Genomic DNA, 72,089 nt, shown 5'->3' on the forward strand with positions numbered 1-72,089 from the left:
AGGTGGAATAATGTGTATATTGGAGAATAGGATTTTAGGGTGTGTGTGGTGGGGATAGAGGGTTATGGGGTGTATGATGGGGACAGGAACTGAAGTGCAGGATGTGTTGGGTGTAGCAGTATATGGGGTATTTGTAATAAATTGGGGGAGTAGGGTATGTTGGGGTAGAGGGGTATTGTCTGCATGTGGGAGGACATGGGCAGTAGGTTATGTAAGGTGAGAGGCATATGGGGTGTATGTGGGTGGACAGGGGGAGTAGTGTGTGTGTGTGGTGGGTATAGGGTTATGGAGATAGCTGTTAGGGGTGTATGTGGGCTGGCAGTGGTGACAATGGGGTGGAGAAGTTCAGGGGTAACAGTGGGTGTAGAGGTGCAGAACGATGGAGAGGTTCATCATTGACAGAGAGATGCAGGGGCAATGGGGACCTGTAATGGGCATTACGGTGTGTGGTATAATGTGTAATATCACGTCCCCTAAATAATTTCCCCTGCTTGCAAATCTAAGTCAGTCTGGGCTGACTTCGACTTGCAGCATCCGGTCAGAACAGGGCGGGCGGCTGACGTCTTGTGACATCAGCTGCCTAACCCAGCAGGCAGCCTCCCACCGGCATCCGCATGGGGATGCGCAGCATTTTTCTGGGTGCACTTAGAGTTTTCCAGGGTACACCCAGGAAACGCTGGGTATTCTCATGCGCACGCCTCCCACCCGCCTCCATCATGCTCATGCCTGTGCGAATGCCATGCCGAATGCACCTGCACAGGAAACCATGCCCCCTTTTTGCCGCGCAAGGGTCCCTCCGCCTAGATTGGTTGGATCTGGGACCACCCATTACTATTTTTCTAGATTCACCAGTGACTGTACCCACACTGCCCCATCAGCCTGCCACAATATCATGAATGGAGGTTACAATAAGGTGGGCCTGTGTGGCCATAGCAGGTGGGCCTGTGTTATCAAAATGCCAGGGCCGATTTTTGGTCCCAGTCTGGCACTGCATCATTGAAATATAAAAAATATTCCGAAATACGGAATAATCTGCTATCCAACATTCTTCTGGTCCCGAGCATTTTGGATAAGGGATACTCAACCTGTATTGTATTAGATCAGTTTAAAAAACAACAGATGATTTTCTGGTGAACATATAAACCTTGCTTTATTATAACAATAAATGACATAAGATATATTACATTATCTTCAATTATACGGCAACTTAGTCATACAGTGTTTTTACAGAAACAGAATTTTTCTTTACAAAATTCACGGAATATTCCCTCAAGGCACTCTATGCTTAAAATTATAATATAGTTTGTTGCTATAAAACAAAATCTATAGAGATTATTGGAAACCTGTCAGAGCTTTTTCAAGGTCTATAAAGGCTGCAGCAAATAGCTTTTCTCTTCGCCATGGCGACCGGGTCTGTTTTTACAGTTACTCTGGAAACCAAAGGCTTTCTATTGCTTGTTCCTTTCAGTTACTTTTTGCTATTAAACCTTCTGGTTGAGACAAAAGGAGAGGGCTAAGCAACACTTTTCAGTGGCAAATGTGAATGACAACCTCAAATTTTAATTTATAAAAAAAGAAAAGAAAAAAGTCCTCAGTTATTACTTTTGCAATAATTAGATATTAGGTTAAAAACAATAAATAGGGTAAAATATGCCATAAGATGTACAAAACACAGTCATTTAAAATAGTTCTGCTATCTATTGATAGACTTCAAATGATAAGTAAATAACACTGCTCAAATACTGTATGCAATAATTTGAAAGGCCAGTTAGGATACTTTAGTCAACTTTAAGAAACAATGATTGGGTCTAATCAATGCCTGGTCAAGATAATCAGTGAGGACTGGTAGAAAATGTGTTCAGTCTGAGGCGGGGTACACACCGATACCTGATTTTTAGTAGATCGTTAGCAGATTGTGTGATGCTTGCACGATCTGTTGGAGCACACGATCTGCTAACAATCTGCTAACGATCTGCTAACGATCTGCATCCAATCTGATCCCAATCCAATCTGAGTCTGTATCCAGTTGAATGGATCTTTTACAGATCCTACCTGCAGCAGGTAGGATCTGTAAAACGACCAAATGACAGTGGGGACGTGCATCAGATAGGAATCGGATCGGAATTGGATCTAAACATGCAAAAACATGCCCAATCTACATACAATCTACATCCAATCGGTCGGAATTGGATCCAAATTCATGGAATTGAGCCCTAATCATTCTGGTGTGTACCCCACCTGAGATCTGAACTTGCTTTTGTAAAAGAATCGGATGATTTGAAACACGTTAAGCAATTGTAGCTAATCTCACGTACTGCTCAATTGGCCTAATTCAGACCTGATCTCACAGCTGCTGAAATTTTTGGAGCCCCGCAATCAGGTAGAGTGAAACCCCATCCTGTTCAAGACTGAAAACTGCTTAGCACAGCTTGCAAAAATATTGCAGGCCTGCAAATAGCTGCAAATCCATTTGCAAGTCGTTCACCATTGAATGATTTTTCCACTGTGTGCACTCTGGGCGGAGCCTAGGGCTTCCTCATTGGCTGCTATACAAACTGATTGTTCGGGGTCGGAGCTGACGTCACACCACTTCCCCTAAACACTCCTGTGTTTTCCCGGACACTCCCAGAAAATGTCCGACAAACGATTAAAAAAAAGTAGAAGGCTTTTATCTCAGGACAGCCTCGCACACGTTTACTACGGGATCTACATATGTGCAGTCTATTGATAATTGTCCGGACTATAAATTCACAGCTACAGTCTGATTTTTTTTATTCACATTTTCCAAATTGGTCTTGTCCTTATACGAGAAGATCTTAATAACTAGAAGAGAACTGCTTTGTCTATCATCAAAATGTCTATAAAATGGGTGATTATCTACATAAGTATATTTGAACTATGTTTGTGTGTGTGTGTGCGTGTGTGTATGGATGCTCCACGATTACTCTCAAATGCTTGAATTAATCATTGCACACTACCTTATCATCTTAAGGGACAATGTAAGTTCAAAGATGGGTTTAATCAGACAAGCCTTTAAGGGGCTGTCATTAGGAACATGTGCAATAGTTGAAATGAATAAATGCGCTTGAGGCAGTTATATGTCATGAAACATAAAATAGAATATTATAAAGGAAAAATACTGACAGATATTCCGGCACTTCACAGATGTATATATGAACTCAATAAATTCTCTGTTCCAAATTTCACTCCGAACATGAGGAAAAAAAGAAACGGACAATAGTGTGATACCTTTATCCAATGTGCACTATATGAGTGAATATATGAGTACAACTGTATTATATTAAGTGGTCTACTAGTGAAAAATAGACTCTTCTCGCTTTTAATGGGTGGAGATTTTGTCTCCGAAAAGGTAATTCTCTCTAAGATTTCATAATGATTCCACTCGACACATAGGAGAGAGAAAACCACAGATGGTGTAATATTGTTAAACCACAAAATCAACAATATTTAAGACATACATGGGAACCATACACTATGATTTGGTCTACTATTATCAAGCAGACATATCTTACATAATTGGGCGGAGATTCAATCTCCGATGTGGTCCAAATATTTGTCCTTGTAGATAATCCACCATGTAAAATGAATATGACTCCAATAGTATCCCCGGTGTGACATTTAGTAACAGCTGCTTATTCCAATGTTGCCTCTCAGCTTCATCAAAAATCAAAATGTATTAAAATATATATAAATATTACTTTAGTTCTTAGTGAATCAGCGCTAGAAGCAATAAGTCGCTAGTGTTATGATTAGAGGTTACGGAACATGGTTGTGCTTGCCCAGTAGTCCTAAAGCCTCCTACACCCAAAACCTTCACATACAGTATAGCAGCCACCTTTTCCAGGAGAATTAGGTCCTCCCGGTACTCAGATGCCCACATGGTCACTCATGAGGTTCCTGATAGTGTAGGCTCCAGCAAGGCAAAAGGACCAAATACAGAGAATGACCCAAACAGACAAGGAAAACCTATAACCAGCATATGAGGAAAGGGCTGAAGGGAATAAATAGGAAAGCCCTTCCCATGAACTTCTGGGGCATTAATCGAAGTGATTAAGAAAGGTGTATTAACCTGCTGCCGCCCAAAACCATCAGCAGCTGTTTCACGGTGTCCCTGTTGTCCTGGCAATCACCGGAAGCCTCCTCCATCTCCTAGCGATGGCAGGAACCTCACCGCAGTGGGGAGAATCAGGTGCCACTGGCTGCCTAGCAACCACCCAGATGCTCTCCTAGACAGTGCAACATCTGAGGCAATAGCAGCAGTGGCCCTTCCCTTCAGCTTTGGAGCTTCACTGGCAATGCTGAGACAGAGTGGCTTCAGGGGCAGCAGCATGGCCCCTAACAGTCCCCCCCTTGATGAGGGGTTAAGGAACCCCTATTTCTGGGTTTCTTAGGAAATTCCTGAAAAAAGTTTTTTTTTTTTTAATACTGGAAGCCATCTCTCAGGGACACATAACCTCTCTGCAGGTCCAAAACTTTTCCAGTGTACCAAGAAAAAACTTTACTCCGTGCAATTTTGGAATCAAGAATCTTCTCTACTATGAATTCCTTGTGACCCTCGATGACAACTGGAGAAGGCTTTTTGAGAAGAAGTGTACTCCACACTACCGGCTTCAAGTGCAGTGTATAGTGTTATTAATCTTGAGTGATTTGGGCAATTTTCAGCATAAAACAACAGAATTGATTTGCTTAATGATAAGAAAGGGACCTATAAAGCAAGGTCCTAATTTTTGAGAAGGCTGTCACAACTTAATGTTTCTTGGTGACAACAACACCAGATCCCTTTTTGAAAATAGATGGTCTTTTGTTATGATAAAAAATTTGATTTAACTGAAGCTGAATGTAACGCCTGACAGACTTTTCCCCAAATTCTCCTCTGATGAGAAACAACAGAAGAAGCTCCTGCTTCTTGTACAGAAGGCTCAAATTAGTTGGACTTTGGATAAAATCCAAACAAGCAATAAAATAGTGAAACTTTAGTGGCAGCATGGCAGACATTGTTGTAAAAAAAACTCTGCTAATGGATGATTATATCTGTCGGTAACCCATGAAGCCGGAAGATGTGTTCAATGAATAACCACTGTTAATCTTTTAGCTAAAGTTAGTCTATCAAAAGGAACAAAGTGTGACATTTTGCATAGCATTTTGCATAACCGGTTCACTACAACCCAAATAGTACTGAAGTCCAAGGACCTAGGATGGTCCATAATAAAATCAATAGATAAGTGGGACCATGGTCTGGTTGGAATGGCTAATGGAAGCAGCAAACCAGTTGAGATGCCTCGTGGTGTCTTATTTTTGGTGCTTATCTTGCAATCAAGGATGAAATCTTTGACTGCCCATGACATGAACTGTAGAGTTTTAGAGATACAGTATCAGGATGTCTCACAATTTCGCAGGAATGAAACTCTGTAAAAAAAATTTGCAAAACGTCTTAGGAATAAAAAGAACTCCATAGGGAATCTACGGAGGAGCTTGATCGTTAATATTTAAAATCACAGACAACAGATCTTGTGTAATAGCGGCACAGATCCGAGAAGCTGGAATAATCGGTATCTCCCTCTCCCTGAGGTCCTGGATAAGAGAAAAACTACAGGATAGAGCAATAGCTTTGGTGTTCTTGGAGCCTGGGCAAAAAGGGATAAGATAATTAAACTGAGCAAAAAATAATGCCCAACGAGCTTGCCTGGCATTCAGATGCTTAGTGGAATCCAGATATACCAGGTTCTTATGATCTGTAAAACTGGTAGCATGGTACTTGCCACCCTCCAACCAGTGCCTCCACTCCTCCAAGGCACATTTCATTTTGCTGAAGAAATTTTTCTGGAATAGAAGGCACAGGGATGAAGCTTCTTGTCAAGTTCATCTTCTTGAGATAAAATAGCTCTGATGCCAACATCAGAAGCATCTACATACATATTAGGATGACAAAGAACTTGAGCAGAAATAAAGGCTTTTTTTAACCTCTGAAATGCTTTTTGAGTTCTAAAGACCAATGAGCAGTATCAGCACCTGTATTTGACAATGCCACAATAGGAGCAACAATCGAAGAGAGGAACGGAATAAATCTGCGATAAAAATCAGCAAACCCCAAAAATCGCTGAATGGTTTTGAGGTTGGTGGGCTGGATCCAGTCTATCACCACCTGGAGCTTAGCGCGATCCATCTGGAAACCTTCAGGTGAGATTATATAACCCAACAATCTCTTGTACATTAAACTCACATTTTTCTAGTTTAGCAAAGAGATGTGTTTTCTGAGCTTAAATAGGACTGCTTTTACCTGATGCTAATGTTCCTCAGCGGACTTGGAATAAATTAAAATGACATCCAGATAAACCACCACAAAATTATCCAAAAAATCTCCAAGGATGTAGTTGATAAAATCTTGATGGCATGAATGAATGTTGAAGGCCATTTTCCACTTGTCCCCTTCCTTGATACGAATAAGGTAATAAGCACCTCGCAAATCAATTTTAGAAAAAATGGCATGAAGCTAATCCAAAGGTACGCAGATGAGGGGCAGATAAGAATTATTTGTAGTGATCCAATTTAACTCATAGAAATCTATAAATGGATGTAATGACCCATCTTTTTTGCTCACAAAAAATAAACTTGCTCCTCCTGGAGACCTAGGGGTTATGATAAATCTCTTGTTTAAACTGTCCTCGATATAGTCATTCATGGTTTGAGATTCAGGCAGAGACAAAGAATAAAGCCTGCCCTTGGGCAACTTGGCATTAGGAAATAGATTGATAGCACAATCATATGGTCGGTGAGGAGGTAAAAACCATCAGAAAAATCAGAATACTGAGCTGGTAATTTTGGAAGACTGAGCTGAGTTAAACGAATAGGAAGATTAACACATCTCTGGAGACAACCCACAGCCCAACTCAAAATCTCCTTGGTACACCAATTTATGACAGGGATATGTACCTTTAGCCAAGGCAATCCCAATATGATGGGAGTTATGGGACAATGCACCGCATAAAAAGACAACCTCTCAGAATGAGTGGCTCCAATAGATAATTTGAGCGGGGCAGTTGATCAGTAATTTCACCTTGGAGAAGGGAACTCCCATTCAACCCACACACCGTAATCATTGAAGGGAGTTGCAATAGGGGTATCTGGAAGGCTTTAGCAAATTTAATATCAACAGCCACTAGTTATCAGCCATCCCACTATCCACTTGGAGTTTTTGAATATTCAATCTGGTACTACTGAAACGGTTTAATCATAGGTGTGGTGTGAGGAATGCTCGTTCATTTCAGTATTGGTAGAACACTAGATTTGTAAAGTTTTCTTCTTTATATCAAACAGTGACTCTAGCTACTTGCCTGCTTGTCTATCACTGCGTCCACTATTGCTCTGATAAAATGTATATATATATATATATATATATATAGAAAGCACTTACCCCCTCGCAGAAAGGATTGGAGCCAGCACACGGTAGTAGGTGAAGAAAAAAAGGGTTTATTGCAATTACATCATTGCACAAAGAGACAGCTGCCGACCTGACAGCCGTTTCAACTGCATGTGAGCAGTTTTCATCAGAGGTCCGGTGCACCCCTGGACCACCCCCTAGATTCGCATATGATCCCAGGAAAGCCCTCTAAAAATCTCATCCATTCTGAGCTGGTTCTCTGGGTCTGATTTAGAGGTGAATGCAATTCTGTTTGCATAGTTGGCCAATGTTTTCTCTACTGTGCATTAATCAAGTCACTGCTCACAATGGATAACAGCAGTGTTAGTGTGGATCAAGACATACAGTAGAGTAATGGACCATTTGTGGGGGGTTACTATGCGTGGCCACTAAAATGCAGGCATGTCGTGACCTTTGCCCCCCCAAAGGAGGGGGGGCTGACAGAGCCAGTGACTGCATCGTTGTGATCCCAGTGTCTTAGTTTTAGTTGCAATAGACATTCTGAGCAAATATAGGGTTGCTCAGAAGTCTGCTGGTGCCGGATAAGCATTAGGTCAACCAAATCTTGTAGACCTAATGTCTGTCTATCCTATGATCCATACCCGATGGTGCGTCCAATGGAGCATCTTTGGTTACAAGCTGTGCATCTGAGATATTGGTGGGGAGTGTCTAAATACAAATCAATCACAGTAGCTGTGGCAATAGCCTATCTACTCAGACCTGCCTCATATGGACACAATGCTGATTTTGTAGTTGGGCAATTTTTGGGGTGCTAAAAATAGTCATACTAAGGGTGCATCAGAGTCACTTGGAATAGGTGTGGTGATTGTTTAGCAATGGCTGATGCAGTGAGGATTTATTCACAAATAAGCAGTGAATGTTTATGGAGAATAATGAGGATGGGGAGTCAAATTCAGACTTGTTACAACCATCTTAGTCTGCAACTTTGTCTTTGTACACAGTTTTAAAGATTCTGGTGGCTAATTTGCAAAGGATATATTCAGCAAACAAAACATCTGATGGTGAGTCTCTGTACACAGGCAACAGATCAGATGGGTCCACATCCAAAATACTAATGTTAATGTGGCAAAAATATTTCTTCTTCCATTGGGTTTCTTCCTCATTGAATTTTAAGTACTCGAAACTTTGATGATATATATACAAGGATCTTTACCCTTTTATTGTTTTTATTTTCAAGGGCCCTATTCAGTATCGATTGGCCCTGATCATTAAGCATAATTAAGTCATGAGTTGCTTGGGTATTTGGATATTGATTGCTATGTAAGTACTTCAGCAATTACTTATTACTTCATTGTGGGGACAGCTGCTCAGGAAAGCAACTTCCCCATAATCCCTAACACTTCTTCAGAAGTAGTAGAGATACTAACACCTTTCAGTCCCCACAATAATGAATGAGGTGGGGAGACACAGTGCTGTAGAGGTAGAGGATTCCACTTTGCAATCCCAGACCTCTCTCCTATAAGCTGGGCTGGTACAAGGCTTCAAGGTGTCCTACGCAAAGGTTCACAATGCTGCCCCTTCTTTCTCTCAACATCTTCCACCCGTGCCCAGTGGTGTGACTATTAATTGTGCACCCCCTCCTGCCAAAAAAAATTCTGGTGCCCCCCCCCCCCAAAAAAAAAATACTTTTATTATAACTTTCTACCTACAGTATATGGTCATTGTCAGTATGTTCTTGTTCATTGCCAGGGGTAACATGCTCTTTGCCAGTCTTTGTCTCTGACAGACTTTAGAAGTCCATTGGGACCTCTAGTGCCAGTCTCCTTTAAGAACCCACAGTTTGAGAACCACTGATCTCTTCCATACTCATTATAACTGCACCAACTATAGCCCTTGCTTTCTGTTACTTATTTTAAGTGTGATGATGACCACTGCTGCAGCAATATTTTAAAACCATGCACCTGGTCTGCAATGTCTTGTACTGTAATGCTGGCCACACTTCAGACCAACTTTACTCCAACTAGTTGGTTGGTTGGACTGAAAATCTGGTACTGTATGGGGGCAAATGCAAATAAGCAATTTGCTCACAAACTCAGGAGAATGGACAAAAACATTTAGTGAAATTGTTTAAATCAAGTAGGTCCAACTACAGTACATTGAGTGACATTTTCCGATTTGGTAAACAAATGACTTAATTACAAATTACATTTGCTCCCATCCAGTACTAGGTTTTTATTCCATCCAACCAACTAGTTGAATGGTTGGAGGAAAGTTGGTCTGATGTGTGGCCAGCATATGGCACTGTTTTCTTGGTTTTCTCATTTTTTATGTACTTTGTAAAGTTCTGCTGAAGATTGTGATGCCATATACATTTAAGCTGATAATAATATTAATAAAAATTTGGCTTGAAGCAGGTGGCACAATCATCGCACTGCTTAAAATTATAAGTTGCCTGGCTCAAAAGAAACTATTGTTTTCTATACACTGGACAGAGACTACTAACATCCCGCTATAAAGCTTTTCTCTTAAGAAAGTAATTTGAAATGATGGAATATTACACTTTCCATAAAAGTTTATATGAAACGCATGTAAAAACAATTTTTCACGGTATAAAATGCCTGTATAGATAATACCATATGCAGCTGTGGTCATTTGGATTCTATATTAATTGATTGCGCCTAATATTACTATAGTTTTATTAATACCATAGTTGCCTACCCTCCTGCATTCTGCAGGAGACTCCCTGAAATAACAGCAATCTCCCTCTCTCCCACATTAGTCTAACAATCTCCCTCATTTCACCTAACCAACATTACACTGTTACATTTTTGGAAAAAAAAGGAATGAGAGACAGATACATTTACATTGAATCATCTGCACCATTTCACAGCACTTTATCAGGTATAGTAGCTCTTACTAACTGCTTTGGGGCTCATGTACATTTGGATATAAATCATTTAAAAAGATTCCTCTCAGATGTAGCAGTACACACACCTACAATTCTAGGTGCCACTTTCACAATTTCTGCATATAATGAACTAGACATGCCCTTTGGGAGGAGCATGACACGCCCCCTCAATGGGGCGCTGTGCAAAATTTTACTACCAACTATAATCTGCCTAAAACTAGTTTTCCAAAGTAGGAAAGTATGTATAATACTCTGCTTTTTTTTATTTACAGTATGTTCTACAATGTTTCTGCATGTTGTGTAAAGCTCAGAATGGATCAACAGTCTATGCGGGGATAATAAAGAGACAGTTTTCATCTTTGAAAATGAGCCATGGTATATGTTTATTTTAGTGGAGATATCATCTTAAATCTATTACATACAAAGAGATATGAAGTGACTGCATTTTACACAAATAAGCTACTTTAAGTAGATTGAGATATACAGAATTTAAGAACAAAATGAGTGATTTCATGTGAATAAAAAGGGGGGTTGTTATAAATCAATAGTGACAGCCAAATGGGAAAATTGACATAGCACTGTAATCACTCCCAACATCCTCTGAAGTTATTGATCCAGAACCTCTATAATCCTCTTCACATAACACAAGCAATTTCATGTAATACCTGTAATAACAGTGCATTCAAACTCAAGTAGCCATCAGAAGCATTGTATCTAATGGTGAAGCAGGCCTCTGCTGAGTAAATAACAACCAGAGTACAAAAATGCCAATGGCTCTATCCTTTTATAGGTAACACTATACAGTAAGAGCCAGTTTAGAAGATAAACATTTCTCATAGCCAAGGAAAATGAGCAATTAATTGCACGCTTGCTAAAGTTGTTGTTGTAAACTGAGCACGGGAAGCAGAAGTGAGAGAGTACAAACTGGATTTGGGAACTGATACACTCTTGGTATTATCCACAGTGCAGCTATCTGATGGTAATTACAACAAGAGATGACAGCTGAGAAGTATTTAAGCACCGAGTCATTACACTCTTCCCTGGTGTTGTTTCCATAAAATATTCCACCATTTTTGCAGGCTCCATCCCTGGCTGATGGATCATTCTAAGTCCTTATCAAAGCTTTGCCAGCTCCTCATTAATATATACAGCAGGATACACTGTTCTATATATCATTGTCTTGTTCTTGGGGAGGGCTAATCAGTCAGCCATTATCAGTCAGTCAGCAGAAGGCAGGCAATCAGACCTGACAGCAAAGAATCATGGGAGATCAGGGAAGGTTAAATGAGGCTGACAGTTGTGATAATGATGATTATACTATAAATTAAGATGTGATGATAAAGGAGAATAAAAGACACAATCTGAAGCAATATTTGGTTTAACATATCTCTTTTTTTTTTTACTGCTAAATGTCTATAGCATTTATCACAACAACAAGAATGGGCATTTAACTACCATGATAAAATAGGACACATCAGATTGAAAATCGCATGAGTTGTGATTACTGTCAGGTACTATTTTACAGAGTGAATAAAAAAGCTATGGGGAAAGTCCATGTAACAAAATATCATGCATTATTTTTCAGATTGAAAAGAAATTACATCTATTCAAAAAAAAAAATACCATTCACATATTTTTCTGTATGGAATAGTTCAAGAGCATGTGCTCCTTACTCTAGAACTGTTAGGAAAGTTGTTTTTTTTACTGTGGGGGTTTACATTTAGGTACTGGTGACATGTACAGAGTCACAGTTTCTTATTCATGCAGTTTTGGACAGAAACATATGAAAGGAGGAACAGATGGGGCAGATTTAACAACAAGTGATATTCTTGTTATCACTCATCAAGAATGATAGATGGTGCTCTAGCCAATCAGCTCCTAACTTAAATGTGCTTGCAAAAATGACAGTTCATAGCACCATTTTTAATTTGTAACGAGTGATAGCAAGATATCGCTTGTTGGTAAACCTGCCCTGTAGTTTGAGAATGAAGATAGAGGCAGATCTTACAGGACAAGAGACACAGATAATAAACAGTAGTGCCCACATAGTATCTACTTTATCCTTAAATAGTGTCAAATAGCCCTGTTTGGCTTACCAAAGACTTTGCGACAGAGTTGCATCATACATTTAAACCACATATGGGTCTTATTCCCATTACAAATGAAAAAAGTACAATGCATGAGTACCCTGGAAACTGGCACTGGCACCAAAGTGAGTGAGTAGTGCCTAGCATCACGTTATGCAGCATTGTGCTTAATCAGCAGCTTTACACCTAACTACTCAGTATGACAAAAGTACTAATCCTAAATTCTCAGGACACTATAAGCACCTTTGATGCACTATGAATAAGATGAATAAGACACTATTTTTAGAAATAAGTACAAAAGTCTATCTCAGGGTTTCCTACCCTCCCGGAATGGCCGGGAGGGTCCCGAAAATCATATCCCCCTCTCGGTCTGCCGGAATGGTGGGCAACCTGGTTTCTTTGAGACCCCCGTCCCCCCCCCCCCTGTTCCCAGCTACCTCACCCCTGCCCGTGCCGTTTAAATAACCGTATTGGCCGATCATCTACGAGGGGGCGGGGCTAATGTGTCAGAATCGCTGCATTTTAGCCCCGCCCCCTCGGTGGCAATCTGCAAATTGGGTCATTTACCCTTGTGGGGGTGGGGCTTAATGATGGCATGCTCAAGCCCCGCCCCCGGCTTCCAGCTGATAGTCTCCTCTCCGGGCTTCTCCCAGAGAGGAGATTTAAAAAGTCTGGAACCCTGGTCCAACTGTGCCAGAGTTTCCAAGTAGCACCATGGGCCTGATTCTGGCTCACTTGCAAATTATCTCTCTAATGGACAAAACAATTTGCACTGGTGAATGGTAAATACTGGCCTTATTTTTACACCATAGTTGCCTACCCTCCTGCATTCTGCAGGAGACTCCCTAAAATAGTAGCAATTCCCTGTCTCCCTGAAGAGTCTAGTAATCTCCCTGATTTCACCTACTGCAGCTCACATTATGCCGCTGTTACAGTTTTGAGTAAAAAAAATAAAAATCAGAGATATATACATTCGGTACTTGTTTCCTATCTGGGCGCCCATCGCGGGCATCGCGGGTACATCGCATGTCATTATAATGACATGCGATGCGACCGACGCGATGCCCGCGATTTTCCCATAGAGAACAATGTTAAATGCCTCAATTTACCCGCGATGACCGCGATTTACCATAGGAAACAATGTTAAATGGATCAATTTCCCCAAATTATCATAGGGAACAATGGGAAATGTGGCAAAAACACCCCTGAACATAAAAATGTCCCCCCAAAAGTAGTTGACGCCACCCCGCCATCAACGTGAACCCGAAGCGTGGTGAGCGCAGCGAGCCCGCGAGGGGCGGCGCTACGCGTCCTCCGACCTTTTCATGCCCTACTATCCACTAGGGCGTGGAGTGAGAATAGAATAATGTGGCGAGCGCAGCGAGCCACCGAGCCCGAAGCGTGGCGAGCGCAGCGAGCCCCGCGAGGGGACGCGGATACCTTCACAGTTATACGCGTCCCCTCGCGGGCTTCCCAGGTGTCAAGCCCGCTAAGGGATGCGTTTACCTGTGAAGGTATCCGCGTCCCCTCGCGGGGCTCGCTCGCTCGCCACGCTTCGGGCTCGGTGGCTCGCTGCGCTCGCCACACTATTCTATTCTCACTCCACGCCCTAGTGGATAGTAGGGCATGAAAAGGTCGGAGGACGCGTACCGCCGCCCCTCGCGGGCTCGCTGCGCTCGCCACGCTTCGGGTTCACGTTGATGGCGAGGTGGCGTCAACTACTTTTGGGGGGACATTTTTATGTTCAGGGGTGTTTTTGCCACATTTCCCATTGTTCCCTATGATAATTTGGGGAAATTGATCCATTTAACATTGTTTCCTATGGTAAATCGCGGTCATCGCGGGTAAATTGAGGCATTAAACATTGTTCTCTATGGGAAAATCGCGGGCATCGCGTCTGGCCCATCGCACCCGATTTTTTATCGGCCGCGATGCCCGCGATGGCCACGATTTTACCCCCGATGCCCGCGATTAAAATCGTGGGCGCCCAGATAGGAAACAAGTACCATACATTCAAATGGATTCATCAGCACCATTTCCCTGCATTGGTTATAAAGCACATTGGGGCAGATACATTAAGCCTTAACAAGAGATAAATGCAAGGGTGATAAAGAGAGATAAACATCTAGCCAATCACATCCTAACTGCCATGTTACAGGCTGTGTTTGAAAAAAGTCAGTAAGTAGCTGATTGGCTGGACGTTTATCTCTCTTTATCACCCTTGCATTTATCTCTTGTTTTAAATAAAGTTTCATTGGCCACTTCCAAGGAACCCCGTGTGAAACACAATACATAAACAAACACTGAAATATTAGTGTCTTTTCCACAACAAGTACAGTAGATCTTACTAACTTTGGGGCTCATCTACATTTGGATGCAAGTCATTTATGACACATCTCTCAGATGTAACAATACACAGCTTCCCCATGACATGCATTTTACAATCTCCCTGTCATGCATTTTCAAAAGTAGGTTTTACACTGCAATATAGATATTAGTTTGAAGTACAAACCTCACCCAAATCTAACTCTCTCTGCACATGTTACATCTGCCCCACCTGCAATGCACATTAGAGAGAGAATTTGCTTTTGCAAGTGAACCAAAATCAGGCCCCATGTGTCTTGGCCATGTGCTACTGTCTTAATACTGTAAGGAAAGAAATGCTTTGCTTAGGCAGAAGCCAAAACACTGACCCACTGTACATGGATGTGCTGTAACTAGGACTTTTGGTGGGTGTCAAAAAGTATACGTACACAATACTACAGGATAGATATACTGAGTATTAAAGTATAAATCACCAAAATATTTCTGATATATTACCCAGTGGGTCATAATATGAAAGCTAGAAGTAAATGTGAGTAACTTAGGTGAGACGGGGGTTATGTTTGGCATTCACATCAGTATGTAAAGATTTATACTTTCAGCTGCAGAAATTTGCTATATAAAAGAGAAAGGTTATTTGTTAGAAAAGTGATAGAAATTTGACTGATTTGCAAGTCACACATTTAAGACTAACGGGCAGATGTATTAAGGCTGATAAAGTGATAAAGCGGTGATAAAATGGGCGGTGATAAGTAGAGATGAGCGGGTTCGGATCCTAGAGATCCGAACCCCCACGGACTTACCTGATCCGAGGCCGGATCCAGGGAGTTCGGTGGTCGCCGGCATCTTCCCGGGTCCAAAACGAGGGTGAAACGTCATCACCCTGCACCGGATTCGGATCTCTATATAAGATCCGGCTCCGGCGCCATCTTCATTCGGCATGTAGAAGTCAGACAGCACGGATGTGTCCGTGCTGTCTGTGCGCACAGGGTAAAAAAGCTATGGGGGACAATAATAACATAATACCACTGTGGAGGACATTCTAAGGGGGGAACTAATAGAAGCTATAAATTTATGGGGGCTGCTTAAGGGGGACAAATATATATCGGGAAGCAACAAAAGATACATTTACTAAGGGGGAACTACATGTGCAGGAACTGTTGTACATCTACTAAGGGGGAACTACTGAGGGGGAACTACTGAGGGGGAAACATATTCAGGTAACAGCTACTAAGGGGGCATTACTAAGGCTACTACTAAAGGGGGCTGTGTTATATGGGACCACTGTGGGGGACATCTAAAGGGATCTCTGAATTTATTTATTTTTTACTACAGGGCTGCCCCGAATTAGTCCAGCTGTGCTGCCCAGTGTCCCGTATCAGTCCAGCTGCCCCCAATTTTTAATTGAAATAAAAAAAGGTGTTTTTTTTTTAATCTGCAAGGGGTGTTAAGTGTGCCATATCAGTCCAGCTGCTCTGCCCAGTGTCCCGTATCAGTCCAGGGGTGCCCGCATGTGTGCTGTATCCATCCAGGGGTGCCCACATGTGTGCTGTATTTGTCCAGGGGTGCCCACATGTGTGCTGTATCAGTCCAGGGGTGCCTGCATGTGTGCCATATAATTCCATGGGTGCCCCCATGTGTCCTGTATCAGTCTTGGGGTGCCCGCATGTGTGCCGTATAATTCCAGGGGTGCCCCATGTGTCCCATATCAGACCAGGGGAGCTGCCCTTTTTTTAAATGAAAATAAAATTAAGGTGTTTTTTTTTTTTTTTACTGCAAGGGCTGTTAAATGCGCTGTAGTCCAGGGGTGAGCCAAGAGTGCTGTATAATTCATGGGGTGTTGCTAAGTAAGGTGTGCTGCTCTTTTTTATAATTAAAAGAATACAATTTTTTATTTTTACTGCAGGAATTTGTCTGCCGTATAATTCCATGCCTGCCGCCATGTGTGCCGTAACAGTCCAGGGGTGCCGCCATCTGTGCCGTATAATTCCATGTGTGCTGTATCAGGTCAGGGGTGCCACCATCTGTGCCGTATAATTCCTGGGGTAAGCCAAGTCTGCCGTATAATTCATGGGGTGCTTCCAAGTATGCTGTATTAGTCCAGGGGTGATGCTAAGCGTGCCATATCAGTCCAGGGGTGATGCTAGGTGTGCCTTATCAGACTAGGGGGGATGCTAAGTGTGCCATATCAGTCCAGGGGTGATGATAAATGTGCTGTATCAGTCCAGGGGTGATGCTACTTGTGCCATATCAGTCCAGGGGTAATTCTAGGTGTGCAGTATCAGCCTAGAGGGTATGCTAAGTGTGCCATATCAGTCTAGTGTTTGTGCCGCACACTTGTGGGGCTTATCATAGTTATCCAGCTACCTTGGCGCAACCTTTTGCCCTAAAAACAATATTGTAAGGTGTGAGCTGTTCAGAATAGACTGGAAATGAGTGGAAATGAATGTTATTGAGGTTAATATAGCGTAGGAGCAAAAAAAATTTTTAGCAATTTTAGCAGTTTTTAAGCTTTTTTAACAAAAAAATCAGAACCCAAAACCCAAGAAATCCAAACACAAAACACTTAGGAGGTGTTTTGGCAAAACCCATTAGAACCCAAAACCTCAAGGTAATCAGAACCCAAAACCCAAAACCCGAAAAGTGGCCGGTGCACATCCCTAGTGATAAGTAACACACCAACCTATCAGCTATGCTTGAAAATGAATGGATTGGCCAGTGTGTTATCAGCTTCCAATTTATCACTGCTTTATCACGACTTTATTACTTTACCAGGCTTAATACATCTGCCCCTAAAGGTTCTATATATCGCTAGATTAGATAAAACAAAATTGCTGATATTTAATTAAAAAAAAAAACAGTTATTGTTACAATTTTTTAAAATCCATCTCTAGTGCAGCTATTCAATATTCTGTATTCTACCAAAACTGACCTCTCCAAAGTCACCAACAACCTCCTCTCTGCTAAATGCGCTGAGGTCACTTTTCTGTGGTGTTGCTTACTGACCTCCTAGTGTCTCAGCACATCAAGCCTTCCTTCTTCAAATGCTTCACTCCATTGGCCTCCAAGGCAATGTTCCTTCTTGATTTCCTCCCTACATGTACAACAACCCTTTCTCTATTTCCACACCTACCACCTCCTCCCCTCCTTTCTCCTACTGTGTATCATTATCTGCTCATTGCTGCTCTCCATATCGCCCTACTGATTGGTTACATGTCACTTGTGCTGATGAATTTTTAAAGATATATCACGTAATACTACTGCTAAGGGTGACTTAATAAGGTGCTGGTAAGTTGGCACACGGATCTGTAGCCATGCTGACTGCAGTGCATCCCACAGCTGCCGGAGGGTGCATGCCCGAGAATCCATAGCGCAAACACAATGAAGGTAGTCCCAAAGATGCTCAATTGGCTTCAAGTCTGAGAAATTAGGGGGCCAGGGTTGTGCTTGTCCAACCACTGCCAGACATTTCTAGCCATGTCACATTGTCATGCTGGAAGATCTCATCCACACCAGGGCATTTATGGTTGTATGTGATGTGCAAGTCTGCAAGGATGAATTCATAATCAAATCAGTCAAGAGTGCCTTCCACATTGATAAATGAGCACAGAGAATGCCAAGTAAGCATTCCACGAACCATCATGCTGCCAGAACCAGTTTTGTTCTCCCACCAATGGATGCAGGATGTTTGTTTTCCGATATTTCTCTAATGTTTCTCGTCTGACACGCCAAAGTCCATCCATTTGGATAAGCAGCAAACATGACTCATTGGAGAGGGCAACCCTTTGGCAGTCAGTGGAGGTCCAATTCCGATACTGCCATGCAAATTGAGCCTTTTCCTTTGATACACCTTCTTTAGTTTAGATGCAATGACCATCCATTTGCTTTGGAACTCTATATGTAGAAGGGATGTCTGAACTGTTTGGTTTTTGTACACACATCTGGTAGCCCTTAGGTTCATTTTGATAGTGAGCTGCTCCACTGTAATGTGTTGTTTGGCCCACATGCGCTTTCATAGCAGATGCTCTCACATCAAGAGCAATCACAATGGTGCCATTTGTTCAGTCATGATATACCTTCACCACAGCAGCAAGTGAACAGTTCACATACTGCACATCTTAGAAATAATGCCACCCATGGTCCCAAAGCTGATAATGAATCCTTTTTGCCACTCTGAAAAGTCTCCCATTGTAGGCATGACAGCAAAGAGTGATGTATGTGTAGATTTCCTACTTTTCACTTTATATAGCCATCAAGCCAGTGCATGACACGTGATGTACTTCATGGGCTACACACTGCCATCCACAAATGTAGGTGGTCATACTGTAACAATTTGACTTAACTCTCTCTTTCTCTCCCTCTCTCTATGTATATATATATATATATGGGGGGTGGCGGCCTGGCACTCTCCCGGCGGTGGTTATGGTACCCCGGTGCCCTTGAAGAGAGATGTGTAGAATTTGTAGAAAATCACGGCACTCCAAGGAATTTTCAAAAAAGATATATTGAGGAAAAACACACCAACGTTTCGGAGCTTAGTGCTCCTTTGTCAAGGTGAAATACAGTGTAACACTGTATTTCACCTTGACAAAGGAGCACCAAGCTCCGAAACATTGGTGTGTTTTTCCTCAATATATCTTTTTTGAAAATTCCTTGGAGTGCCGTGATTTTCTACGAAGTCTATATATATATATATATATATATATATATATATATATATATATATATAGTTAGCGGGGTTGCGGCCTGGCACTCTCCATACACACTGACAGCTGCCCCGGTGCCTTCACATAATATGAACAACGGAATAAGAAGCAGGCGGCACTCGGAGGTCTTTTCAAATGGTGTATTTGGATAAGATAGCTTGATGTTTCGGAGCAGCGCTCCTTCTTCAAAAGCTAATGGTGAGACAATAAGGTAAGCAAACATCTTACCTTAAGTAGGGTGCCCTCCGTCCCGTCCTCCTTCTCCGTCCCCGCCCGCCGCCGGCGCCGTTATCCGGAAACCGGATGTCGAGGCAGCGTCACTCCGGAAGTGACATGGGGGTCTGGTCTGAGTCCCGCGTGAACCGCAAGCACTCGGTCGCCATGGAGACCATTCCTCCCTGATACACAAGACGCGCGTCACGGCTGGGTTGGGGATCTGGAGGCGGAGAAAACAGAATTTGCACGGGCATTAATACAGTGTATTAACTGACATAAGTGATAGAATGCATATAAGAAAACAGTTATATGGCAATGTACTGACATTCCTGGATGATCCTGTAAACAAAAACGTGTTAGTGAAAAAAACATAACGTAAACTCTGTGTTGGTTAAACTGTGTTGGTGGAAAAAATCTGAGGAATGTCTGAGCGTGGTATATAAATGCTGGAATCTCTTCCAGAGTGTTGTAAAGTGATTAAACGTTAAAATGAGCTGCGTATAAATCACAGCTGATTAAAAACAGGATGGCACACCAGCGTGTGTGATCTTCTTTATGGGTCACAACTGGCAATTTCACTCTTTGCCTGTGTATTGAATGAGAATTAGACTACATAGTATCCTTACTGCACATTACTAGTGCATATTATGATGGGATGTATAGACCCTGTGACTAGTTAGCGGGGTGTCATGGGGTAACTCTATGTATTAGCATTCTATGTGATGGTCACTAATAGTCCCTCTTTCTTGATGGGGGATTTTCAACAAATAATCAAATCGTCATGAATCCCAATCTTGTATGTATCAGATGTCCATGAACAGTCTTCTTTCTTGGAAGCTTCCAATGACCCTCGAATTGGTCATACTAATAAAGTTCCCAATGGCAATCTCTCATTGAGGCCTCTGGGTTTGGTCGCATTTAACTTGTATATCCATTTTGTTTCCAGGCGGACAAGTTTTCCTCCTCTGTCTCCCCCTCTTATGGACTCAGGAATGTGGTCGATGGCCATGTGTCTCAGGTCACTCAGCTTGTGTTTGGCCTGGGCAAAATGCCTGGCCACCGGTTGTTCATTGTCCTTCCCTTCCAACGCTGATTTTATTGAGGACCGGTGCATGGCCATTCTATCTCTTATTGATCTGACCGTTTTGCCCACGTATATTTTCGGGCATGGGCATTGAATCACATAAACGATGTGTGTTGTCCTACACGTGAGTACATGCTTGATGCGGTGGGTTGTCTTGGTTGCTGGATGGATGAAAGCTGGTCCGGTAATCATATTTTCACATGTGGTGCATTTGGGGCACTTGTAACACCCAGGGGCTTTGGTTAAGAAGTGACTCTTGGGCTTGGTGTTTGCGAAACCGGTGATGTCACTGTGGACTATCACATCTCTAATGCTCCTCCCTTTGGTATAGCACATCATGGGTCTTTTTTTGTTCAATCCGTGCAGGCTTTTATCAGTCTTTATAATGGGCCATAATGCCCGGGATGCCCTCGGTAGTACTGTGCTGCTAACATTAAGTTTGGTGATTAGGGGGATTATGTCTTCGTTTTTTTTCTTGATCTTATCTGTTAGTAAGGTCTCTCTTTGTATGCCAAGTATTTCTCTTTTTTGTTGTTGTAACAATTCTTCCTTATAGCCCCTTTGCGTGAATTTGGCTATGAACCCATCGAGGATTTCTGGTAGGCGCTCAGATTCGCTAACTATCCTCGCTGCCCTCAGCATCTGAGATTTCGGTAGAGCTTTTTTGAGAGCAATGGGATGGAAGCTGTTCGCCTTAAGAATTGTGTTCTTATCTGTTGATTTGACGAACAGCGTGGTCTTTAGAATGTTGTCCTCGATGTAGACCCGTACATCCAGATAACTAACTGACTCCCTCGAACACTGCATGGTAAGTTTGATCGGGGATGGCATTCCGTTGATATTATCTATCAGACATAAGAGTTCCTGCTCACTCCCCGTCCATAACATGAACAGGTCATCTATATACCTGGTTAGGAGTAGAATCCTCCCTGAAGCCAATGTATTATTGTGAAATAAGTTTTTTTCTGCCCCGAACATATAGATGTTGGCGAACGAAGGGGAGACACAGCTCCCCATTGCACACCCCGATACTTGGCGGTAGAATTTACCATTAAAAAGAAAGTAATTTTTAGTTAGTGTTAACTTCATCAGTTGCATGTACAGGGAAAGGTCAACACTCGCCATGTTGTTCTCAATGAGGAAATCTCTCATCGAATTGAGGCCTTCATCCTGGGGGATACACGTATAAAGGCTGGTGACATCCATGGTCACCAGCAAGGTATTCTCTGGGATCTCTCGGAATTTGGAGAGAATATTTAGGAACATGGTAGTGTCCTTGATGTAATTTTTTTGACTGGAAATGATGGGTTGCACAACGCTGTCCAAGAACCTCGAGATAGGTTCATATAGGGAGTTTCGGGCACTGATTATAGGTCGTCCTGGGGGGCACCTCAGGTTTTTATGAATCTTAGGTACCGTGAAAAACACGGGTACCACAGGATGGTCTTGGGTGAGTACTGTCACCAATTTTCTGGACAATAGACCTGTATGTCCTGCATTAGAGATGTGATAGTCCACAGTGACATCACCGGTTTCGCAAACACCAAGCCCAAGAGTCACTTCTTAACCAAAGCCCCTGGGTGTTACAAGTGCCCCAAATGCACCACATGTGAAAATATGATTACCGGACCAGCTTTCATCCATCCAGCAACCAAGACAACCCACCGCATCAAGCATGTACTCACGTGTAGGACAACACACATCGTTTATGTGATTCAATGCCCATGCCCGAAAATATACGTGGGCAAAACGGTCAGATCAATAAGAGATAGAATGGCCATGCACCGGTCCTCAATAAAATCAGCGTTGGAAGGGAAGGACAATGAACAACCGGTGGCCAGGCATTTTGCCCAGGCCAAACACAAGCTGAGTGATCTGAGACACATGGCCATCGACCACATTCCTGAGTCCATAAGAGGGGGAGACAGAGGAGGAAAACTTGTCCGCCTGGAAACAAAATGGATATACAAGTTAAATGCGACCAAACCCAGAGGCCTCAATGAGAGATTGCCATTGGGAACTTTATTAGTATGACCAATTCGAGGGTCATTGGAAGCTTCCAAGAAAGAAGACTGTTCATGGACATCTGATACATACAAGATTGGGATTCATGACGATTTGATTATTTGTTGAAAATCCCCCATCAAGAAAGAGGGACTATTAGTGACCATCACATAGAATGCTAATACATAGAGTTACCCCATGACACCCCGCTAACTAGTCACAGGGTCTATACATCCCATCATAATATGCACTAGTAATGTGCAGTAAGGATACTATGTAGTCTAATTCTCATTCAATACACAGGCAAAGAGTGAAATTGCCAGTTGTGACCCATAAAGAAGATCACACACGCTGGTGTGCCATCCTGTTTTTAATCAGCTGTGATTTATACGCAGCTCATTTTAACGTTTAATCACTTTACAACACTCTGGAAGAGATTCCAGCATTTATATACCACGCTCAGACATTCCTCAGATTTTTTCCACCAACACAGTTTAACCAACACAGAGTTTACGTTATGTTTTTTTCACTAACACGTTTTTGTTTACAGGATCATCCAGGAATGTCAGTACATTGCCATATAACTGTTTTCTTATATGCATTCTATCACTTATGTCAGTTAATGCACTGTATTAATGCCCGTGCAAATTCTGTTTTCTCCGCCTCCAGATCCCCAACCCAGCCGTGACACGCGTCTTGTGTATCAGGGAGGAATGGTCTCCATGGCGACCGAGTGCTTGCGGTTCACGCGGGACTCAGACGAGACCCCCATGTCACTTCCGGAGTGACGCTGCCTCGACATCCGGTTTCCGGATAACGGCGCCGGCGGCGGGCGGGGACGGAGAAGGAGGACGGGACGGAGGGCACCCTACTTAAGGTAAGATGTTTGCTTACCTTATTGTCTCACCATTAGCTTTTGAAGAAGGAGCGCTGCTCCGAAACGTCAAGCTATCTTATCCAAATACACCATTTGAAAAGACCTCCGAGTGCCGCCTGCTTCTTATTCCGTTATATATATATATATATATATAGGACTGTGTGGCAGCGGCACTCGACTTTTAGGAAGAAATAATGACCAGGAGCCTGGATGAGTTCCCCAACGTTTCGAGGCTGTGTGCCTCTTTATCAAGGTGCAGATAGATAAAGAGGCACACAGCCTCGAAACGTTGGGGAACTCATCCAGGCTCCTGGTCATTATTTCTTCCTAAAAGTCGAGTGCCGCTGCCACACAGTCCTATACATCCTGAGGTCCTCTCAGGTTTCTTTACGGAGGGCACCGCTTTATTCAGACTAAGACACAGCTAATTTGTTGGAGTGCCGCCCCACCATTCTCCTATATATATATATATATATATATATATATATATATATATATATACTGTATATCGAGAAAAAGAAGGCCACACAATGCGCTCAGTGAATTTAGTTAAGCAGCAACCCTGAGGGGGTCCCCTGTTAGATAGGACCCAGTATAGAAATAGAGAGAAAAGGGGTTTTCAGGGTGCGCTAGGACCTTTCAATTATTTAAGACATTATGGTTTAAAATAGGAAAAATTTAATAAACATTTGCTCACAGAGCATAGCAGTAAAAACAAAGGTCGAATTGATACACTTTACAATGTATAAAATGACATAAACACAATTCAGGTCAACAGTCGAAATGCGCCCAATAGGCCCAACGCGTTTCGTCGTGAACACGACTTCCTCAGGGGCACAATACAACAGTAGGCAACGATGGTCACACTGTGAATTACAGTAAATACAAATAAATACAATGTCCATAAATTGGATAAAAACAAATAAGAAGAAGAGGGTAATAGGTTGAGCAGGTGTAAGAAAAGGGAGAAGGAAAACGATTAAATATTGGTCCTTTGGATCACATACCAGTCAATGGTTTAGGGTTTGGACACCAACCAAATATAGAAATTTCACAAAGAGGAGATGTCCTTAGGTGATTATAACATAATGTCCTAGAATTAAAGTTCAATAAAATCCTCAGTATAACATTTCGCTTAATTCAAAACAGATTATTTTCCTTTTGAAGTATGATGAAAAAAGTACATACCACCAGCTTGTTTACAGATGGATAAACAAATAGAGAAACCATTCAAAGTTATACGGCTATAATCAGGGGCGGATTGGCCCACCGGGAAACCGGGACATATCCCGGTGGGCCGGCCAATAACACATTAGAAGGGGCCGGTTTCTCCCCTGGCTGGGCCACGAAGCGAGCGTCGGCAGCCAGGGTGTTTTGCCCTATTCCACAATGGCCACGGGAGGGCTGCTGCGCATGAGCAGCCGCGCGCAGCTCCTCCCATGGTCCTTTGCGGAGCTCGTGAGTGAAGGCTCACGGCTCCGCCCTCCGACCCCCGGCTCCGCCCTCTTCCCCTCTGACCCCCGGCTGCCTAGCCCGGCAGTTCAGCGCAGCACTGAGTGTTTGCGCGCTGCACCTGCTGGCAGAGAGGTGCCAGTGGGCAGCGGCTAGGAGAGCGAGAACAGTGGGCAGCGGCGACCGGGGACCAAGCAGAGCAGCAGCACCCATGAAGCAGGGAGCCGGAGAGCAGTGGAAAGCGACGGGCAGGAAAGTCATGAGACCGGCGCTAGGCTCATTGATCATGGTAAGATGAGACCTGCCTCACTCTCCCCTCCCTCTACTCTTCCACCTTTCACCTTGCCCATCTGTCAACTTATCCCCTCACAGCTTGCCCTGCATTACCTTGAACCCTGCCATCTCAACCTCTGTCATTCCAGACCCCCTCACCCCCTGTCAGCTTGCCCCAATCACCTCACCCCTCTCACTTCCATCACCTTCAGCCCTCTTGTTCCCCCCCCATCACCCCATCTGCAGCTCTGCTTGCTTCCCCGTCAACACACCCACCCTGACCCCCCACCCCCACCTCACCTCACTTCACCTCACCTTACTCCCCCTGACTGGCAACTTTTAGCCTGGGGGCAAGTCCAGAGCACTGGCCCATGGGCACTGTATAATACTAATAACAGCAGGACACCACAGGCAGCTCCCCCTGTATAATACTAATAACAGCAGGACACCACAGGCAGCTCCCCCTGTATAATACTAATAACAGCAGGACACCGCAGGCAGCTCCCCCTGTATAATACTAATAACAGCAGGACACCACAGGCAGCTCCCCCTGTATAATACTAATAACAGCAGGACACCGCAGGCAGCTCCCCCTGTATAATGCTAATAACAGCAGGACACCGCAGGCAGCTCCCCTGTATAATGCTAATAACAGCAGGACACCTCAGGCAGCTCCCCCTGTATAATGCTAATAACAGCAGGACACCGCAGGCAGCTCCCCCTGTATAATGTTAATAACAGCAGGACACCGCAGGCAGCTCCCCCTGTATAAAAAGAACGGGACACCACAGGCAGCTTCCCCTGTATAAAAAGAACGGGACACAGCAGGCAGCTCCCCCTGTATAAAAAGAACGGGACACCACAGGCTGCTCCCCTTGCATAAAAATAATGTGATACAACCGGCTGCTCCCCCTGCATAAAAATAATGTGACACCACAGGCTGCTCCCCCCGCATAAAAAGAACAGGACACCACAGGCTGCTCCCCCTGGCTGCTACCACAGGCTGCTTCCCCTGTGTAATAATACCAGGACACCACAGGATGCTCCCCCCCCACCCCCCTGCATAATAACAGGACACCACAGGCTGCTCGCCCTGCATAAAAACAGGACACCACAGGCTGCTCCCCCTGGCTGCTACCACAGGCTGCTTCCCCTGTGTAATAATACCAGGACACCACAGGCTGCTCGCCCTGCATAAAAACAGGACACCACAGGCTGCTCCCCCTGGCTGCTACCACAGGCTGCTTCCCCTGTGTAATAATACCAGTACACCACAGGCTGCTCCCCCTGTATTAAATTAACACCATGACACCACAGGCTGCGAAAAGCAGAAATATATTTGTGTTGTTATTTAGTAGATAATGTCACCTGCCTGTGTAAGTCTCTGCTGCTGCCTTTCAAGTTTTGCCGATCTCTGGGTCCTTGCTGAAGTGCTGCGGCTCCCGCCTCTTTCTGCCCAGGCGCTGCTTTCCCATGCTGTGGCCACAGGCTCAACCTCCGTCCTCCCTGTCCGCCATCCTCCACATGCCGGCTTTTCCCACCACCATTAGAGTCGACACACTGTGGGAGATGTCGGCGTCATGACATCACACATGCTGTGTCCATCACTGCAAGAGGAACTTCCTTTAAGACAGCCAGCCATCACCTATTGATCCCTGGGATCCCTGGACATGTCCTCATCCAGGAGGCCGGCGGCCATTTTCCGGTAGGCGCAGCCATGTTTTAAAAGCCGGCGCCACCTACAGGAGGACTGGAGATCTGGGTGAGGAGGTAAAAAACCAGGCAGCCTGCAGCAGTACCTGTGGGGCAAATGGCACCCTGCCCCCCCATCACCTCACCCCGTCAGCTCACCTGGTCAACCCACCGCCTCCACACCCCGTCACCTCACCTCACCCCATCACCTCACCACCTCTCTCTTCATTCTCTTACCCAGGGCCGTCTTTACATATGGGCTTGATGAGCAGTTGCCCAAGTGCCCCAAAATTCTAAGGGCACAAAGCCTTTTATGCTACCCCTGTTGTAAATCCTTTCTTCCCTCACCTGATCTGCTGCACTGCACTGTATGCACAGTGCCCTTTTAGCCACCAGTATCTGCTGTAGTACCACCCGGCGGACCGCACTGCATTACTGGGATTCGTGGGACAGCTGCTATATAGCATGGCAGTCTGCCACTAACCAATCAGTAGCCTGTCCTACAGTGGGAGGCGGGAATCAGGATTCCTGTTCCATGCTCGCTGGCTTGTGTTCAGCCAGCGGCTGTTGCAGCGTGTCTTCTGGCTCCTGGGGCCTAGCTTCACTGACTCAGGGCTAGATGTACTAAGCTTAAAAAGTGATAAAATGGAGAGTGATAACGCACCAGCCAATCAGCTCCTGCCTGTCATATTTCAAACCCAGCCTGTGACATGACAAACAGGAGCTGATTGGCTGGTGGTTTATCACTCTCCATTTTATCACTTTTTAAGCTTAGAACATCTGGCCCCCCGTCAGACTGTACTACGGACAGACAGCAGCCATTGGGTGCCCTCAGAGTATGCCAGCAGCAAGAAATCAGGCTCTCCCTGTTAATAACTCTCACGCATCGGGTGCCCCCATAGATAACACACACACACACACATACCCCTTAGATGCAGCACTCCTGGCATCATGAAATAATAAATCCACAGAGGCATAGATATACTGGGCAACATTTCCAGGGCCTAATGTAGAATACATTATCCCAGTGGTTCCCAAACTGTGTGCCGTGGCACCCTGGGGTGCCTTGGGGGACTTGCAGGGGTGCCCTGGGTTGATGGTCCAGGACCAATTTAAGTTATTTATTTCCAATTTAATAGTCAAATTATGGACAAACAGAAGTACATTTTGTCCATTACCACATAACTGATCCTAAGGATGAGATATAAACACAATTTATTTAATTTAATATTTGTTTCGGATTTACTCAATGAGAAACCTTTAGCCTAGGGGTGCCGTGAAAAAATTTCTGATGCTTTGGGGTGCCGTGAGTCAAAAAAGTTTGGGAACCCCTGCATTATCCCCTGAAATGTTTCCCATTTTACATTCCTGTGAGTGGTTTTGTAGGTAGGGGCCCCACTGCACTGATTTGCCCAGGGCCCACAATGCTGTTAAGATGACCCTTCTCTCACCTTGCCCTCTGTCACCCCACTCTTCACCCCCACCCATTTTTCCTCTTTTTAGCTCCCCCCATGTCTGCAATCTACCGCTGGCAATTAGCATTCATGTTATTTTTCCCTTTAAATGAAGAAACGTTTTGGAGTTCCGCCGCCAGAGATCTTTGCCTGCTGGATGATGATGATGAGCGCATCATGAAACCATGCAACACTGCATAGGAATAAGGTAAGTAATATTTTTTTTTCACAGTAATACAGCATTTCAGCTGCCACCAAATCCCCTCTGTCCACCTCAGTGTAAACCACCCAGGGCCTCACCACTACCACTGTTTCCTGTATTGCGAATCCTATGACAGCTGTCTTGCCAAACATTGCTAGATACCACTTACACTATCTCTCCCCGTCCTGTTTGCTCTCCCCTCTCTAGTTCTCTCTACCATGGTCTTCCCCCCACCCTGTCTCTGCCACCCTCTGTCTCCCCTGCTGTCTTTTCTTTTTCTCTCTCACCTTGTACCCTCGCTCCTCTCTCTTTACCTGCTTTCTTCCCCCTATCTCTCTTTCTCTCAACCCTCTCACTCCCCCTCTCCATATCACCTCTCTTTGGGGGTTATTCTAGTCCATTCTTTCTGACAAAATCCTTCTTAGATGGACAAAACCATGTGCACTGCGGGTGGGGCAGATGTAACTTGTGCAGAGAGAATTAGATTTGGGTGGGGTTTTTCTTCAAAGTGAGATCTATATTGAAGTGTAAAATCATGCAGTCAGTATTTTCCCTGCACAGAAACAAAATAACTCACCCAAATCTAATTCTCTCTGCACATGTTACATCTGCCCCCCTGCAGTGCACATGGTTTTGTCCATCTAAGAAGGATTTTGTCAGAAAGAATGAACTAGAATAAACCCCTTTATCTCTCCCATCTTCCCCTAGTTCCTATTTATCCTCTCTAATCTCCTCTTCTTTCCCCATGCACCCCCCCTCTCTCTCTCTCTCTCTCTCTCTCTCTCTCTCTCTCTCTCTCTCTCTCTCCCTCTCTGACAGTCTCTCTCTCTCTCTTTTTCTCCCTCTCTGACAGTCTCTCTCTCTCGCTCTCTCTACCTTGCGCTGTCTCTCTCGCTCTTTCCCTGACTCCCTCTCTCATTCTGTCCCCTTTCTCTTCCTGACACTCTCACTGTCTCTTGCTTCATCTCCATAGGTGTGCGCACATAGAGTGTTAGAGGTGCACAGGCACCCCCTAATGCTGTGCCCACCCTTATATACTTTTGCTTTTTAGAACTGGTATTCCATTAAAACAAGCACCCATCAATCAAGTATGTGTGTTTTGCATTGTTAATTGTAATAGACCATTGTCATATCACTACATACCTGCATCATCCATATATGTTTATGACTGTATTTGCATGTTCTGTTACACAGAGTAATTAGAAGATTAAAACTGAACTAGGCAGAAGATTATGGTGTGGCTGATACCCCTTTCACATCGCCGACACGTTTTAAAAACCGGTATTTTAAAACGGTAATTAAAACGGGTCAGAGCCTTAACATTGCCGCAGATTACCGTTTTAACCCCTTCACGACATATGACGTATATATACGTCATATGTCGGTTGCGGGGGAATCAAGCCAGCTCACGGAGTGAGCTGGCTTGAAAGAGAGCAGGTAATGGCTGTATATTACAGCCAGGTCCCTGCTCTCACGGCCACGAGCGGCGAGTTCGCCGATCGTGGCCGTTTAACCCTTTAAGCACCGCGGGCAAAGCGCCCGCAGTGCTTAAATAGCTGATCGGAGGGGGGGCGCCCCCTCCGGCGCCGATCGGGGCCCCCCGCAGCGAGATCGGAGGGTGCCGATCGGTTGCCATGGTAGCCAGGGGTCTAATGTAGACCCCTGTGCTGGCCGTGTATGCATACCTATTACATCCTGCCTCAGGCAGGATGTAATAGGAAGTGCATAAAATCACTACGTTCAGCCATAGAGCTCTATGGCTGAACCTAGTACAGGCGATCGCGCCCCCTAGTGGTCAAGTACACTAGGGGGCCTTGTAGTAAAAGTTAAAAAAAAAAAAAATAAAGTTTAAAAATAAAAAAAAAATAAAAAAATATTAAAAGTTCAAATCACCCCCCTTTCCCCATTTCCCAAATAAAAATAAATAAAAAATAAAAAAATAAACATATTTGGTATCGCCGCGTTCCTAAAAGTCCGATCTATTAAAATATAACATTAGTTATCCCGCACGGTTAAAGGCGTAAACGGAAAATAATCCCCAACGCCAAAACTACGTTTTTTGGTCGCATCGCGTACCCAAAAAAAAATAACTAAAAGAGATCAGAAAGTCGCCCATATCCCATAATGGTATTAATTAAAAAGTACACTTCAGCCCGCAAAAAATGAGCCCTCACCCAGGTCCGTAGGTGGAAAAATAAAAAAGTTATAAGCCGCAGAACATGGCGACGCAACGCAAATTAGAAAAACCGTAAAAGTTGCGATTTTTTTTTTTAGTGGTAAAACATAACGAAAACTATATAAGTTTGGTATCACCAGAATCGTAACGACCCATAGAATAAAGATAACCCATCATTTTAAACGAACTATGAACTCCAAAAAAACCGTAACCAGCGCAAAATTGTGCAATGGCGTTTTTTTTTTTTTTTACCCCACATTGAATTATTTCCTGATTCCCCAGAATATTATACGGTATAGTAAATGGTACCATTACAAAGTACAACTTGTCCCGCAAAAAAAAAGCCCTCATGTGTCTATATAGCCGGAAAATTAAAAAAGTTACGCTTATTTGAACGCAAGGAGGAAAAAAAAAAAAAAAATTACCTTAAAAGGCAATGTCGTGAAGGGGTTAAATACTGGTTAAGTCTCATTCAACATAGCAGTCAAACGGTTTCAACCCGAACACGTTTCAAGCCAGAGTGTCAACATTGCCTGTCATTTTAAAGGGGACAGCCTATCACTGCTCTGTAGCTTGTGTTGTTTGCCTGAAATACCGTTTCAGACACATTGTACACATTCACATTGCTCAAAAAATGGCAAGGAACCATGTAGGACTCTGCTTTTTTACACGGTTCGAAATACCAGTTAACTTTAAACGGTAAATCGGCTCTGGTGCATTCACAGTGCAGGCTTAAACGTTTTAAAATGAAAAAAAATCGGCAATTTACCGTTTTAAAAGTGCGATGTGAAAGGGGTATGAGAGACGTTTTATATTGTAGCGAGTGCGAATAGCTGATGGTGGACTTGTCTGATTGGTGGTGTTAGACACACCCAATGGGCGTGTAAGACATCCCCTAAGGAAATGTGCACCCCCTAATGAAATGTGCTGCGCACGCCTATGTTCATCTCTCTCTCTGACATTCTCTCGTACTCCTGCTCACAACCTTCCCTCACCAGATGGCTACACATAAACACACACACTCGTAGCCTAACCCTATCCACACACACACTGTACATACACCCTCCCTCCCGCAGCCTAACCCTAATCTTTCATACACCCTGGTCGGCACCATAGCGGTGGTGGGAAAATCTCGTACGGTGGCATGGTCAGCCGGGGGGGGGGGGGGGTCTGGGAGGAGAGATATATGAGGCGGGAGTATATCCTTTCACTTGGATGACCACGCCACCTCATGAGATCCCGCCCCCATTAGGGCTGCATTGAGAAATTTCCCGGGCTGGTTTAAAATCCCAATCCGCCCCTGGCTATAATGACCACTTTCAATTGTAGATAGATAAGGGGAATCTGGTGAAGTGAATAAGATTGACACTCTATTATAATCAATTCAGCAACCTCTGCAAGTAGGGTAGAGATTGGCAGAAAAATACATAGAATTAAATAAAGTATATATCAATACATACTATTTCCGACTAAAGAAATGTACATAAAAAAAATATTTTTCATAATTTTTTAACGGATTACATTCTTGAAAAAAATTAAGTTTAGAGGAACAACAGCATGTTCAACTCACATATTAAACCATAACATCAAACAGCAAAAATTTACCAATATAGGTGAGTACTTACTAGTAGCCCAATGGAAAGATGTGTACTGCTCAGCTCCAAAAGTGAGAGTGACAGACCAGTGAGTCTTAACGATTATTATGGATACCTTAATACTCTGGAAAAATTGGGAACAAAAGAGTTGAAAGGCTGGTACGACATCATCACGCTAGAGAAGTACCTAGAAGTAGGGCGTATCCCGCGAGGACTAAGAATACAAAAAACCCCGACCTATGGAAGCGACAATGTTTCGTTCTTGAAAAACTGGAATTCAATTTTGGACGATTGTTCCACCAAACTTATCGATCTATTGGTCAATGAACGTAAAAAGGAACTTATATTAATCGATAATGAAATCGGAAAACTCGAATCCTCACTATCCAAATTTGATCTGAATGAGGATTTCAAAAGGGACACAATCGATCTACAAAATAAAATGAGTAAACTGGAAAAAGAAATAATTTTGAGAAAACAAAAAAAGTTTACTCGGGACAAGAAAGATTATGCCAATGGCCAAGTTCACAATTGGCCTAAAGAAATTAAGAACCCTCAGTATAACATCAGACGTTTCCAACCTCAAAGGGAAGAACACCCCTACAGAGAACACCCCTACAGAGATAATCACAGAAGGACCCCTTATAACAAATTTGATTATGGTAGACAGGGGATAAATTCCCATAGACACAACGAGCAATATGGACATACTTATAGATCCAATAGATATGATCATAATGACCAGAGAGAGAATTTTCAATCCAGAAGAAACTATAGGGGTCGGTTCCCCTCATATCGTGAAAATCCTCACCATAACAGATTTGAAGTATTTAGATCTCCGTCAGTAGATAGAACCCACCAACGTCATTTTTTGGAGGAAGGTCCCAGTTCGAATCCACCGCCACGGGTTACCAGAGAAGAACTACACACCCGGTTAGACTCACCCCATGGACAGAAAAGAAGGTTCGATGGAGAAGTAGAGGATCTAGAGGGGGGAAAAAACTCCCCAAAAAAGAAAAAAGCCCCATCCACTCAGTTGGTTCCGGAATCATCAACATTTCCGCGAAGGAGTTATCTGCAGCCGAGACATCGGTTCTAGATAAAGGGCTTAAATTTGCTCCTAACAACCACATTGATCCTTTCAATCTGTTTATCAATCTTAATAAATATGTTAGGAACTTGACCGTACAAAGACACTTTCTGAAAAATCCCTCCATTCAATCGGTACCCATAAATGATGCCCCCTTGGTTTCCCTACCCTCGCGGTTTTACCCGGTAGAATCAAGGGGCAGTCATATAGAAATTTTCTATGAAACTGTCCGTGAGGATTTCCGGAAAATCAAACCTAACAAACACATTTCCCACAATTTGAACATCAGGGAAAATAAAGCTTTGAATATCCTCAAAAAAGATGAAGATACAATCATACGTTCAGCAGACAAAGGAGGAGCTGTCGTTGTGCAGGACAAAACCAACTATTTAATTGAAGCCAACAAGATCCTTGGTGACCAAACCACCTATGCCAAATTGTCTAGTTATCCGACGGAGGATTTCAAACTGGATCTTGAGTCTCTCTTACATTCAGGCCTCCAAAAGGGAGTCATCTGCAGAGATGAATTTGACTTTATGAACGTCAAATTCCCCACCATGCCAGTGTTTTACCACATTCCTAAAGTGCATAAGGACAAATTGCATCCACCTGGTCGTCCGATCATTGCTGGAGTCAATTCTCTTACGGCCAATTTGTCCCATTATTTGGACTTAAAACTCCAGCCTTATGTCCTACAAACACGCTCTTATCTTAAAGATAGTACCGCTGTGTTAAATCTATTGGAAGGGAAAATTTGGTCCTCCGAGTTTTGTTGGCTCACTATTGATGTACAGAGCCTTTACACCTCTATACCACACATCAAAGGCCTCGAGTCGGTGGGAAAAACCCTTAAGAACAACCCCTTGATGAAAGATTCTGAATTCACTTTTTTGACTGAAAGTATGAATTTCATTCTCGTCCATAATTTTTTTGAATTTGACGGACAATTTTTCCTCCAACAACAAGGCACGGCTATGGGCACTAAATTTGCCCACGCCTATGCCAACTTGTACATGCGGGCATGGGAGGAGAACCACATCTATGGTACTGCCTTTGAAGAAAACATCATCTTGTACCGCAGATATATCGATGATTTGCTTTTTATATGGCGAGGTGACCAAACAAGTATTGAGGATTTCATGACACATCTACAAATCAATGAGTACAATCTGAAATTTACTTTTAAATCCCATCCAACGGTAATCGAATACCTAGATCTTGAACTTGAAGGTATACCAGACAAAGAAATTACCACAAAAACTAATTTTAAAGCTGTAGAAGCCAACAGTTACATCCCGGCTAACAGTTGTCATCACCCCACTTGGAAAAAGAGCGTCCCCTACGCCCAGTTCCTCCGATTAAGACGTAACTGTAGTAAAACCTCTGATTTCGAACAACAATCACAACTGTTGTCTGATCGCTTCCTTGAAAGGGGGTACGATAGGCCATTCATCGAATCTTCGAAGGATAAAGCATTTACCCAAGAAAGAAATTCATTACTAGTACAATCTAAGAAAGACAAAGTTGATTTTAAATGCCGACCATTTATAACACAATTCAACTGTGAAAACCAACAAATTAAGCGGACACTTGAGCGCCATTGGGATTTACTCTTGCGGGACCCCGTACTGGGATCTCACCTTCCGAATAAACCCAATCTTGTATTTAGGAGAGCATCCAATCTCAAAACTATGTTGGCTCCAAGTAGATTGAAATCATCAATTAATAAAGTACCGGCTACCAACAACTTTCTTGAAAAAAGAGCAGGCATTCTACCATGCAACAAATGCATTTGTTGCAAATTCATTGATAAGACCAAATTCAGTTGCACTTTGAATAATGGAAAAATCTATACCATCAAGGACTCTGTAACCTGTAATTCGGATCATATTATATATATGATTACTTGCAGTTGTAACCTGAAGTACATTGGTAAGACCATCCGACAAGCAAAAATACGGATACAGGAACACATGAGAAATATTAAAAACAAAGTACGCATTCATAGTCTGCCTAGACATTTTCTTGATCACCACAATTCGACAGTTACAAAAGATAATTTCAAGTTTACCATACTCGAAAAAGTCAAGGAGAATCCAAGGGGTGGAGATAGAGGCCGCAAGCTCATCCAGCAAGAAAGCTACTGGATTTACACTCTAGATACATTATCTCCTAGAGGTCTAAATGAAGGGGTCGACATAGTGACCTTTCTCTGAGAAATTCTGTGGCTTCCCCCCCCCCCCCCCCTTTTCTTCATTTTCCTTATAATTTTTTCCACTTCTCTCTTTTTTACAATTTAATATTAATTATTGTCAATTTTCTGACCTCAGTAATATACAATTGAATCCTTCTTTTTACATTGTTTTGTACTATATGCAGTTTTTTTGTAAATTAAACCATGATCTCATAGCTATTTTTTATCACCTTCATCATCATTCTTTTTTTGATGAATTGTAACATTTATTTATCACTATCACCTCACCATCTATATTCATTGTGAGGCTAATTTAGTAATTCAATCAACCATTGATGTATATTAGTTATAATCGATTAATATCAATATTCACATTCCTTTAAGTGATATCACACCCGTATCTATATTAGCACCATATAATTATATTTTTCAACAAAAAATTCTTTTTAACTTCCCCAATCTATTTTTACCTATAGTAGCGCTATTTAGCAGCATTTCCTCTAGGTGGAACACACTTTTTTTTTTTTTTTTTTCATATGCCCATTTATAGGCACTTTATAGTTCACATCCCATTAACAGCTACAGGAAGTGACGTTTTTTCTACACCCTATATATACCCAGCTCACTCACTGGTCTGTCACTCTCACTTTTGGAGCTGAGCAGTACACATCTTTCCATTGGGCTACTAGTAAGTACTCACCTATATTGGTAAATTTTTGCTGTTTGATGTTATGGTTTAATATGTGAGTTGAACATGCTGTTGTTCCTCTAAACTTAATTTTTTTCAAGAATGTAATCCGTTAAAAAATTATGAAAAATATTTTTTTTATGTACATTTCTTTAGTCGGAAATAGTATGTATTGATATATACTTTATTTAATTCTATGTATTTTTCTGCCAATCTCTACCCTACTTGCAGAGGTTGCTGAATTGATTATAATAGAGTGTCAATCTTATTCACTTCACCAGATTCCCCTTATCTATCTACAATTGAAAGTGGTCATTATAGCCGTATAACTTTGAATGGTTTCTCTATTTGTTTATCCATCTGTAAACAAGCTGGTGGTATGTACTTTTTTCATCATACTTCAAAAGGAAAATAATCTGTTTTGAATTAAGCGAAATGTTATACTGAGGATTTTATTGAACTTTAATTCTAGGACATTATGTTATAATCACCTAAGGACATCTCCTCTTTGTGAAATTTCTATATTTGGTTGGTGTCCAAACCCTAAACCATTGACTGGTATGTGATCCAAAGGACCAATATTTAATCGTTTTCCTTCTCCCTTTTCTTACACCTGCTCAACCTATTACCCTCTTCTTCTTATTTGTTTTTATCCAATTTATGGACATTGTATTTATTTGTATTTACTGTAATTCACAGTGTGACCATCGTTGCCTACTGTTGTATTGTGCCCCTGAGGAAGTCGTGTTTATGTCATTTTATACATTGTAAAGTGTATCAATTCGACCTTTGTTTATACTGCTATGCTCTGTGAGCAAATGTTTATTAAATTTTTCCTATTTTAAACCATACTGTCTTAAATAATTGAAAGGTCCTAGCGCACCCTGAAAACCCCTTTTCTCTCTCTCTCTCTCTCTCTCTATATATATATATATATATATATATATATTATATATATATATATGTGAGTGATGGCGGCGGCACTCAATCAATAAGAGGAGACAGGAGACCTGATAACTTCCCAACGTTTCGAAGCGCTGCGGCTTCTTTATCAAGGTGCAAAGAACAACAAACATACAGTGTACAATGACATACCTTTAAGCTGATTCGGATCCCCTCACGCCCACCAGCCGTCCCGCCCGGCTCCATCTAGTGACGTCATCCAGGGGAGACGTCCGGCGCGGCTGCAAAGGGCATCCACAATCTGCCCATACCTGCAAAACAGTGATACAATGTTAAAAATATGAATGAAGGATGCTTTAAAATGCCATAAAATACAATCGGGTCGCATATGCTAGAAATACACTACAAATTTATAAAGTGCAAACAATAAGACGGGCGTCCTATGACCCCGATCTGCTAGGTGAAACACACTACAAAACATGCTAAAACGCGACTCCTGATACATGTGTATAACAATCTTAAAAAGTGGTGCAATAAAGTGCTTATATGAAAAAATTGCTATGTGAAAACTACATGTTCCTGCAACATGTGAAAGAAAACACGGTTGGTCTCTAAGCAACAGTACACCCACCCGCAAAAGGGGGGGGTGTTCAAGAAAGTGCTGCAACTATCTAGGAGCTGACCTAGGGGCTGATGAATGACAGATCCCCAAATTAGAGATGTTACGGCAACAATGAGCATAGGCCAGGCCTCCCTACAAAAAGTAAGAAAGTCCGGCGTGCTCATTTAAGCCCCTGGGGGACAGTGTGTCGAGCCGATGTATCCATCTGCTCTCTGCTCTGCACAACATTAACCCTCTGTCTCAGGTCACTCATTACAGAGAATCCTTTGTATAAGGGTCCCGACATTGACCTGTTTATCAAATTATTGAAGCTTACACTGACCAGAAATTTTTTCATGTCTAACAACCAGTTTTTTCTCCAGCAGTGTGGGTGTGCGATGGGGTCCTCTGTGGCCCCGTCGCTAGCCAATAGTTATATGTTCACTGTGGAGCATAAGCTTTTCTACCAAGACCCCAGGATCAGTGGGCATCTGGTGCTGTACACCAGGTACATAGATGACCTGCTGATCCTGTGGGCTGGTCCCAGAGAGGAGCTGGAGGATTTGTTGGAGAGCCATAATGCTTCTTCTTCCCCGGTAAAATTGACATATAACATCAGCAAAGAAAGCATTCACTTTCTAGATGTCAATATTAAGAATCAGGGTGGCAGGATTGCCACTTCACTTTTTTGCAAACCAACTGACCGCAATAATCTGCTACTGGCCTCTAGCCACCATCCTCCCCCGCTGAAGGCAGGATTGCCATTCTCCCAAATGCTCAGGGTTCGCAGAATTGTCAGCGACCCAGAAGAATTGGAAGGGGCTCTTTCCAATATGGTTGAGAAATTCAGGGAACGGGGTTACTCGTTGGAGGATCTTTAAAAATCTAAAAACAAAGCCCTAGCTCTGACTAGGGAACAAGCAATGAGGCCCACTAACCGTGACAACAAAGCGGACAAGTTTATTTGGGTGAATGCGTTTCACTCACAAAGCAGGCCGATCAATAGGATGGCCAAATCCCATTGGCCCATCATCTGGACTGATCCAGCTTTGCGGTCCTTGCACAATTCCCAACTTATGTGTGCTTATACCAGAGGGAAAAATTTGAAGGACTACCTCATTAAAAACGATGTGGTTGAAGCCAAACCCCAGATGCCCTCCAGTTTTCTCGGGACACCCAAACCTGGTTGTTACAAGTGTTGCGGGTGCACCACTTGCAGCTTCATGATTGCAGGAGATACATTTTGTCACCCGTACTCCGGCAAGCCTTTTAAAATCAAACAGAGGGTATCATGTTCCTCCAACTATGTGGTGTACCTTGTGAGCTGTCCGTGTGGCCGACACCACGTCGGCAAAACAATCCGCACGTTTAAGGAAAGGGCTGCAGCCCACAGGTCTGCCATTAAACAAGCCCTATTAGTGGGGAGTAGTGAACAGCCCGTGGCTAGGCATTTTGCCATGGCCCGCCACACACTAGCCTCCCTGAGACACAGGATAATTGAGCAGATTCCACCCTTAAAAAGAGGGGGAGACAGAGGGTTAATGTTGTGCAGAGCAGAGAGCAGATGGATACATCGGCTCGACACACTGTCCCCCAGGGGCTTAAATGAGCACGCCGGACTTTCTTACTTTTTGTAGGGAGGCCTGGCCTATGCTCATTGTTGCCGTAACATCTCTAATTTGGGGATCTGTCATTCATCAGCCCCTAGGTCAGCTCCTAGATAGTTGCTGCACTTTCTTGAACACCCCCCCCCCCCCTTTTGCGGGTGGGTGTACTGTTGCTTAGAGACCAACCGTGTTTTCTTTCACATGTTGCAGGAACATGTAGTTTTCACATAGCAATTTTTTCATATAAGCACTTTATTGCACCACTTTTTAAGATTGTTATACACATGTATCAGGAGTCGCGTTTTAGCATGTTTTGTAGTGTGTTTCACCTAGCAGATCGGGGTCATAGGACGCCCGTCTTATTGTTTGCACTTTATAAATTTGTAGTGTATTTCTAGCATATGCGACCCGATTGTATTTTATGGCATTTTAAAGCATCCTTCATTCATATTTTTAACATTGTATCACTGTTTTGCAGGTATGGGCAGATTGTGGATGCCCTTTGCAGCCGCGCCGGACGTCTCCCCTGGATGACGTCACTAGATGGAGCCGGGCGGGACGGCTGGTGGGCGTGAGGGGATCCGAATCAGCTTAAAGGTATGTCATTGTACACTGTATGTTTGTTGTTCTTTGCACCTTGATAAAGAAGCCGCAGCGCTTCGAAACGTTGGGAAGTTATCAGGTCTCCTGTCTCCTCTTATTGATTGAGTGCCGCCGCCATCACGCACGTATACAGTCTGTCTCCTACAGACTACATCTCGGCGGGCACCAACTTATCATCTACTTTGATACGCACAGGGAGTGCCGCACCGCCAAACTAACTATATATATATATATATATATCCAAAGGGTTGGACCGGCACTCAGGACTTGGGTAGAGCCCAAGTAATGTAGCTTGCCCTGGTGCCTACCAACAGGGCCTTGCAGCCCCTAGTAGATAGTTACTGGAAATAATGGGCACTCAGGGACTAACAGAGCAGGTGAACGTAGGACAGGTTTATGACCTCTAGGAATAAACCTGTCCTACGTTCACCTGCTCTGTTAGTCCCTGAGTGCCCATTATTTCCAGTCGCTATACATATATATATATATATATATATATATATATATATATATATATATATATGAAAAAAAATGAAGTGCGCAAAATAAACCTTATTTAAATGTCCACAGATATATGAGTCTTTGGCCCAAAACAAGGGTATCACTTTAATAGGCACTCTGGGTATATTTGTAACCCGGCAGCTCCACCAACACCTGGATTCCATAGGTAACAATGATCTAGAAAATAAATAAACAGGAGCACTCCATAGTGCAGTAATCAAAATGATAGGTTTTTATTCCGTTAAAAACCACGCAAGTAAAAGTACAGGGTCACGTACCACAGCAGGCGGTTAGGCACAACCGCAGTGTTAACAGCTTAATATATCCCTCATGGAAAGTTGAGAGTGGCTGGGCTCATCTGATCAGTGGACAAGCACCAAGTCAGCGATGCCAGGCCACGTTCCTACGCGTTTCATCACTAGGACTTCAACAGAGGGCTGGCTTGGCGTCGGTCAGGATCCTCCTTATAAGCCCGTCGTGATTTACAATTAACAGCAGCCGGGTGCAATTAATAATGCTCTTAGCTTTTACATAGTATGACTGATCCTATATAGCAAGAACTTTTTCAAAACTAAAAGACAGAATATAATTTTAACAACATATTAAAAGTTTAAAAAGTTAAAAGTTTCTAAATAACTGGATCATAAAATATAGCGCATATATCTTGCGGCTGGTTTTTTTTAAATATAGCAAACATTTTAAAAACCATTATAACATATACAGTGTACATAGTTCACTTCTAACGATTTTTTACATATAAGGAGAGAGTGAATCTTATCCGAAAAGTTACCATTTCAAATAATTAAATGAATGAATTTCTCCGAATATCACATGTCGACAGTATAATGTCGGCATGATTTTCTCATATCACTACAAATCGTGACTACATAATAAACCAACATAGATATCTAAATTCATAAAATTCATAAAAAATGCAACTTTATATACCTGACTGAGTGTGTGTATATAAAGTTGCATTTTTTATGAATTTAGGAGCGTGTGAACATGCCGAAACGTGTTGAGCCACAGCATTCCATTCTAGCCTGCACTTAGAGAGACATTCCATCTCATACCTCCTCCAGCCATTCTTGGATCCAACATACCAGACCCTATCTGGACCAGTTTATACCACCATCTTGGATCCCACCACTGAGTTCCACTCTGCAGTACTCAAGCTGGGTATTTGTATACCTCAAAATGGCATTATTCAAAAATTTGAGTGACATTTGGTATCCATAACTGGGTAATCACCGGGACTTTGCTTAATTCTTCCTAAAAGGGACATTCGAATCATCTGGTAAATATATATCCATTGGTGTTGATTTGGATAAAAACGGACTCTCTCCAATACATTTGAATGCTATCTGGAATTATCCCCATTTATTATACTTTTTAACATTTTTTTAACAATTTTTCATATATATATATATATATATATATATATATATATATATATATATATATATATATATATATATATATATATATAATGAGAATAGCAGCGGCACTCAGGACTTAATGAAGAAAAGAACGACAAGTAGCCAAAGCGATGACGTTTCAGCCCTTACAGGCTTTTATCAAAAAACAGCTGTTTTTTGATAAAAGCCTGTAAGGGCTGAAACGTCATCGCTTTGGCTACTTGTCGTTCTTTTCTTCATTAAGTCCTGAGGGCCGCTGCTATTCTCATTATATACTTGGGACATCTACTTGCTGTTTCCCCCGCTGAAGGCACCTGGCCCCAAAAAAATACCTTTGAAGAAGGAGAAGTGCCAGCCGTTTACGCTATATATATATATATATATATATATATATATATATATATATGTATATATATATATATATATATATATATATATATGTTTATCATACTTATCTCATGAGAATTCTTATATTAAATGTACATTGTGTGATATTTTATTATTAAATGTTCCTAGATAGTTTGAAATTAATTCTTTTCAGCAAAAACCCAGCGCTGTATCTTAGACTTTTTTATTGTTTAACAGGTACTTGTTTAGTTTGACGGTGGCAGCGCGAGACGCTCTAGCTTGAATATTGGCAGCTTGCCAGACAGCCTTAAGTTGCGCTTGTAGCGTAGCGACTGTTTGAATTCTGGCAGCTTGCCAGCTGCCTAGCCGCATTACAGTATCAGGCTACTTGTTTAGTTTCAGAGCGGCAGCGCGTGCCGCCTTACGCTTACTTCTCCGTGGCAGCCCAGCGCTGCTTCCCCTAACCTCCTGTCAAGTGAGTGCCTCTCACACAGCACTTGTGCCCACATGATATCCTCTCTCCTGTGGAGAGTGGATCATGAGGGCACCGGCGGAGAGGCGCTCCAACTTTGTGTTAGGTAAGAGCGTTTCAAACGCTCCAGCAGCAGCTCCATGTGTGTGATAGGTAGGAGCGCCTCAGACACTCAAGCAATGAGACTCTCTTGCGTCTGATGCACAATGATGGAGACATTTGCCAGTGCTTCATGTTACATTCTGGCAAATGCCTCCATTTCATACCCCCACCATCCATGCCATCCCGAAGCGTGGCAAGCGGCGGCGGTACGCGTCCTACCAACCTTTTCAAACCCCCCGAGGGGACGCGGAATACATGTGAAGTTATCCACGTCCGCTCGCCACGCTTCGGGCTCGGTGACTTGCTGCACTCGCCACACTATATAAAATCAACTCCACGCCGACGTGGATGGTGAGGGTATGAAAAGGTAGGATGCATACCGCCGCCACTCGCCACGCTTCGGGATGGTGTGGATGGTGGGGGTGTTTCAGGAACACGTTCAAACCTGCCATATCATACATCTGAGCAATAGCTACTCAGAGGTCAGAGGCAGGAGGGTATCATTGCCTTGGTGCTTGAGCGTCTGAGTCACTCAAACCTATCACACACATGGAGTCTATGATTGCATTGCTACTGTAGCGTCTGAGATACTCCTACGTAACACAAAGATGGAGCGCCTCTCCGCCGGCGACCTCATGATCCCCTCTCCACAGGAGAGGGCGTATCACGTGGGCACAAGCGCTGTGTGAGAGGCACTCACTTGACAGGAGGTTAGGGGTAGCAGCGCTGGGATGCCACGGAGAAGTCAGCGTAAGACGGCACGCGCTGCCGCCCTGAAACTTAACAAGTAGCCTGATACTGTAAGGCGGCCAGGCAGCTGGCAAGCTGCCAGAATTCAAACAGTCGCTATGCTACAAGCGTAGCTTAAGGCAGTGTGGCAAGCTGCCAATATTCAAGCTAGAGCGTCTTGCGCTGCCGCCGTGAAACTAAAAAAGTACCGTTTAACATTATGCTCTGTATTGAAGTTGACAGTAAAGTCCCACATTCTGATATTTTTTAGTTAACCACTTAACCACTGCTCAGAAATAGTTTTTTTCTTTTATTTAATAAAATTCAATTTAAATATATATTTAAAAAACAGTTTAAATATTTTTTTTTTTAAATATATAAACTTAGAGATTGTTTTGCATTGCTTTGATTTTCATTACAACCAGCCAGATTGGAAAGATAGTCTTTTAGTGTGTGCCCAATTTAACAGCTAAAATCATGTAATGTGGGCCTGTGTTAGTACAGCATTATTAGCCCCAATGACAATGATTTCCAGTCAGTTTTGATCAGCTCAAAGTTATTATTTTTGGCACAAACACACAGCATATATAATGACCAATGATACTGCATGCATATCTGTTTAAACATGTGTTGCAAATTAGTAAAGTATTAGTACTCTATGTGAGCTATAAATAATAAAAAACAATAAAAATGTCTATGCAAACAACACTGTCTCCAATGCCTCACAAAGATACAGCTTATTAAGAAAAGAAAAATGGTCTAATATGGAATAATTGTTCTTTTGGACCTCCCACCTACTGTTTAACAAACTAAGCACTTCAGTGACAGGGATTGCTACTTTTGTGGCTGAAGTGCTTGGTTTATTTGTGCACCCAAAATCTATTTTTTTGGAAGGACTATTTCAGATCACTTATGAGGATGTTAATGATGAGGGTGTTAATTACAAATTATTATAATATTGTATAATAATTTTAATAAACTTGCTGCAACATGTATACTGTGCCTAGATGGTTAATGTCCCTGCCTCTATTAACTTTGGCATAGTAGAGTAGAGGCCTTTACAAACCTTAGGCCTGATTCTAAAGCTGGATGTAGTTTTGCAAAATTTCTGAAAAATGCAACCTTCGGCGGTAGCCACTACAGGGCAGGGCTGCCCCTCTCACTGACTCCCTCTCCATTTTCTGCCAAAGTTAGTGGGCACATCGTTATTGTGCAAGGGCTTTACTACACAGCAAATTGCTTACACATGACTGACAACTCCCTGGCTGTTAAGCCTAGCTGCCAAGTCAGGCACAGGCCAGCCATGTTTTGGGCCACAGCAGCTGCATGTGATGTCATGCAGCCACTGTGGGCCTCCTGGTGAGAGGCCAAGACATGCCTGCATCTTCTGGTCTACTCCAAGAAAATTCTGCAGCCCACCCCCCAAATCATTGAATCAACACCCTTTTCCCCAACCCTCCCATCACATCTTAACCTGTGATCATGGCAAGATCACAGTTTAAGTTCTCCAACTTGCATGCTCCAGTGCACGCATGTGCAGAAGTGCAGAAATTACTGAATAGCAATTACCTCTCTTCTTCAGGAAAGTCTGAATCAGGCCCACTGTTAATATTTGGGTTAAAATAATCCCACACCCTTTATGTCTTATACCCATGTATCACAATGGTTTTATTTTTATCGCAGGCAATAAATGCTGCCACTGCTGGTTGACTTACACAAACAACATCCTCAACATCCTCATCATTAATATCCTTTTAAACAGTACAAAAATATCACCCTCATTCCATTGTACTTCCACACTAACATCCCAGGGGCGGAATGGGATGAAAAACTAGCCCGGGAATTTTTTGGGAGCAGCCCTCATGGAGGCGGGGTCTATTTAGGGGTGGGGTTTGTCAAGATGGGCGGGATCCCTCCTCATGTGGCCTTACTAGGGATAGGCATCCCAGCATGCCTTGTTACAGCTTTGCTATGTGGTCATGTTACAACTGTTGCAGGGCATGCTGGGATGTGTAGTTCAACAATAGCTGGAGGGCCGAAGGTTCCCTATCTCTGCCCTAGTTGGACACAGTCACAGCCGTCATTGCGTCTTTTGCTGCAGTTGCGTATGTGCCTACGATAATGCCGCTACTAAACCCATCCCTGGTACACCCCATGTCACACACATTGCCCCCCCCCCCCCCGGGAAAAAAAAATAACAATTTGCGGTACAGAAAAAATAAACAGACATATTGTCCAAAATAGGAATAAATAAAACACAGTGTCACCCGAAATGTAATTACAAACAAAAACATTGGCCCCTACAGATACGCTCCCTCTCCCTGAGGGCGAAACGCTTCAGAGGAAAGGACCGCATATTGCTAACCTTGGCAAATCTTTACTGTGCCGTATTGCATATTGCCAGTCTCCGCCTTTATTGAATACAGACCGGTAAGGAAGAAAACAATCACACCCTCACCGGTGCCTCTGCTGACAATGAGCCTGCAGGAGATTCCAGCGCATCAGGAGTCAATCACTGCAGCGCATCGCACATGCACGCCGACCTTGACTTTAGCTGCAGTGTCACGGAGAAGTGTGCAGCGTGTGACACTGATACAGGACACCTATGCTGCATTTGACAACGTGAATGTTCACCTATGACAGTGGGTCTGTGTACGGCGGCTACAAATACATAATAACCATCCATCTGCTCCGATAATATATATATATATATATATATATATATATATATATATACACAAAGGTGGCGACCTGACACTCCGGTATTGGTGGTCACTGGCCTGGGTGCCTCTGCTAAATTGGGTATATATCCAAGATAAAGGTAACCTTATGGTGAATCATCAGCGTGGCACTCCAGGGCTTTGTGCAGAAAATCAATTTAAAGGTGCAATGGTTTCGGGGAACAATCTCCCCTTCTTCAGGCAGACAGCATAACACCTGAGTGCCACGCTGATGATTCACCGTAAGGTTACCTTCATCTTGGATATATATATATATATATATATATATATATATATATACTGTATGTAAAATCTGTATTCAATATTCAAACCTTAAGTGAATACTACATTTATACATTGGCGACAGCTACTCTATTCTTCTTTCACTTTATAATCCTTTCACGCCAACACTGACATTCAATATGTGTTTCAAAGTCCAGAAATATCCGTGTTCTTAATATGCTGACACCTTTCAGATGCACAATAATAACCATAAAAGACAGATAGACTGGAGTCAAGTAATGCTTCGTACTACCTACACGGAACAATTCGTTATGTTACAAAAAAAAATATCTCTTGGGGAAATCATTGTTGCTGGTTCAATGTGGAATCCTCTGAGAGTTCGTTGAATAGGAAGTTGTAAGACTTCTCTTCCAAGTTCCCGCTCCGACAGAAAACTTGAAAACAAGAGTCTCGGCTAGAAGGAGTAGTGAATAGCTTGCTCATTAGCCCATTATTAGGCATGCAATAAGATGTGAAGTTTAGCTTTTGGAATAAAATTCCTAATTTGGGTGACTGAGTCTACAGACAGGAAAAATATCTTTTTCCTTAGCCCATTTTATTCACTGTGTTTTGTTCACTTGAGCCTAGTACTGCGTTAGACTTTGAATAATCACAGTTGCGCAGGTAGCTCCAGCAGAGTGAATGAGAGGCTTTTTTCAAGGGCTTCGCTTCCTGCAGAAATGATTTGTACCTCTGGCTGATTGTCACTAACAGAAAATGAGAAATAGGAACATTCAATGCAAAGTAATGTGTTCTGTACAATTACTGGATTAATAATTTTATTCCATTACTGTGCAGGGAGAGAGGACATCAGGTTGAAGATCTGCAATTCTAGTATATTTCTAAGCGTCCTGTTAAGAGAGCGAGCAAGGGTCAGGAAACTTAATTATGCCATAACTACATAGAAATTGCCAAGTGATAAAAAGAAACATCCAGTCAGATTCAGCAGGAAATTACAGCTTTAATAATATAGCATAATGCCTACTTCTATACAATTATTGGAGAGACCCTGAATGATTTTAAATAACAGGCTTAGGTTTCTAGTAAGAAATAGGAGAGAAAAGACACAAAATGACATTTTCTAGTTTTGCTGTAAATATTTTTCTTCCCGCTCAAAATAAATAACATCATTAAATAATCAGAACGCGCATATGTACTGAAAGAAAGATAATGTGAGTATGTTAACAATATGAAGCACTATGATGCTGAATGTGAGCGAGTAGGTGGTGACTACTCTTGGGTTCATTTACATATGCCAAAGTTAACTACATAATCACACTGTGTATCTTCCAGGGATGTCTTTTGTTTAAATAAAAAGCAAAACAGCACGTCAGAAAGTGCAGCGGTGAAACAAGGAAGGGAATTGTATATCATTGCTCCTAATTTTTAGGTCGAAACTGCTTCAGTCCAATGGAACATTTTCTGTCTGAAGCTAATGTATGCATAGTATTGTGTGTAACTGGCAATTTCTGTAGTTTTAAGCTTGATAAGTTGGAACAAACTGACAGACGTTGCGGATGTACAGGTTATCCTCTTGCCTGGGCAAAATAGTGGCCACAGTTACAGGACTATAGTCATAAGGTCTTTAGAAACACAAAAACACATGAAAAAACATTAAGTTCACCAGCTTCAATTTAATTTCTATCTTCTTTCGATGAAACTACAATCATTGTATGAAATGATTTCCATATAAAACATCAGTATATACTGTTGCACTTTTGAAATGGGAATAAATCAGTGCTAAAACAATACTGGTTAATAACAAAAAGGTTGAAGGGACCTACTTACCAACGTACATTTTACAGCAGGCCTGGCCAACCTGTTGCTCTCCTGCTGTAGTGAAACTACACATCCCAGCATACCCTGCTACACAATTGCTATTAGGGAGTGCTAAAACTGTGGCAGGGCATACTGGGATGTGTAGTTTCACAACAGCTGGAGAGCCAAAGGTTGGCCAGGCTTGTTCTATAGGGAAGACAAATCTAAAATGTATCTTAAGGTGCCCATACACTATGCAATTTTGGGCAGATTTTCCCCGTTTTCGGCACTTTGAGCCATTACATCCGATCTAAAGCGTGTATTCAATGTGCCGATCCAATGCTCGGTACCATGAGCATCGGACCAGATCAGGAGGTTGGACATACAGCACATAAGATCATGTCCGACCTTGCATCCAGGCGGAGGGTGCTGAGTGATACACTAAATGTGAATCCTCCTGCTCCCAGCGCTGCATGCTGTAACATGTAGTTCATCTGCTCTGTCCATCTGACAGGCAGAATACAGCAGGGTGGGGAATGAGGTGAGGGTAATACATGTGCATTTCTGTTCTATGGTCGACCACTGGGACAGTCCAAGTGTGGCAGCTAAGGAAGCCCAACACACTCTCCAGCACCCATTCAGTGTCCTCCTTGGCCATTGGCGATCCTCTGTCAGGTTCCTGTACCTGTGCAAAGAAAAATACATGGTGCAGATGCACACTCCATATTATTAATCAATAATAGAGGTTCTTGGTATTCTAAGTGGCCAAGAAATATTTGCCCACCAACCAGCTTCACGGTGACCTCATTTCTGGTGGGTCCCTAATACTAAGTTTGAATCTGGGGTGCGGAACCCCAAAAAGGTTGGCATAGGCCAGTCATCCCAGGGCAGCACACAAGTGAAAAACTAAGCTAAAAGTGTATTAATAAGAAAGAAGCAGAAGCTAGGGTTTAAAAAGTGAAGTGCTAGAAAGTATAATATATTAGTGGAAATAAATAGTGCTAAATAAATGTTAGGGTGAGACGCACCCCAAATCCATCCCCAAGACTAGCAATTAATGTCAATTTTAGGTCTTACCTACATTGTGCCTCCAGTTTGCAGTTTGCGGCTACCAGGGACCAAGCTGGTAAAATAATATTCAAATCAGGTGGGTGGGGTGCTACTCTAAGTTGAAGGAGTCCCAACCTTCAGGTGTACAGGTGTACACAATATTAGCTTATGGGGAGGGTCTTAGAATGCACACCCCATATACATGAGGTGCTATCATGCTGGGACTTGTAGTTCTGCAAAGAAAAATACATGGTGCAGATGCACACTCCATATTATTAATCAATAATAGAGGTTCTTGGTATATTAATTGGCCAAGAAATATTTTCCCACCAACCAGCTTCACGGTGACCTCATTTCTGGTGGGTCCCTATTTCTAAGTTTGCATCTGGGGAGTGGCTCCCCTTGGGTTGGTGTGGCTGAGTTGATAAATGCTAAAACCATTCTAACATAACCGATCTTCCTAAGAAAAGACTCTCACCATTACAATCCATTTTGAATGCAGCTGCGAGGCTGATCTTTCTGACTAGACGTTCATCGTCTGCTGATCCGCTCTGTCAGTCCCTCCATTGGTTGCCTGTATATTAATGCATTCATTATAAAATACTTCTACTTACATACAAAGCCATTACTTTGACTCTTCGCTTATCTCAAAATATATTACCACCCGACCTCTCCGCTCTGCATAAGATCTGCATCTCTCATCCACACTCATTACTTGCTCCCACTTACACTTGCAGGATTTTTGTCGGGCAGCACCCACCTTATGGAATGCCCTTCCACGCACATTAAGACTCTCCTCTAGCCTCCAAACTTTGAAGAGTTCCCTGAAAACTGGACTCTTCAGGCAGTTTTTCATATTAAGGACCCCCACACAATTTCCAGTAGCATTTATATCTAATTGCATCCCATCAAGACTGTCTTGTAATTTGATGGGACTGCCATGCTATGGAATTATATCCTTATGTATCCCTCCGATTATCCATATAGATTGTAAGCTTGTGAGCAGGGCCCTCCTACCTCCATGTCGGTTTGTATCTACCAAGTTTGTTTAATCACTGTTATCTCCAATTGTAAAGCGCAACGGAATATGCTGCGTTACATAAGAAACTGTAAATAAATGATAATAAATAAATAATAGCCTTGGCATAAAGGCAATAATTAATGTGATCCCCCCAAATGCATTTATTCCAGTATAGAAGGCAAATGATTGGTCTCATTCTACAGCTCAGACAGAAATGACTCCTTTTTTAACATACAATATCAAGGACCTTTGATCCTTTCCAACTTTACTACAGTAACGTATCAGACAATAGCGTGTTTACAGATGAAACACTACAAATATAGCTATATCATATAAACAAAGATCTCTCTGAATTCACACTTATAAATGAAGCATTAAAATAATATCAAATGCATTATTTATAATGATTTTCTACTTCTCTAAGAAGTACAAAAAAAGGTATCAAATACTGCCGGATTCAGAGGTTTTAATATGCTGCATCTACATATGGTGTTTTGACAGGTCCCTTCTATGGCTGTGTCTACAGATTGCATTTTAGCAGGATGCAGTTGAACAGGAGCTGTTTAGCAGGATGCTTACTCAGAAGGATTATCTATAGTATATACATATACTATATACTATGTCTAGTGTCCATGAGTCTCCGAAACACTGCCATCTGCTGGCAGAGTGAAACTACATCTCTTTCTGGCCCTTATTCCGATCTAAGCGGTAACGGCCGCATGCGGCCGTTCCGCCGATGTTTTCGCTCTGCGCATGTGCAGAGGGCACTCTGCGCATGTGCAGGCGAAATCGCCGCACAATTTTTTTTACCGCCGCAAAGGGGGTGGATAGGGGCGTGAGGGGCTACTTAGCCTCATTTCCCTATGCATACGCCCCGCGTTTCATCGGTGTTCCCATGCAAACGCGGGGCGTACGCATGGTAATGAGGCTGTGACGCAAGTGTTGGGGGCGGGCATCTGACAACGCCGGATGTCAGCTGCCCGCCCCCATACATGCTTTCACACGGACAAGTGTCCGTGAGGTCTATGGGTGCGGGAGCTGGTGGAGCGTGCGGCCCTGCCTTCGATGGTCGGCGACCATCGAATGCAGGGGGCTGCTCCAAGATGGTGGAGGCGTATCCCCCGCCATTTTCATGCGGACCGCCACATGTCCGCGTACGGACGGCCGTGGCGATCCGTATGGAAGGCGGGGATTCGCCTGCACGGTCGGAGCCGCATATGCGGCTCCGGCCGCACCAAGCAGAATAAGGGCCTCTAACAGATTCACAAAACACAGAAGGTAGCAGATTCGCTTTCAAAGCTTTAGCTTTGAGTGGGCTTACTAGCATATACACAAGCCTGCTGTATCCTGCTAAAATGCAATGGGGGAAATTTACTAAGATGTGTATTCTACTTCACATGTGATGTTGCTATGGGTAATCAATCAGATCCTGTCTAGTATCTTCTAGAGGGTGCCAAATAAATAAGAAGTGATTTCTGATTGGTTTCCCATAGCAACATCACATGTGAAGTAGAATACATATCTTAGTAAATTTCCCCCAATCTGTAGACACAAGAAGCGGTATCCTATTAAACAGGATCCTGTTCGACTGCATCCTTCTAAAACGTAATGCGTAGACGCTTATTTATTATGTTGTAGGTTGTATTTTCTCCCCTATGAAATGTGACAAAACTGTTTTCCCCACTATCCATGATTTGTATATTTTTGCTGGTATAAGTAAAAAAGAAAAATAGGTAAGTACCACTGTTTCAGTATGCAACTGTCAGTAGCAGCTGACTACTGTACAGATACTGTAATATTGTTTATTTTCCATATCAAAGCATGGAGGGAGGTAAAGTGGAAAGAAATAAGCACTAACCAGTCAGTTTTTAACTCTTATTTGACAGGCATGAGCTGATTTGTTAGTACTTCATCTCTATCTCTCTCTCTACTTTATCTCAATTCTTACATTTATAAATGCCCTTGTGGAAAGATCTCAAAAGTGGGTTAATATACAATGACAAGCATCCATTATTTGGCTACAAACTTAATATGGCATTATTTGGGTCATAAAGAAAAAATGCAGAAATAATTATGTTTCCTAGGAAACTGTATCCAATAGGGAGTTTATCATTTTAAAAACATATGATTTGACAGTTTGCTTATTTAAAAAAAATATTTAAATATGTTTAGTTGTATTTTATAAAGTATATATAAAACACAAGCGATACATAGCATGTGCAACTAGCAAGATGCATTACTAGATGTTTACTGTATTGGACACCCAGGTGAATGTCCACTTACTGTTTGATTTACTTTGGTCATAAGCAACAGTGGAATAAAAAGTAATTTCCAGTCATTTTCTGCACAAGCCCTAGAGAGTCTGGTGCTTCATTTTGTATTCTGTTGAAGCAGATTAATCAACCTGACTATGTTACCCAAGGCTAGCCATTCCGCCTGGAAATATGCATATCTGCATATTACACTTCTTCCCTGAATTTAATTTCCTACTGCAGCTGATATTAATCACCCTGCTTAAACAGTGGGGATTTGGGGGTATAAAAAAATGTCATTTTATTTTCGAGCTGTTACAATTTTTTTAGATTGTATTTTCACAATGACAGTTATTTTTTTATTTATGTGTATTCATTACTTTTTTGGATTTCATTTCAAATTATAGTCACAAAGATTTCTGATGCTTAATGATATTTCCAGCGTTAAGTGATGTATGTATGTATGTATGTATGTATGTATGTATGTATGTATGTATGTGTTTGATAAAGAGGTAAACAACATACAGTAATCTTTATTTATTTCTCATCTACTTGTGTATTCATGTATACATAATATAATTAGTATTACCTTATAATTAATATTTACAGTAATGCATATATATATATATATATATATATATATATATGTGTGTGAATCATAGGAGAGAAGAGTGCCTCCTTGTATAGTAACATTTTCTACATTGTTATATATGTCATCCATATATATGTCTAGTGTCCGTGTGTCTCCGAAACACTGTAATATGTTGGCAGCGAGTGAAAGTACATCTCTGTCTCTCCAACACATGCACAAACACAGAAGCAATCACGAGGTAGCAGACTAACTTTCGTAGAATTCGCTTCTAGTGGGCTTACTTTTATATATATATATATATATATATATATGGATGGGGGTGGCGGCGGCGGCACTCAGCAAAAAAACATGAGACCAGAAGAAGACAGTCTTCTGCACCTTGATAAAAAAGCTGCACTGGCTTAGAAATGTTGCTGATTCATCCAGTCTCCTGGTCTCATATTTTTTGCTGAGTGCCGCCGCCACCCCCATCCATATGTTTCCAGTCTGGGATGTTTTGCAGATTGGGTATGGAGGGCACCAGATTTTTTACCCATTGCAACTGTTGCCATTCGGGAGTGGTGCTTTCCAAATTCTATATATAGATATATATATAGATATATATATATATATATATATATATATATATATATATATATATATATATATATATATATATAGAATTTGGAAAGCACCACACCACAGGTCTCTGTTGGAGTATGATCTCTTGCTGTTTTGCTGTCAGTCTTGAAGAAGGTCTGAAATGCGGACCGAAACGTTGACGACTGTTTGAGGTTCAATATTTTAATGAATTGAATAAATAAGAAAATTTTATCTGCGAATTGGTGAGTGCCCTCCTTTCAAATTTCTATATATATAGATAGATAGATAGATAGATATATATAGATATAAACAGAAAGTTCCTTTAGCTTGGGTTCCACAAAGAAACAGGCGACACTCAGTAGGCTGGACGGAGATCCACTCAGTAGGCTGGACGGAGATCCATTTTTCTGTCACATTCATTTAGTGAAACATACATATGGTCAGGTCGACATTTCAAAGCCAGTGCGGCTTTGTCATCAGGATGTGGAGACAAGTAAAGTGCATAAAGTGTTGTATGAAGAAAAAAGCGCTTTTTTTCTTCACACAGCACTTTATGCACTTTACTTTTCTCCACATCCTGATGACAAAGCCGCACCGGCTTTGAAACGTCGACCTGACCATATGTATGTTTCACTAAATGAATGTGACCTAAAAATGTCCAGCCTATTGAGTGCCGCCTGTTTCGTTGAAGAACCCAAGCTCCAGGATTTTTATGTTTATATTTATCACTGAGGAAGGCACCCCGGCGTTTAGCTTATCGATGAGAGTGCCGACAACACCCCGGTTTCTCTCTCTCTATATATATATATATATATATATATATATATATGTGTGTGTGTGTGTGTGTGTGTGTAAAACATAGGTGAGAAGAGTGCCTCCTTGTATTGGATTTGTAGGATGTAAGGTTCAAAACCTCCACCAATATATAGCACACCCCAAATGTAAAGATGTTTGTCACGCTCCTGACGAAGTCCTGGTAAATTAGAAGGATGAAACCCATTGTTTCCGTAAATGCTTTGGCCCAAAGCATTAGTAGATAAGGTATTCTTTGTTTTAACACTGTACAGGCAACTTAGTTGTCAACGTGTTGTTTTAATAAAATAGTTTTACAGTATTGCACTAGGATCTCTATCTTTCTTCTGTGTCTCTAATACATGTTGGAGCATCATGAGAGAAGAGGATTTGTTGGACAGATTGGAGAATTGATTATGCATGCTCATTAACAAGTGGTTGGATACCACTATACAGGGTACTCCTTTAAATTTTGGGTATGCTACAGTATATATTAGTGGAGGTTTTTAACATCTTCTAGGTTGTGGAGATTAGAATCCAGGAGACACATTAGTGGAGGGGGTCATTTAGGTGCTGTTGCACCTGTGCAGTTCATTGGCAATTACTGGTTTTCAATACTTTGTACATGCACAGGACCTGTTCTGTGAGTGCTTGAATGGGACTTGCAGCATATGATGCAGGCTGGCATCAGACTGTCAGTGACTTTGTCATCAACGTTTCGGTTATTTAATAATCGTCATCAGGATATCCTGATGACGGTTATTAAATAACCAAAACGTTGATGAATAAGTGACAGTAGTCACAATCTTTTTCTTCAGTAACGTGAGTGGCTCTTCCGGAAAAAAAAATATATACAGGGTTCAAATATATGTCACCAGGCCAGGCAGGTCCAACGCTAGTCCAGGGCACCGACAGGACACTTTCAGCCCACGCTGCTTTCCCCTCACGGAGTAACAGCGCTGCCGAGACCCTTCGCGGGAACAGACAGCTGGAGGATGCCTGGACCACAGACAGTGAGCGTCACCGTAGCCACGCTCTAACGCGTTTCATGGAAGACTTCGTCAGTGACAAAGTCTTCCACGAAACGCCCTAGAAGTGTTCCACGAAATGCGTTAGGGCGTGACTCATCCTGTCTGTACCCGCGAAGGGTCTCGTTGCACTGTTACTCCGTGAGGTGAGAGCAGCGTGGGCTGAAATTGTCCTGTCGGTGCCCCGGACTAGTGTTGGACCTGCCTGGCCTAGTAACATATATGTGAACCCTGTGGTATCCAGTCCACACTGATGTAGTTTCTGGTACGAGCAACCTTTGGCTTGGTATCTGTTGCTGTGTGCTTTTAAAAAATAAACTGTTTTATGTACTATGGAGCGCTCCTCTGTCTATTCTATATTTACAGACATACTTTATTCTTGAGAATCCCAGGGATCTCTATCAGAGGGAGCTGCAGTCCGAATATATTGGGACTTGGTGATATTTATTGCCTAGAAATAGTTTTTTTTGCTGGACTGAGATATTTATGGAAAAGCGCTGTATATTCATTTGTTGTATGTAATATATATATATATATATATATATATATATATATATATATTTATATGTCTTGTGCCTGTGAGTCTCTGAAACACTGCCATCTGCTTGCAGAGAGTGAAAATACATATCTTTTTCACACATGCAAAAACACAGAAGGTAGCGGACTAGCTGTATATGTGGTATTTGAGGATCTGACATAATAATAATAATAATAATAATAATAATAATTCCTGCAAGCAAGTACTACTTGAATTTTCTAGTTCTCTAGGTCAAATTTCCCAGAATAACATATGATATGATAAAGCCTGCTATCAGTTATATTGGTGCTAATAGAAATTCTGTTTTGCAAGACTGGTTGATGTACTGTGTTTTCATACCTGCTACATTTCACAAGGGAATCACCCCAGGCAAATAACAGCTTAGCAAGTTTATCTGTGTGTGCTAATGGCATTTCATTTGATGTCACAAGTGGTTTGAAAGGGCACTCTCACATCAAATAACATTCCGCAACCATAAGACTACTGTAAAATGTATTTTTTTTTTTCATTTGTACTGCTTTGATGTTCAAGAATACTGTTATGTATTATTTACTTTTCAATTACATTAAGAAAATACATTTTGATTAAATGTTCAAGGTAATAAAGGTGCATTTTTCAGTTTTAGGTTATGTTTTTAAGTAAAACAAATAGTTTTGTTAATTATATTAATTATTTTACCAAACTATTATAGTCGTAGTCCAATATTTCTAAAGTAAAATTATGATTACCAATGCTTTTGTGTATTTTACCAGAATATTATAGTTGTAATCGAATATTACGGAAATTAAATTAAGAATACTGGTACCTCTGTGTAATGTACATAATGGGCCAGCTTATGATTAATTCCTTTTGCATTATTCATACTTCTATCAACAGCTCTTGGAGAGCAGGTATGCCTTTAAGGAGGCCAATCTCTGTGCCTGCTATGATTTTGAGTTAATAGAGATAACGGATGGTTCTCTTGTCCTGCAAGCACATATCTACATAGACAAGTATGGCAAATAAGCTTTTCTCTCTCATTTTGTTATATAGACAAAAACATATATAAATCTCTAACAGAATACTGTTTTACTTGATGTACCAGCAGCAACTTCTTTGTTTAAGCGCATATAATAATTTCTTCAAAAGGACATACTATTTCCCTCTGTGAATGTATCTATATAGTAATTCTGTGGCACCATTTACATATCTTCCAATAGCACAAGTAGGCTCAAAGTCTAAATAGAATAGTAGCAAATCATACACAGTAGATTTACAATGACCATACATAGGGCCTTATTCTAGTTCACTCTTTCTGACAAAATCCTTCTTAGATGAACAAAACCATGTGCACTGCAGGTGGGGCAGATGTTACTTGTGCAGAGAGAATTAGATTTGGGTGGGGTTTTACTTCAAAGTGAGATCTATATTGCAGTGTAGAAATAAAGCAGTCAGTATTTTCCCTACACAGAAACAAAATAACTCACTCAAATCTAATTCTCTCTGCACAATTTGCATCTGCCCCACCTGCAGTGCACATGGTTTTGTCCATCTAAGAAGGATTTTGTCAGAAAGAGTGAACTAGAATAAGGCCCATAGTTTGCTGCACCCTTCCTTAAATCAATACTGGATCTTTGAGTGTAACCCTTGACAACAAGTCAAGTTTTGTAGTATTGAATACTTCCATATGATCTAAATTTGTTACGATGTGAGCTGGATAGCAAACAAGATGCCATTTTGACAACCAACATACTTTAACTGAGTAAATCTGAAACCGCACATCTCTACTGTTGTTGAAAAGGTATACTCCGGTATGTCTCTTGACTTTAGAAGGTTTTTGTTGTCAATGTCCCACGACCTGTATCCTTTGCTTTGCAGACAGTTACTCAGTATGATACCTACAGATGGAGCGCATCTCATTCTTGTCGCCAGCGCACCATCGCAGAGGTTTTGGCGATCCTCTCTTCTTCTTGCACTCCCATCCGCCAAGGGGCGTGGATGCTCACCCTGCAATACAAGTCGCCACCTCTGGGTGGCTAATGCTCCACCAATCTAGCGGTGGATTGATATACTGTACCAATGGAATAGTATCGACATTCGCAGAGTGGAACGAGCTTACACAGTATACTACAGTATGAGACGCTCGTGTGTCTCATCCCCGTGAACATCGCTGTGGCTCCAACTGTACTGTACAACTGTACTTCTGCTGTGTGCTATTCTAATTGTTCTAAGTGTGTGTACTGTGATAATTAATTTTGTCAATGAATACTATTTAACCATTTAAGTGTCCCAGTGCTGACCATATGTGCTGTGTCGGCAAAAAGAAGGAGCTTTCACAAAATCAGCCCTCTACAAACACATCAGGCAGCATTAAAGAGCACAGTGCATTAAGGCTAAATTGCACTTAATCTATTTGGCATACAGATAAGGGAACCTGACTATATTAGTGCTATATGGAAAAATGAAAATGTATTTATTTATTAATAGTTTCTTGTATAGCGCACACATATTCTGCAGCGCTTTACAGGGAATATTTGATCATTCACATCAATCCCTGCCCCAGTGGAGCTTACAATCTATATTAAATGAGCTTAAAGCTTAATTTCTCTGGTTTTGGTGGTCCAATTGGGTTTGTATGGAAGAGGAGACGTTTATCTGCAAACATCAGAACCCATGGTGGGTCTGAATTAACGGGTCCATTCTAGTCAATAGGGGAAATATGTGTCTACTTTGCACCCTGATATCTCCGGTTCTATGTGTCCTAGAGACTTGGCTTACATAAGAGACTAAGTAGTAGTTTATATGACATCAGGAAGGGAAGCGGCAAGCATCCGTAGTTAGGGTCCCCTCCAATTGTCCACCTAAAGCAGCTCATTACTACTGAGTACCACAAATAGGAGATCCTGTATAGAGAGGCTAAAGACAGTGTTTTTGCATTTTGCACTTAGGGAGGAGCTTTTATCTGTCTCCATTAAACTTATATACTGTATACTCTAACTAACCTACTGTACTATAGCTGTGTTTGAAAAAATGATCCCTTTATGAATCAAACTCAGGCATACTGTAAAACATGCAGAGTGTCACGCTTATCCACTACTTTACAACACTTGACAAGAGCGGCCAGACTTTCCTGACAGATGCATCCTAGAGCCTTTCGACCACAACAATGAGATGCATTAGCGTTCGTGCCCATGCAGACGACCGGAAAGGTTAATAGGGAGGCAGGAGGTTTTGTGTGCTAAATATACAGTAACTGGCCTACTGTAAAATTGTTGGAAAAAATAAGTTCCCTTTAATAATCAAACTCAGGCATACTGTACTTTAATGTACAACATGCAGAGCGGTGTGCTTAACCACTAGCCTACACATCTGATGAGAGCTGTCTATCTACAGTACTGTAGCTTACTGGACAGTACAGTAGTAGCAAAGTAGTTCCTGCGCTACAGAGCTTTTTAATACTGTAGTCACTTCATGAACACGCTGCAGCACACATTTCACGCATGTGCAGTGAAGATTTAAAAAAGTGACACCTGGTGGATGATTACTGGTATTGCACTCATCCGGCAATCACCAAGCTGTTAAAATGTGTTGCAATGCCGTGCGCTGTGGCCAGCCATGGCGGGCTGGCAGTAGAACCGCCACGGGTAGTCTGAATGAGAGACGCTACAGAGGTTGGACTCTCTGGGTGTTGTCTCCTGCTTTCAGCTGTTATAATTCTCAGAAATTATATTTAAAAAATTGTGTTCTCTGATTTCTTATTTCTATTATGCACATTTTTTTATTAGTTAAAGTTTGAAACTTACAGTATTTGTGCATACCTCCCAACATTGTCCAGGGACCCATTGTCCGCCGAAGGCGATATGGGGGCATGGCCTATTCCCGCAATGCAATGCCCCCATTTTCCCCACTGTGGGGGCATGGCTAGTGGCTCTCTGAGCTGCTAGCTATGTCACTAGCCCCTTAGGCTACAGAATAGATGGTGTGCGCACAGCATCTATTCTGCAGCCTGAGGGGCTGTGGAGATAGTGACAGAGGGGTGACAGGGGAGACCACCAACTGCCCCCACACTGCGGGACACTGTTGGTTCCAGGCAGGATGCAGGAACGTCCCAAAAACCAAGGGTGTTCCCTTGAAAAGCGGGACAGTTGGGAGGTATGTTTGTGCATTTATCTATTAAAGCCAAATCTTTGAAATCAGACACATTTCAGAGTCAGCTATAGCCATTCCTTCATCCCTAACTTTAAGCATATGTCTTGTGTGTTCTTACACTGCCCCAGACTGCATAAAACAGAAGCTAGACATTACACTGTACTGTGGTCGTTGTTAGTCTTCAGAGTCTGCGCCACAGCAGTGAGGGAAGACTATAATTTTGTGGCCAGTAAAGATCTAAAAAGAGGATTACAGACCTTTGGAAATAGAACTTCACAAGTTAACTTTTAATTCGCTCTTTTATTATCTATTCTTTTTCCTATTGCTGAATTAAAAATGAGAACTTTTTAATAGGTGCTTATAATTTACCTACTAATCCTGTCCAATGACATGTCATTAGACATCTCAACAGTGTTATGTTTCAAAAGAAAAGATCATTTATGATATTGATAAAAAGTTAAATATCAAAACTTGATCTGGTGATTACTTGATGTATTAGCCATGTAAGTAGCTTAACAATTACATCTATGACTGACTAGGTGGGATCCATAATTCTAAATAACAACTGCCTGAAGGGATAATTATAACACATTAGCACCTGCATGCTTCGTCAAGATTGACAAATGCAATCTAACATCTGCTTAATATCACTCTGGTGAATTTTACAGATGCATACACACAAATATCATGCTCTGAGTTTATTTAAAGTGGCATACTGTGTTAGATTACCCAATAAATGAATATGACTTTCATTGACTTTACTTGCTGAAATGCCATTTTTAAATTACAAATACAGTATAGTCTTATTCAAAGTGAAATCACTTCTGTCCTATTGTTTCGACTATATGGATTTTTATTACAGTACCATAAATGCTTAGAGATATAAGGGTCTATGTACTGAGGCTTGGAGAGAGAGATACAATGGACGGAGATAAATTACTAACAAATCAGCTCATGTAATTCTTTAAAAAATTTCGACAGCTCTAAGTCAGCGCTGACTGTGGTAGCCCATTTTTAGTCTGATACTTTCTCTGTGTCAACGTTAGCTCTCTTTAAGGATTAGTACATAAACCCCAAATTCATCAATATGCCCCCTCTGCCTCCAGGGATTTCTGTATCACAAGATCCGCCATTAGATGTGGTTGCAAATACAATACTACTTAAGCAATTCTGTATTGCTCTGTTGTAGGGACCCCTGCTCTGAAAAGCAATGGTCCTTGCTAGTCCTAACATTTCTGCCAGAGTTAAGCCCCGTAGACACGGCACGATTCCTTTTCTATTTAATCTCGATTGAATCTGGATCAAATTGCATGGTACAGTGTACCCATTCGATTCTGACTATATAGTACAGATCTGTGCTATATCTGTTCTACTGTATATAGTCTTGCCTGCACAGACTATTTTCGATATACTGTAGACTGAATGGGAGCATGCATTGATCAGCATCATATATGGTGGTAAGGTGCGCGTGCTAACAGCAGCTGATGTTGGGATAGTCGGTCCCAAAAGAGTAAACCAAGTAGAAAAAAACATAACCAGCACTGGCTTGTTTCTCAAATAATTCAGCAGATGATGGTTTCTTAGCAATGTAAAAGATTTAATAAAAATTAAACACATATAATAAAAATAAACACATACATATAATATGTATTTTTATATGTACTGTATGTGTTTATTTTTATTATATGTGTTTAATTTTTATTAAATCTTTACACTGCTAAGAAACCGTCATCTTCTGAATTATTTGAGAAACAAGCCAGCGCTGGTTATGTTTTATTCTACTTGATTCATCAGCATCAAATCGGGATTGAATGCGGCTGAAAGCTGTTCCATTTCTATTCGATTTTGCTTCAATTTTGACTATATAATCAAAATCGCATTAAAACTGACCCTGAATCGCACCATGTACATGGGCATTAGTGTGCATGCTTGAACTGATTCATACATGCACTCTGCAGGGCCTGGGTGGGATGAGGATTAACACAGAGAGATAAATATAAAGGAGTTGGGCAATCTGAGGATGGTTTGGTTTCCCAAGGTCAAACACTTATTTTAATGTAAAGGTTCTTATACTAGTGTATTGCATTGGCACTGCAAGTTTAACAGGATATCACAATTATATTTCCTACATCCCCTATGTAATAAATAGCCCTATTACTTCATTCAATCTAAAGTAGGTATAAAATAACCTTTTCACCTACTTTAAATAATAGTGAATGAGGCCCATACATGTGAGTCTAGTGGTGCATGTATGGTGGTGCGGTGGAACAGGGTTGTATGGCGTACTAAAAAGAAATATGGGTACTTCTGTACTTTCACGGCGCCAGCATGGCGCCGTGCGTCAGAGTCCCCTTGCGGGGCTCCCTTCGCTCGCCCACGCTGCGGGCTCGGTGGCTCGCTACGCTCGCCACGCTAATTAAAATCAACTCCATGCCAACATGGATAGTGGAGGTATGAACTATCCATGTTGGCATGGCGTTAACTTAGTTTATTTTACTTAGTTAGTGGCGAGCGTAACCCGGAAGTACGCGCGGTGCCATGCTGGCGCCGTGAAAGTAAAGAAGTACCGAAATATGTTTCCAACAGCCCAAACAGCACCTCATGGGACGCAACGTCTCTGTCCACCTGTCTGCCAGGAGAGCGCAGCGCATCCAGTGCTACCCAGAATTGCCGGATTCCTGGAGCACTGGCATGCTGTGCACCTGGAAGAAGGGGCTTCCCTCGAAAGGGAAAAAAAAAGAGTGTCACTTGGGCATGAGGTGCTTTACCTAGCAGCTGCTGGGGTTCAGGATGGTCAGTCCTGAGATATAGGAATAAACAAGAAAAAGAAGAAAGTAGCAGTGCTTAGAAATATAAAAATAGGGATGAAATTGGACTGATCTTACAATTTAAGATTATTTAATTGTTACAAATACAATAAGTGACCATGTAAGACAACTAATAACACATACTGTAAGTATAAAAACCATGCCAACACACATTCTTTGGATCAATATGGAGTTGTCCCTTCCTATTACGCCCCCAAATGGGTATACAGGTGCCAAGTATAGAGATAGCTAGAATGTTAAATTACCGTACACCATTGATGAATCCAATGTTTCCATAAACCTCCAGGTGGTTGATGTCCTAAGATGAATTGTAGCAATCAAGTCCCACCATGGAGGAAGCAGTGGGGTGGCTAAAATTCAATTTTAAATGCAGCAGATACTTGGGGATGGTAGCCCCTGGGGGTGGTTTGGATAGGTCCAATTTCTCTGGTGTGACGCATTTCGCCATATCAAAATGGCTGTATCAAAGGTAGCTGTATTTTGTTCCCTTGTGGGTCTTTATACTTAGCCTTTGATATGTGCATTAGTGGTCATAAACTTTTAAAAGATAAAGCAGCTCTCGACTCATCCCTTTTCTTTTTCGGGATGAACAACCCATGGAATAATGATTATGGAAGTATCTTGATGTTTGTAGTATTACTTTGTATATTGCTTGTACTTAACAATGTTGGTGGTACCCCATACCAACCCAAGATGGCTGCCCCACAGGTTGCTTTCATGGGATTAACACATCATGCAACTAGTTATTATACAGTATGTGCATGCTTTATCTCATATTTCATATTTTGCATATTTGGCTTTAATTAATTTGGTAAATATAAGTGCTCTGAATAATTGATGAGAAAAGCACTATACAAATAAATATATTATTATTACAAAGTTCTTTTTAATTGGATTGTGAATTTTTTGACAAATTATTACCCTCCTTCTCACTTGCTTACCTCCATGACCATAACACGCTGTTCTACCTTAGTAAGGAACCAGCCAGAAGCCATAACGTGCTAAATTCTTCTTCAGCTACACATAAGACTACTTTGTTGATATATGTAATCTTAGCAGCTGCCTTACTGCTTGCAGTTGGTTACCCCTCCTCCATCCATAGAGTTCCATGGGCTGCTCTGTACACCGGCATTTCCCAGCTACACTTGCTAAACAGACAATATGGTTCAATAACAGATATTGAACTTTCAGATAATTCTCACATGCCCTTCTGCAGCCATTTAAAAGGGGTAAATGGATTAATTGTTGGTTTAACACATGGACGCATATGAATTTGAATAGCATTTAGGACTAAAATTATTACACATAATAAAATAACTTTTGTAGTAGTCATTTTGTTTTTGTAATAATTGACAATTTATTTTATTTATATTTTATTTTACGAAATATAATCCCATCATTAATTTAAGAATATACAGTATTTTTGTATTACACGATGGATAACAGTCAACTACAGACTCCACTATAAAATATTTGTATTTTAAACGTATATACTGTATGGTAAGAGCATAGTTAGTTAGTTTGTTAGTCACTAGTCATGATATAATGATTACCTACAGTACCTTAAGAAAACAGAACTCTGAATTTCTGGATAGAAAGAAAGTGTGAAATCTTAATGCCAAAGATTTTGTAAAGAAAAATCATCACTTTTGAAGACGACAAAGGAAGTCACAGCTGCAAGTTAATGTGGTCGTTTGAATCAAGTATTTCATCCCTTAAATATGGAAGGAATATTGATAGGCCCTTAATCTATTCTATCATTTGAATACTTTTCTTTTTAGACTCTCTTTGGAAAGAGAAATAAGCTATTACATGTATACATCTCATAGCAAAGAGATGATCATCTGAGGAATGAAACCTCCTCTTTCAAAATTAGGGGAACTTTCCGGAGCAAAAACTAGCAATGGGTCAAAATAGACATGTGTGGTCCTGTCCTTAATTGCCCTCAAATTATTGAGATATAGGCACATGAGACAGCCATTGATTCTCTCTAGGAGAATTTGGCTGTTTACTATTATTAGGTATTGCAACTGCAAAATATTTTGCTTGCAAACCCTTTGAATATGTTTACTTGCCACAGTTGCTATTAGGAATGCTTAAACTATGGCAAGGCATGCTAGGATTTGTAGTTGCACAACAGCTGGAAGGCCACAGTTTGGACATGCCTGCTCTAGTGGGGGAATAAATCACAGGTCTGGACATGTGCATTAAGTTTGGGTCACCTCCAGGTGCCTGGAACAGCCAAGGATCAGTAGTCATGTTTACAATACTGAATGGCCACACCCTCTGCATCAGTTGCCCCAACACAAAGTATTATGCTGTCACCATTTTGTTATGGATTTGGCACTACTATGAAATAAAGTTACATCTGAAAAACAAGGTCCAACTATGCTATGGGATTGCATAGTACTGAAGTAGATTTCAAAGTGGAAAAGGGGGAAAAAGTGAAGATAGATAAAACTTTGCAATCACATAGTGGGGAGGGAACTTTCATGCTTTACCCTGTGCTGCCCCCCCCCCCCACACACACACACACACACACACACACATGTTACAACTTGTGCTGAATCAGGCTGCTTACAATGTCAAGAAATCTCAGAGAAGTGGTGCTTACACTAGAAAATATTATCATCCACATGTTGGTGTAAGTTCGTCCTATTTGATATACTGTATATTGGTGCCCCCTCCCAACATGCACACACCCTTATATAAAATCAGTTCAGAAATATATATACAATTGTGCTCACAAGTTTACATACCCTAGCAGAATTTGTGATTTTCTAGTCATTTGTCAACACAAACTTTTCTTTCACTCATGGTTAGTGGTTGGGTGAAGCCATTTATTGTCAAAACAATGTGTTTACTCTTTTTAAATTATAATGACAACAGAAATTACCCAAATGACCCTGATCAAAAGTTTACATACCCCAGTTCTTAATACCGCGTATTGCCCCCTTTAACATCAATGACAGCTTGAAGTCTTTTGTGGTAGTTGTGGATGAGGCTCTTTATTTTCTCAGATGGTAAAGCTGCCCATTCTTCTTGGCAAAAAAACTCCAGATCTCCACAGAGTGGCTCAATGATATGGAGGTCAGGAGACTGAGATGGCCACTCCAGAACCTTCACTTTATTCTGCTGTAGCCAATGACAGATCGATTTGGTCTTGAGTTTTGGATCATTGTCAAGTTGAAATGTCCAAGTACGTCCCATACGCAGCTTCCGGGCTGATGAGTGCAAATTTTCCTCCAGTATTTTCTGATAACATCTTGCCATCAATTTTTACCAGTGCCTTTGTAGCTCACACATCCCCAAAACATCAGCGATCTACCTCCGTGTTTCACAGTAGGAATGTTGTACCTTTCATCATAGGCCTTGTTGACTCCTCTCCAAATGTAAGGTTTATGGTTGTGGACAAAAAGTTCAATTTTGGTCTCATCACTCCAAATGACTTTGTTCCAGAAGTTTTGAGGCTTGTCTCTGTGCTGTTTGGAGTATTGTAAGTGGGATGCTTTGTGGCATTTGCATAGAAATGGCTTTCTTCTGGTGACTTGACCATGCAGCCCATTTTTCTTCAAATGCCTCCTGGATCTTGAAACAACCACACAACTTTTTTTCAGAGTCCTGTATTTCAGCTGAAGTTATTTGTGTATTTTTCGGTACTTAAGTAATAGCACGGCGCCCATTACGTAGTTAGCGTAGCATCGCAGTCAGAATCAGCATAGTGTTTGCACGGCCAGCATAGTCAGCGCAGTCAGTCAGAAGTAGCAAAGTGTTTCTGCGGCAAGCGTAGTCAGCGTCCCTGTCAGATTGAGCGTAGTGTTCCCGCAGCCAGCGTAGTCAGTCAGCGTTATGCAGTTACCCGTGTCAGTCAGAGGTGAAGTGACTACATTATTTCTGATGCTGTTAATTAGGAATGGATGCAGAACCTCTCAGCATGTTTAACCTGCTGTACTGAATGGTGTCTGCAATGTAATATAATAGTGGATAGAACAGGATTTGTGGCAGAGAATGCGATTTTGCAGAACAACTGTCCCCTGACATCTTCAGAGTATTATCCAGCTGTACGTGTCTCTATTTTATGTGTTTTATGTGACATTTGTACTATATACTGTAGTTATATGGTAGAGAGATGTACAAGTCTAGGTCTGTCAAGTTGTCGTTAAGAAGAGGAGAGCGTTCAATCAAAATACTAAGGTTCACTGTCTCATTTGTTGCAGACCAATTATGGCAATTGTCCATTTCTTATTACAATATTTATAGCAGTTTCCGGCATTTTCGATTACTACCGCTATGGTAAAGCATATACTGTACAGTACTTGTTTGTGCCCAATATTATTCTGATGCTTTTTGTAAACTACAGAAAAATAGGTAAATCAAATTATACATTTGTGAATTATGGATATTGAAACATTTCTTTAACGGATGAATGTAATTGTGTCTATATAGCAATAAGTCATACTTACATAATAAAATTTCTAAGGGGGGTTTTAAATGTATTAGCACATAAAAAGTGCATGAGCAAAGAACTGCCACAGTAGTATACTTATCGGTAGCAAAATAGCTGACATCTTAGAATGACATCTTAGATCCAAAACATTATAAGCAGGCAATTCCAACAGCTGTTTCAGGGCCAAAGTGCACCTTCATCACCAGCTATATATATTTTTCAATGCTGCTGGCTGGCACTCAAAGACTCAAAGTTCAATAAACACTGGACAAGTTTATTAATGTCAACGTTTCTGGCTGTTATGCCCTTAATCAAGATATAGGCCAGTATTCAATGACCGGGATAGGGGCTGGCAGTGAATCCTGTGTAGGATTCTCTGCACTTTCAACTCAATTCTCCCTTCAGGGAGATTCACCCGGCAGCCGTCCGTCCGCCCTATTCAACGCATCAGGGGCTCTCTGCCCCTGGCGGCAAATTTTAACCCCCCCCCCCGGCGAATGCCGCAGGGAGCTGGGGGACGGCTGCAGGCAGGGAGATGGAAGCCTCCCTGCCTGCGCCGGACACTGTGGGGGTGAAGGAGGGCTGGCAGGGACACAGGGAGAGCCCCCCTAGAGCTGGCAGGGGGCTGGGACAGGAGCTGCTGCACTCACTGGTCCCGATCCTGCATATGTAATGATCGGGACCAGGGTGCAGTGAATATATGAATATTAATGAGCGGCACCCGGTCCCCTGCTGGCGAATGTGTGAAAAAATATATATATTCATGTGCTGCAAGCACATGAATAAAAATAGCATTCCCCTTCACAGAAAGAAAAAAACAAAAAAAGAAAGAAACAAAAAAAACGCTTTATTTTAAAAGGTCACATTCCAGTTCACCTAAAAAAGATGACGAAGGTAAAAACAGAGAATCATGGCGAAAATCAATGGAGAAAGCAGTTCTCCATTTGAGCATTGAATACACTCTCGGCAAATTCCACTCAAAACCCCATTGAAAACCACCGGTGAATTGCGGCGAATCATATACGGCGAATCGCCAGACATTCGCTGTTCATTTGCAGCGAATTGGCTCCATTGAATAGGGCGAATTGTTTTTTCTGACAGAAAATTGCTGTAAACCTGGCGAATTGCCAGATTCGCTGTCAAATACGGCGAATCTGAGGCATTGAATACTGCCCACATACTGTGTGTGTGTGTACATATATATATATATATATAGAACTCCTTTGGATGGCACTCCAGTCGATAAGTATATAAAGCATAAGTATCCGGTGCCTTCCAATGCAAGGGCTTTGTCCCCTCTGTATATAGATAGGTGTGGGCGGCGGCACTCAGAAATAAACGAGACAGCAGGCAGAAGTGGGGTGCCGACGTTTCAAAGCCCGCAGGCTTTTTTATCAAGGTGCTGCACCAGCACCTTGATAAAAAAGCCTGCGGGCTTTGAAACGTCGGCACCCCACTTCTGCCTGCTGTCTCGTTTATTTCTGAGTGCCGCCGCCCACACCTATCTATATATATATATATATATATATATTTTTTTTTTTTTTCTTTCTTATTTTTAAAAACTTTTGGCTTAACTCACGCTCATTTAATACAGTATGGGAATTTTGATACTTTTGTAGTATCAGGTTAACACATTTTGCAGTTATCCTTCATAAGTAAGTTGCATTGATGGTATATACAGAATACAATGTCACGTGGGCGTTTACAAATTATCTAAGTGGATGTTGTACATTTCAACCGTCTCAGACAAACAGCATTTTCTTCTAATTTGAAATGTGTACAAACAATTCACTAGACCACACAACATGAAATGCTGATCTCAGTGTTTACCATGTTGCGACTGAAGCTGCATAGCTGGAAATATAACAGTGCATGTGCTTTATTTATCCCATTTTTTCCTTTGTCTAGCCACTGAAGGTTATACAGTACATAGACATTATTGTGTATATCAGCATCCTGTTATATGTTTCTGTGATCTCTCTGCTAATGCTGACCTCCATCTTACTCTGTATTAGCCAATGGATGAATTCACACACCACCTGCTTGTTCTTCAATAGAGCACAATAAAAGTTTTCCCATACTACCTATATTCAGCTGTGAGGACTGTCACTAAGGAGGTTATTCTGGTTGGTGCGTAATTTTACGAATTCTTTCGGAGCGGTCCGCAAGCCACGCTGTGCGGACATGGTACGAAGAAACGCCCACCGGTCCACGCATTCGGACAGACTCACACTTTAAGAAGAGGGCGTGTTTACGGACGACATCCAAACCTTGCGTGTGCGGTGGACACACACATATTCTGCACGGTCTTACAGCGTCTGCACGGTCTTACCGCGTCAGAACGGACGGGAACCTTCCCGTACGCACCGATGCGGTGTATTTCCGCAAAACATACTACTATCATCGGAACTCATACATCACACACATTACACACTTATGCAATTAGGCTACCTCATTAAAAAGGGGTTGTTTTTAATGGTCATCTATTAATTCTCAAATTGATAATTAAACACTTTACTACCACTTTAGATTAACCCTTACATCATGCAAAGTTCAAAACATTCTTTCTTGCCCCTTTAAGCCCATGTGTTATGTATGCATATTACATCATAAATTATTCTTCAAATGCAAACACACACATACACATCAACACACTATGTACATATTTACATTACCCTTCACTTTCAAGCACTTGTATGCTATAAACCCATCTATATACTGTATATACCTTTTGCACCTTACATAAATAAACATCACTATTTATACCTATACTGTAAAATTATACAAAAACACACAGACCACTTCTAACTTTCATAGAAACATGTATTTAAATACAACATAACAATAATAAAAAAACTTAAAGCAGCAGGTCACAGAGGTCCTGCACATCCGCTGCCAGGATGAGCAGGTGCTGGCGCAGCCTTAGGAGGGCCCCTCGCACACCCTCGCCTTCTTCCCTCTGGTCATCTGTGGGCATGTTAAAGGGGGTTCAACATTAAAGTATGCTATTCAGGTTGACATTGCACATTGTGATACCTACATTCAATCCTAACTACCTACAGCATGATAAATCATACATATCCACAATGAAATAGCCAATAGTGTTTCAAATTCAAATAAATACTATGATGGTGACACACACACACAGTGGCTTACACTACAGAATATGTTACTTATAACATTGCCAATGTATGTATCAAAATCACAACAACACTTGAGCCTCACTCACACTTGTCCTGCCTTAACACTCACCAATGTACTAGAAAGCTACATCCACTAGAACTTGTCACATTTTGCCATACATATAAACCTGCATGTCACTGCTTAATAGCTAAACTGCATGAAGCCATAATGTGCTAAATTCTTCTTCAGCTACACATAAGACTACTTTGTTGATATATGTAATCTTAGAAGCTGCCTTACTGCTTGCAGTTGGTTACCCCTCCTCCATCCATAGAGTTCCATGGGCTGCTCTGTACACCGGCATTTCCCAGCTACACTTGCTAAACAGACAATATGGTTCAATAACAGATATTGAACTTTCAGATAGTTCTCACATGCCACAAAAGACTTCAAGCTGTTATGCCCTTAATCAAGATATAGGCCAGTATTTAATGACCGGGATAGGGGCTGGCAGTGAATCCTGTGTAGGATTCTCTGCACTTTCACCTCAATTCTCCCTTCAGGGAGATTCACCCGGCAGCCGTCCGTCCGCCCTATTCAACGCATCGGGGGCTCTCTGCCCCTGGCGGCAAATTTTAACCCCCCCCCCCCGGCGAATGCCGCAGGGAGCTGGGGGATGGCTGCAGGCAGGGAGATGGAAGCCTCCCTGCCTGCGCCGGACACTGTGGGGGTGAAGGAGGGCTGGCAGGGACACAGGGAGAGCCCCCTAGAGCTGGCAGGGGGCTGGGACAGGAGCTGCTGCACTCACGGGTCCCGATCCTGCATATGTAATGATCGGTACCAAGGTGCAGTGAATATATGAATATTAATGAGCGGCACCCGGTCCCCTGCTAGCGAATGTGTGAAAAAATATATATATATTCATGTGCTGCAAGCACATGAATAAAAATAGCATGTCCAGGGCCGGTGCAAGGCATCTAGGCGCCCTAGGCAAACCTACAGGATACCGCCCCCCCCCCCCCTATACACTATGCCAGGGGTTATATGCTCTGCCAAGGGTTATTTTAGTTAATCTGTGAACCCTTGGCATTAATCTACTTAATACTGGGTTTGGAGATTACTACAGTATGTTTGTACCTTTTAATGTTACCATTGCTCCCAGCAATGGGCAAAATTATTTTGAAAAAGCCTTCTTACATGCATAAAATACACTGTGAAATTATTTTTTTCTCTGCACAATCTTTG

General features: G+C 41.9%; 1 long non-coding RNA gene across 1 annotated transcript; it reads left to right on the forward strand.

Moving 5' to 3' along the window:
* The first annotated feature begins 36,393 nt into the window (after positions 1 to 36,393).
* On the forward strand, positions 36,394 to 37,157 carry LOC146059053 (uncharacterized). Its single transcript, XR_014470122.1, has 3 exons — positions 36,394 to 36,419; positions 36,701 to 36,977; positions 37,119 to 37,157. It is a non-coding gene; the product is annotated as an uncharacterized LOC146059053 (long non-coding RNA).
* The last annotated feature ends 34,932 nt before the right edge of the window (positions 37,158 to 72,089 follow it).

Source organism: Crinia signifera, chromosome 2 (assembly GCF_055691185.1).
Source record: "Crinia signifera chromosome 2, ASM5569118v1, whole genome shotgun sequence".
In the NCBI taxonomy this organism is placed as follows: domain Eukaryota; kingdom Metazoa; phylum Chordata; class Amphibia; order Anura; family Myobatrachidae; genus Crinia; species Crinia signifera.